Source organism: Rhinoderma darwinii, chromosome 7, assembly GCF_050947455.1.
Source record: "Rhinoderma darwinii isolate aRhiDar2 chromosome 7, aRhiDar2.hap1, whole genome shotgun sequence".
Lineage (NCBI taxonomy): Eukaryota > Metazoa > Chordata > Amphibia > Anura > Rhinodermatidae > Rhinoderma > Rhinoderma darwinii.
The window spans coordinates 43686246-43758334 of record NC_134693.1 but is presented as its reverse complement, the minus strand read 5'-3'; the positions used below and the strand labels follow the sequence as shown (position 1 = coordinate 43758334).

General features: G+C 41.9%; 1 protein-coding gene across 1 annotated transcript; it reads left to right on the top strand.

The window, feature by feature from the left end:
• Positions 1–17882: 17882 nt before the first annotated feature.
• Positions 17883–52506, top strand: LOC142657837 (calcium-activated chloride channel regulator 1-like). The gene is made up of 14 exons (XM_075833269.1): positions 17883–18074; positions 18303–18443; positions 20700–20847; positions 27148–27256; positions 31101–31278; positions 32123–32347; positions 33496–33720; positions 34446–34623; positions 36880–36986; positions 37450–37671; positions 39816–40086; positions 41136–41300; positions 48626–48856; positions 50546–52506. The coding sequence occupies exons 1-14, from the start codon at positions 17916–17918 to the stop codon at positions 50917–50919; spliced, it is 2733 nt and encodes a 910-aa protein (XP_075689384.1). The 5' UTR covers positions 17883–17915; the 3' UTR covers positions 50920–52506.
• Positions 52507–72089: the final 19583 nt, after the last annotated feature.

The following is a 72089-nucleotide window of genomic DNA, read 5'->3' as shown; positions in this document are numbered from 1 at the left end:
TGTATGGCGTTCCCTACAGGGGGGCTGTATGGCACTATCTACAGGGGGGGCTGTATGGCGCTATCTACAGGGGGCTGTATGGCGCTATCTACAGTGTGGCTGTATGGCGCTATCTACAGGGGGGCTGTATGGCGTTATCTACAAAGGGGACAGTATGGCGTTATCTACAGGGGGGCTGTATGGCGCTATCTACAGGGGGGCTGTATGGTGTTATCTACAGGGGGGCTGTATGGTGTTATCTACAGGGGGGCTGTATGGCGCTATCTACAGGGGGGGCTGTATGGCGTTATCTACAGAGGGGACAGTATGGCGTTATCTAGAGGGGGTACTGTATGGCGTTATCTACGGGGGGGGCTGTATGGCGTTCCCTACAGAGGGGGCTGTCTGGCGTTATCTACAGGGGGCACTGTATGGCGTTACCTACAGGGAGTCTGTATGGCGTTCCCTACAGGGGGGGTCTGTAGGGAATGCCATACAGCCCCCCCCCCCTGTAGGGAACGCCATACAGCGTCCCCCCCTGTAGGGAACGCCATACAGCGTCCCCCCCCTGTAGGGAACGCCATACAGCGTCGTCCCCCCGTAGGGAACGCCATATAGCATCCCCCCCTGTAGGGAACGCCATACAGCGCCCCCCCCCCCTGTAGGGAACGCCATACAGCATCGTCCACCCACTGTAGGGAACGCCATACAGCAGCGTCGTCGTCCCCCCTGTAGGGAACGCCATACAGCGTCCCCCCTCCCAAAAAAATGCGACCTACAGTGTGTCCTAATAAAAGACATGCATCCCCTATCCACAGGATAGGGGATACATGTGTGATCGCTTGCAGCGATAGGGAGAACGGGGGACTGAAAGTCCCCTGAAGTTCTCCATGACTAACCTCTGACTTCCGGCGTCTGTGTCGGCAGCTCAATAAAAATGAAAGGAGCACTGGTCACGCATGCACACAAGCGGGACCGGCGCTCCATTCATTTCTCCGGAGCTGCCGACACAGACCCCGGAAGTCCGAGGTTTGTGATGGAGAACTTCAGGGGACTTTCAGTCCCCCGTTTTCCCTATCGCTGCAGGTGATCACACATGTATCCCCTGTCCTGTGCATAGATACATGTCTATTGTTTAATGGCAGAGCGGGGAGATACCTCCCTGTACTGTTCAGTGGCGTCCCGCTGTAGCAGCCATAGCGGCTGCTAGCGGAGCCTTCGGCCATGGTGGGGGCCCGTGCCGGCGGGCGACACCGGCCCCCTTATGCCGCTACTGCTGCTACGGCGGTAGTTACGCCACTTGTCATAATAGAGCCCTGACGCAGATGTGAACGAAGCCTAACTCAGCTTGCCCCATTCTTTTTTAATACTATAGACATCTGCAGGACTTCTGCTCTATAAGAACAGCCATATTAGCATAAAATGAAAGGGTAAAGAAGCCCAAGGGCCACTAGGGTGAAAAATGCTAGACTATTCTGTTATTAAAATAACATTTTGGTACATGAACCAGAACCAGGAGTGGTTCCCATTCTGCTCATGCCTACTTTCCTCTATAAACACCCTTGAATACCCAGCCTCCATCAATGTTATCTTCGGACATGTCTCAATGACAGAATTAGATTATTATTTAAGGTGGGAACCCTTTTCAAATAAACAGCTGTTAAGACATCCATACCAAGGATCTTATGAGAGGTCAAAAAGACTACGTACAAAGCACCTAGTTTAGGCCTCCACCAGCTGTGCAGAAGCTTTTACTGGGGATAAAGCATTATACATGGAGTTTGGAAACATGGGTAAATGCAGCCTTATAACTGTTCACACAAGTCAATGGTAGCTGTCACCAAACAATTTTAACTTAATTTACTACAAAGCTTGTTTGTGTTCATTTTGTGATTCAACTCATGTAAAGGAACTCTAAGCATCAAAGGATGATCAAACAGCTTATTTTCAGGCTTATTTTGGAGCGTAATTAGGCTGGGTTCAAACGAGCATGTTCGGTCCGTAAAGGACGGAACGTATTTCGGCCGTAAGTCCCGGACCGAACACACTGCAGGGAGCCGGGCTCCTAGCATCATAATTATGTACGACGCTAGGAGTCCCTGCCTCTCCATGGAACTACTGTCCCGTACTGAAAACATGATTATACTACGGGACAGTTGTCCTGCAGCAAGGCAGGAACTCCTAGCGTCGTACATAACTATGATGCTAGGAGCCCGGCTCCCTGCAGTGTGTTCGATCCGGGACTTGCGGCCGAAATACGTTCCGTCCTTTACGGACCGAACATGCTCGTGTGAATCCAGTCTTACGCTCCAAAATACTCTTTAAATAAGCTTGCCAACAATTTCCCATTGATTTCAATGGGAAATACACTGTTCTGTTTACACGAGGCGTATTTTTACACTGCTGAAAAAGCCTTGTAAAAAGAAGTAGCATGTCGCTTCTTGAGGCTTTTTTGGAGCGGATTTTCTATTGAGACTACAAAAAACGCCTCAAAAATCACCTCAAAATAAGCTTCAAATGAAAAAGCTTAATTTTCAGCTTAAAAAACACCTTGAAATTAGAGGTTGTTTTCCCATGAATTTTTTTTAGCCACTTCTTTTTGTACGTGTGAACATACCGTTAGCCTTTTCCTTGTAAGTCCACGGCTACAACTAGACTTTTTGTAGTGCTATTGATAGATTGCACACAAAATGTATTAGGGTATGTTCACATGGCTTATTTTCAGCCGTTTTTCGGGCCGTAAACGCCCCGAAATATGGCTGAAAAAACGGAAGCTGAACGCCTCCAAACATCTGCCTATTGATTTCAATGGGAAAAACGTTGTTTCGTTCCGACAGGGTGTTTGAAATAACGACGCGTAAAAAAAAACACCCCGTAAAAAAAAGTGTGTGTCACTTCTTGAGCCATTTTTGGAGCTGTTTTTCATTGGGGCAATAGAAAATAGCTCTAAAAACGGCCGCAAAAAAATGCATCAAAAAACGCTGTTTTTTGTTTCGCGTGTGAACATACCCTTACTTTGGACTGCATTTGTAGCTCAATAGTTAAAATCAATTAGCAGCACTACAAAAATTCTAGGTGTAGTCCTGCCCTAATAATTGGCTTGATAATCTTGGTTGGAATTATGACATTCATGTTGTGAGTCATTTATTTTTACTCTGAAATATTCTTTCTAAGAAATTGTAATAGAATACCAATTATGCGATATCGTTCTGGCTACAAATAGTAGGAGTCAGGTTCTCCCTCCTTTTATCTTGTACCTGTTACCCCGAATTTCGACAGTTTTCCTTCACAAATATAATAATAATAATAATTTTTATTTATATAGCGCCAACATATTCCGCAGCACTTTACAATTCAGGGGGTACATTGTACAGACAATATCAGACATTACATATTGACAAACTAATTTAAAATTCAAACAAGAGGAGTGAGGACCCTGATCGCAAGAGCTTACAATCTATGACGACATAAGGGAGACAGAAAATGTAAAAGTGCTTGTTAAGTGCAATGGTCCAGCCATCTTTTATACATATGGGATAGTACACATAAATCTGCATGAGCCGGTCACCAGCCAGTGTCTGTATGACAGACATGAACTGGATTAGGGTGCAAGGAGTGTGGGGGATACTGCTGAATGAGGGGTCAAGTTCTCATGACTAATGTAAAAGGGGGTCAGGGAAAGTAGTCAGATTAGTCAATGTAAGGGTATGTGCACATACAAACTCAAAAACTTCTGAAAAACAGCTCCTGATTTTCAAAAGTTTTTTGAGCAACTCGCGTTTTTCGTTGCGTTTTTTACGGACGTTTTTGGAGCCGTTTTTCAATGAGAAACAGCCCCAAAAACGGCTCAAGAAGTGACATGCACTTCTTTTTCGCGGCCGTTTTTTTAGCCGGCCGTATTTCAAAACGACCGCGTAACAAAAAGGCCCATCGGAACAGAACGCCGTTTTTCCCATTGAAATCAATGGCCAGATGTTTGGAGGCATTCTGCTTCTGATTTGTCTGCCGTTATTCGGCCGTTTACATGTGAACATACCCTTATAGGCCTGTCTAAAAAGATGTGTTTTCAGGGCACATTTAAAACTGTGGATGTTGGGAATTGATCTGATTGTCTAGGGCAGTGCATTCAAGAAGACTGGTGCAGCATGAGAAAAATCTTGGAGACGGGAGTCGGATTTTGTAGGATGTTAATCTAAGGTTGTTGGCAGAACGTAGGGCCCGAGTAGACAGAGATAAGGGAGGTGATGTAAGGAGGTGCAGCACAGTGGAGAACTTTGTGGGTGAGAGTAATAAGTTTGAATTTTATTCTGAAGGGTATGGGCAATCAGTGCAGTGACTGGCAGAGGGTAGATGCATTGGTGTAGCGGTTGGTCAGAAAGATGAGCCTGGCTGCTGCATTGAGGATAGATTGGAGAGGGGAGAGTTTAGTGAGGGGAAGACCGATTAGTAATGATTTACAATAGTCAAGACGAGAATGAATCAGAGCTACAATGAGAGTTTTGGCTGTTTCCACAGGAGATGTTTTTATGGCAGGAGCGTGAAAGTGATTGAATGTGAGGAGTAAAGGAAAGATTTGAGTCAAAAATAACCCCAAGACAGCAGGGCATGCTGCCTAGGAGTTATGGTAGTGCCACACACTGAGATGGAGACATCAGGTTTAGGGAGGTTAGTAGATGGTGGGAACACAAGGAGCTCAGTTTTATAAATATTCCGTTTTAGATAGAGAGAGGACATGATGTTAGAGACATCGGACAGACAATCACTGGTGTTTTGTATTAGAGCAGGGGTGAAGTCATGGGAAGAGGTATATAATTGGGTGTCATCAGCGTAGAGATGGTACTGGAAGCCAAATCTGCTGATGGTTTGTCCAATAGGGGCAGAGAGAAAAGAGAAGCGGACCTAGAACTGATCCCTGAGGAACCCCGATAGCAAGAGGAAGAGAAGAAGAAGTAGGACCAGCAAATGACACACTAAACGAGCGGTCAGAAAGATAGGAAGAAAACCAAGAGAGAGCCGTGTCTTTAAGGTCAATAGAGTGTAGCATGTTAAGTAGTAGTTTGAGGTCTACAGTGTCAATGGCTGCAGAGAGATGAATCAGGAGAGAGTATTTGACGTTAGATTTAGCTGCCAAGAGACGTTTGAGACTTTAGTAAGGGCAGTCTCTGTGGAGTGTAGAGTGCGGAAAAATATTGTAAGGGGTCTAGAATGGAGTTAGCAGAGAGATAGCGGATAAGGCGAGAATGGACCAAGTGTTCCAGGAGTTTGGAGATGAAGGGCAGATTAGAGACAGGTCGGTAGTTAGCAGCGCGGGATGGGTCAAGAGTTGTTTTTTTCAGTAATGGATTTATAATGGCATGTTTAAAATAGGGAAAGATTCCAGAAGAAAGTGAGAGGTTAAATATTTTAGTCAGGTGACTAGTGACAGCCGGGGAGAGGAACTGGAGGTGTGAGGGGATAAGATCACTAGAGCAGGTAGTAGGAAGAGAAGAAGAGAGGAGCCTAGAGACTTCTTCTGTTATTAGGTCAAATGCTGAAAGTGAAGAAGAGGGAGTGCAGGAGGGAAGGGGATCGATGTTACTAGGGCACAGGGAGATAATATCATGCCAGATGTTGTCAATTTTAACTTTAAAATAAGTGGCCAGGTCTTCAGCATTGAGATCTGTGATCGGCGTCTGCACTTTAGGACTAAGGAGGAAATGAAAAGCATCAAAGAGGCGTTGTGGATTATTAGATAGTCTGGAGATGAGAGCTCTGAAATAGACTTGTTTGGCTTGTGAAGGGCAGAGTTGTAATTCTCAGCATAAATTTGTTTTTTAGAAGCCTGCTGACAAGTGCGATTTTCTCCACAGACGTTCGGCACATCTTGAGCACCGCTGAAGAAAGCGGGATTGAGGCGTGTACCAGGGTTGCGGATGTCTTTGTCGTGTGGTTCGGAGTGTAGGGGCGGGGGCTGCTTCATCCAAAGCATTTTTGAAAGTGTTATTGTAATGTTCGGCGGCAGATTGGGACAGGAGAGGGAAGAGATAGGGGACAATGTGGACTGTAGAGTTGCTGAGTGTTAATGGCAAGTAGATTTCTGTATGTCTGATATGTAGGCATGTCCTGTGGAGGCAGAGAATTTTTGATAGTAAAGGAGAGAAGGTTGTAATTAGAGTTGTAGAGGAGAGTTATTAAAGTCAGAAACTAAGCAGAGATGGATGAAGACCAGGTCAAGTGAATGCCCGTCTTCATGTGTAGGAGAGTTAGTAAGTTGTGACAGACCTAGATAGAAACTGGGAGGCAGAGGAGGAGATTGGGTTATCAATAAGGATGTTAAAGTCACCCATGATGAGAGTTGGTGTTTCAGATGATAGGACGCCAGGCAGCAAAATGATCAAGGAATAGACGCGGTGTGCCCGGGGGGGCGGGGGGATGGGGGACGGTAGACAACTGCCACTTGGAGGGAGAATGGGGGAAAGAGTTGGAGTGTGTGGACTTCAAAAGAGGGAAATGTGAGTGAAGGGACAGGGGGAATGACCTGGAAAGTACAGTGTGGGGAAAGAAGTATACCTACTCCTCCACCCTGCCTATGAGAGAAATGGAGACCACCAGAAGATAGAGCATAAGGGAAGCAGTGTCAGACAGGTGTAGTCATGTTTCTGTAAGAGCCAGGAGGTTGAGAGTGTTAGAAAGGAAAAAGTCGTGAATAAAGGTGAGTTTGTTGCACACGGACTGAGAATTTCAGAGCACAGTTAAAAGAGACAGTAGAAGATATACAACAAATGGTAAGAATATTTGCCGGTTTTCTATGTGTGGCAGGTAAGGGGTTGAGCTTGGCAGAAGAAAAGGGAGGTCCGGGGTTGGGAGAGATGTCCCCTTCAGCCAATAGCATGAGAATGGAGAGAGTCTGCAAATGGTTCAGTGTTTTATAAGATTAACTTTTGTGTTGAGCAGTGGCATGAAATGGTTTAATGTAATTCATGAAAGTGAATAGTGTATGGGAGCTGTACATGGGCGAGGGAAGGAGAGAGGGACCGATGTGGATAGAGTTAAGCAAAGGCATAAATGGGTGGTAGGATTGTAAACAAACAACAGCTACAATAATGAGGTAGGCAGTAAACATGGTGTGATGGTTTTTTGTTAAGAAACAGATAAAATGTTCAAAGCAATAATTAGAATGCATGCAAGTTTGTATGTTTAGTCCATATAGCTTACCTGTGTTTTTCCCTGTCTAACTGCCATGTATAACTGCAGCGACACCTGGACAATAAGACAGTTAGGGTATGTTCACATGACCTAACAAAAAACGGCTGTAAATACGGAGCTGTTTTCAAGGGAAAACAGCTCCTGATTTTCAGCCATTTTATAATCAACAAGTGTTTTTTGCGGCATTTTTTACAGACGTTTTTGGAGCTGTTTTTCTATTAAGTCAATGAAAAACGGCTCCAAAAGCGGCTGAAGAAGTTACGAAAAGTTGAAAATGAGCCGTAAAATAACACCCCGTCGGAACAGAACGCCGTATTTCCTTTTGAAATCAATGGGCAGATGTTTGTAGGCGTTCTGCTTTAGATTTTTCAGGCATTTTTCGGGACGTTTAGGGCCTGAAAAACGGCTGAAAATAGCCCGTGTGAACATACCCTTAGACAGAGATGACTTCTGCTCTCGTGCCACCCCTGCATATATATATATATATATATATATATATATATATATATATATATATATATATATATATATAAAAAGTGGTGTGTTTATTCACCCCAGGCAGGCAACGTTTCGATCCGTCTCTATGGGATCTTTGTCAAGCCTTGACTTTTTTTCACCAATTTCCTTGGAGTGCTGCCTCGTCATTTTTTGGGGATTATATATATATATATATAATATTCAAAAAATGCTGCCTATTTTTTTAATATTATCAAGTTTGGAGCGTGGTCTGTTCCTGAGGATTTGCACCCACCATACACCGGTGCTGCTAGATATATTTGTTTATCTATATATATATATATATATATATATATATATATATATATATATATATATATATATATATATGTGTATATATATAAATACCTAAATATAAACTGCAATATCATTACAGCCAACAAATGTTTAGATGCTGTTGTCTCCTTCTGTTACGCTGTTATAAAAATCGAATTTTATATATATATATATATATATATATATATAAATAAAAAAGTAAGGGTCATGTATAAAAGTAACCCACAAAAAATTGCCAATAACAATCTATTATTTGCATTATTTAAGTTTCTGGCCTTCACTAACTATGAACACCACTGTTTATTATTGTATATATTTTCTCTACATGGCCATTGACCAGAATGTGATAAAAACTGTGTGTTCCCCTCTTATGAAATACCAGAATTGCCCAAACTTCCATATTTCCTAAAGATGACCCAGAGCATGCTGTGTCCACACAGTTCATTAAAATGTGAAACTGTAGTACAAATACTCTTTGGGAACCACCATTTCTGAATATCACAAAGACAAATGTTTTTAAAAAGAACTGGGCATCTGGCTTCTGTAACCCCCCAATGATCCCGGAGGAAGCCACGGCCAGGCACACATTCCCTCTGCAAGGGTCACTGCATAGAAATGTAGCATTACATGCAGCCAATTAACCCTTTCACGTATCATCACATACATGCACGTGATAAGCGTTAAAGGGAAGAATGAAGCCCGCTCCATACTCAGCAGGTGTGTAATACAGCCAACACCTGCGCCTGTTTAACCCCTTAGATGCTGCAATCAATCGCGACCGCGAGATCTAATACGTTAGAAAGAGGGGGAGTCCTCATGGGGCGCCGATGGTTGTCATGGCAGCCTGGGGGCCTAATGAAGGCCCCAGGTCTGCAATCTTTGTCTCCGGCAGGGCTTAGTGTGAGACTCTCAGTATAGCGATATACTGCATAAATTAATATTACAGTATATCATGCAGTCACTAAGGGGCCTTAGGCTAGGCCGTCGCCTTTTCACGGCGGCCCAGTTTAAGTCCTGCACGGGTGTCCCGTGCAAGCTGAAGACGGGACTCCTGCTCCAACGGCCGCGATCAAAGTTTATTTTAGTTCAAAAGTGTTTTTATTGTGCAAAAGTCGTAAAACATAAAAAATATATAAATATGTGGTATAGTCGTAATCGTACCGACCCATAGAACAAAGGTAACATGTTATTTACGCCGCACAGTGAACGGCGTGAATTTAAAACGCATAGAACAATGTCGGAATATCAGTGGTGTTTTCTATTCCCCCAAAAAAAGTTTATAAAAGTTAATTAAAAAATTATATGTACCCCAAAATGATGCCATTAAATAGTACAACTAATCCCGCAAAAAACAAGTCCTCATACAGCTATTTCGACGGAAAAAAAAAAAAGTTATAGCTCTTTGAATGCGACTATAGAAAAATGAAAAAAATAGCTTGGTCATTAGGGCCTAAAATAGGCTGGTCACTAAGGGGTTAAAGGCTATGTACACCTTCAAAAAGCATAAAAAATGGCTATCATTGTGTTCGGTGCAACTTTCTAATTAGTTTTTATTAAAAAAATATATATATTTTTAAAGACACAGCTGCTTTGTATCCTGTATACAGAGAAGCTGTATCTAGCGCTGAATCCTGTATCCGTTAGGTCAGCAGCACTGACGGGTTCAGTGACAGCGAGACAAGCAGGATCAAACTGTTACCGATCACATCTAAGTTCATAACTTAGATGTGATCGATTACAGGTGGATCTTGCGTCTCAGAGACACGCAGGACCCTCTGACAGTGCCAGCTCCAGGTTTATGTGGGCCCTTGGGCGACACAGACAAAGTGGGCCCCTTTGCGAGGATCCGATGGCGGCAGTAAAATGGCAGAAAACTTCACTTTGTGCCCCCATATAGAAGTAAGGTCCTGTTTATGCCCCCATATAGAAGTTAGGCCCCCAGTTTGTTCCACCATAAATTTAGTGACCTCTGTAGATAGTGCCATACAGCCTCCTGTAGATAGTGCCATACAGCCCCCCTGTAGATAGTGCCATCCTGCCCCCCTGTAGATAGCGCCATAGAGTCCCACTGTAGATAGCACCATACAGCCCCACATGTAGATAGCGCCATACGCCCCCCTGTAGATAGCTCCATATAGCTCCCTCTGTAGATAGTGCTATACAGCCACCATAAATTTAGTGACCTCTGTAGATAGTGCCATACAGCCCCACCAGTGGCGTAACTACCGCCGTAGCAGCAGTAGCGGCTGCTACGGGGCCCGCAGCATGAGGGGGCCTGTGTCGCCCGCCGGCACGGGCCCCCACCATGGCCGGAGACTCCGCTAGCAGCCGCTATGGCTGCTACAGCGGGACGCCACTGAACAGTACGGCAGAGCAGGGAGGTATCTCCCCGCTCTGCCATTAAGCAAAAGACATGTATCCCCTATCCACAGAATAGGGGATACATGTATGATCGCTGGCAGCGATAGGGAGAACGGGGGACTGAAAGTCCCCTGAAGTTCTCCATCACAAACCTCGGACATCCGGGGTCTGTGTCGGCAGCTCCGTAGAAATGAATGGAGCGCCGGTCCCGCTTGTGCGCATGCGTGACCAGCGCTCCATTCATTTCTACAGAGCTGCGCAGACGCCGGAAGTCAGAGGTTAGTCATGGAGAACTTCAGGGGACTTTCGGTCCCCCGTTCTCCCTATCGCTGCCAGCGATCACACATGTCTCCCCTATCCTGTGGATAGGGGATACATGTCTTTTATTAGGACACACTGTAGGTCGCATTTTTTTGGGAGGGGGGATGCTGTATGGCGTTCCCTACAGGGGGGGGCTGTATGGCGTTCCCTACAGGGGGGGGACGCAGTATGGCGTTCCCTACAGGGGGGGACGCTGTATGGCGTTCCCTACAGGGGGGGACGCTGTATGGCGTTCCCTACAGGGGGGGGGCGCTGTATGGCGTTCCCTACAGGGGGGGGGACGCTGTATGGCATTCCCTACAGGGGGGGGCTGTATGGCGTTCCCTACAGGGGGGGGCTGTTTTGATAACGCCATACAGCCCCCCTGTAGATAACGCCATACAGTTCCCCCTGTAGATAGCGCCATACAGCCCCCCTGTAGATAGCGCCATACAGCCCCCTTGTAGATAGCGCCATACAGCCCCCCGGTATATAGCGCCATACAGCCCCCCCCTGTAGATAGCGCCATACAGCCCCCCCCCCTGTAGGGAACACCATACAGTCCCCCCCCTGTAGGGAACGCCATACAGTCCCCCCCCCGTAGGGAACGCCATACAGTCCCCCCGTAGATAATGCCATACAGCCCCCCTGTAGATAGCGCCATACAGCCCCGCTGTAGATAGCGCCATACAGCCCCGCTGTAGATAGCACCATACAGCCCCCCTGTAGATAGCGCTATAAAGCCCCCCTGTAGATAGCGCCTTATGTCCCCATGTAGATAGCGCCATACAGCTCCCCCTGTAGATAGCACCATACAGTCCCCTGTAGGTAGCGCCATAGAGCCCCCTGTAGATAGCGCCATACAGCTCCTCCTGTAGATAGCGCCAAACAGCCCCCTGTAGATAGCACTATACAGCCGCCCCTGTAGATAGCACCATATAGCCCCCCCTGTAGACAGCGCCATACTGACCCCCTGTAAATAGATGACCCCCCTCCTGTAGATAGCTCATATATGATCCCCCTCCTGTAGATAGCGCCATATAGCGGCCCCCAAACAAATAAAACAAAAAAAGTCATACTCACTTAGGCCTCGTTCCTGCGATGAATGGTGCGAAACAACGCCGACGGGATCCTGGCGTAGGTCGGCGTGATCCAGTGAGGTCATCACGCCGGCCTGCGCAGGGATCCCATCCCTGCACCTGATAGTGGCCTGTAGCCTAGTAAATGGCAGAGTAGGGAGCTACATGCCTGCTCTGCCATAGTGCTCAACAGTATATGCGTCCTAAGGACATAGATACTATTGAATGTGGCGTCACTAGCGACTGCTAACAACACCAACAGCATGGGCCCCCTCATGCTGTGGGCCCCGTAACAGACGGTAGTTACGCCACTGGCTCCTAGACAGGGGCTCCCTCTAGAAGCAGAATCCCTGACAAGAGCCTCGGCAACAACGGGGATTCCACTCCTGGAGGAGCCATGATGGCAGCGTCAGCACCCGGTGGCCGAGTGGGCCTCCCCAAAGGAGTCGCCGGGTGCTGACGCCGGACCTGCCCGCTGACACTGACCCCGTCAGTGCCGCTGATAACAGGATTCAGCGCAAGATACAGCTGCTCTGTATACAGGTTATAAATCCCTTTCGAAGGTGTACGTAGGCTTTAATAATGCTGTATCTATATCAATCTGATACCAGTGCACTGTGGCTATGAGGATGTGGTTGGCGGGCAGTGCACATTTTAAGCCTGTCATCCATAGACGAATAATACATAATTATGTAGAGAATATCTTGTGTTTTGTTAAATCTATACTTATTGCTGGAGATCCCCTTTATTTATAATATTGAATATTAAAAAGTTTCTACGCTTTCAGATTTTGGCGTCTATTACCAAATAAAATTAAAGTAATGCCTGTAATGTACAAAATCGGTCCCAATGCCAAGATCACAGGGACCACCTCTGAATGGTCATAGTGTATGTAAACAAATGGTCATTCATTTAGCTGACTAGAGAGTCATGTACACAGACCACAGCAACGGTGCTACATGGTCTGTGCTTCACAAAGATTACACCAGTGGTCTCCCCAGCTGCTGCAAGACTACAACTCCCGTAGTTCCTTGATAGTTTTAAAACTGTCATGGCATGCTGGAATTAGTAGTCCTACAAAGCTAAAGATCCACAGGATGTAGACCATTGGACTAATGTATGTCCTGTAACCATTCGCTGCCTGATTGTATGGATTTGAATATATAAATAAACATTTCATTTAAATCCCCTGGAAAGTTTAAAACTCCAATTATTTTTTCTAATTTTTACAAAACTTGCAATTATACATTTTTTAATGTGTGCAGCTAAAAATATCTTATAGAACTGCAAGGGTATTTTCTCCACCTAAAGATTATCTTTTCAGTAGAGGTTGTTTAGATATCCAGAGGGAGTTGCCCTCACCCCATAAAGCGGATAAAGATACAGAAAGGGGAGTGTAGTTTAGGAATGCCTGCTGCCTGCTAGAGTTATATATCTGCTTCCCAACAAGTTCCTGCTAGTTCAGGACGAGGAGCTGATCTGTGCGCTACACTGAAACTTCGGGTGAGTGGCTGAAAGATAAAACATAGTGTCCTGGTATAAGATCACTTTATAATTCCGCTGTTTAATAACTGTATACCCACTTCATACTTGGGTATTATCTAATACTGTATGTATATCAACAGATCTCTAGCAGTTATACACACAAATTGTACATTATTATTATTACTACTATTATTATTATTATTATTACTACTATTATTGTTATTATTATTACTATTACTACTATTATTACTACTATTATTATTATTATTACTACTATTATTACTACTATTATTATTATTATTATTATTATTATTATTACTGCTATTATTATTATTATTATTATTATTATTATTACTACTATTATTATTATTACTACTACTACTACTATTACTACTACTATTATTATTATTACTACTATTATTATTACTATTACTGCTATTATTATTATTACTACTATTATTACTACTATTATTATTATTACTACTATTATTATTATTATTATTATTACTGCTATTATTATTATTACTACTACTACTACTACTACTACTATTACTACTACTATTATTATTATTACTACTATTATTATTACTATTACTGCTATTATTATTATTATTATTATTATTATTATTATTATTATTACTACTATGATTACTACTACTATTATTATTACTATTACTGCTATTATTATTATTATTATTATTATTACTATAACCTTTTCGTTCCCATTAGTCACTGCTCCAGTAGAGCTTGCATTCTATTTTTTCACACACATTGTAGGAAATAGCCTCTGGTATGAATTTGCACTTTAAATACTATTACTTTAGGTGTCATGGGGCAGTCATTAGGATTTTGAGGCTGGGATGATTCTGAATTGTCCGCCAGTCATATGCTAACCTAGTCTTAGGGTATGTTCACGTATAAACGCCCCATAATACGGCTGAAAAAAACGGTAGCTAAATGCCTACAAACATCTGCCTATTGAATTCAATGGGAAAAACTGTGTTTCATTCAGACGGAGCGTTTTTTTTTACGCCGCCGTTTTAAAAAACGGTGCGTAAGAAAACGCCCTGTAAATAGAAGGGGCTTGTCACTTCCTGAGCCGTTTTTGGGGCTGTTTTTCAATGTGTCAATAGAAAAACAGCTCCAAAAACCTCGAGAAAAAATGTTTTCAGCTTCAAAAACAGCTGAAAGTCAGAGGATGTTTTCTCTGATTTACAGCTCCATAATTTTCAGCCATTTTTTATTTTGCGTGTGTACATATCCTTAGCCGAAAAGTGTCTGATAACAGAGAATTGTAGTTTGAACCACACAGAAGGCTCAATACAAAGAAATAATTTTGACTCTGCAGAAATCTAATTTGTCAGATAAAAAAATAAACATTTTATGTACTGTATAGTTTCAATGAATTTTACCATGTGTATCTTACGAGCTTCTAAATTTAAAAGCCGATGAAGAAAGTGTTTTTAGCCCCCACTAAACCAGTAGTCCAAAGATTCCCTCGTGTTTTATTCACTAATATGTTTAGCATTTTGCTTGTTTTAGGATTTTTATCATTATGAATAAAATTCCTTTATGTCTATGCTTTGGCAGACTATGGAATTTCCTAGCCCCGAGTTATGTGACCCCTCTGGTTTGTAATCAATGTGATACTGTGCTTTTAAACACTCTTGTGTTTTCATGAACTGCATTTTATTTTCTAAACTGAGTAAATGCAAATTCATTCTTCAAGGTTTTTTTTAATAGGAATTTGTTCACTGAAAGGTGTTTTTTGGTTTTAAGAAAAATAAAGCTTATTGACTGCATAAATTAAAAGTTCTAAAACTTTCTAATATACTTAATGCTTCTATTCTTTACAAATGTTTCATATATTTGTTTGCTGTCAGTGAATGAGAACAATCTGGTTTACATTCACACAGTGCAAACCAGTACATACTGTACCTAGTCATGTTGAGAAGTGGATGCTATTGTATCCCGTCTAGGCAATGCTCTGTGAGCTACACATCAGCAGCATCTGTTCAACTCTCACTGATGGTTTGCTACAATGTATCATTCTATAGTCCAGGCTGTTTAGATCACAGAGCATTGCTTAGACTGGATATAATTGTGTCTACTTCTTCGCTGAGAGCAGGAATGGGTATGTACTAGTCTGTATTCTGTGAATGTAAACCAGATTGTTCTTATTCAATGACAGCAAAGAAATGTATTAAAAGTGGTGAGGAATTGCAACATTATTAGAAAGTTGTAAAACAATTCATTTATATTGTGATTAAGCTTTATTTCTTTAAAACTGGAAAACGAATACATTTATAAATGGTGCTGATATATTGTATACGCATATAACACAAGACGGCAGAGGCCACTATGGTAATTGCCCTATTATAATCCAGCCGTAATAATCCATAGGTCATTACTTTCAGGATTCTTGAATTGAAAGTTTATTCTGTAACAAAAGTTCCACATTGAATGAGATCAAAGTCTATCAACATTTCCAGTTACTTTGCCTTTTATAACACGTTAAATATCTGCTGTTACATCAGATAACGCTATTATTTCATAAACTTCATCATATAAGACAGTTATTTCACCATAAAACATTTCTACACATAGAATAGTGAGGGGAAGGCAGGATGCTTGTAAATAGTCATACTTTCATACCAGAAGGATTTGCACAGTCATCGTCTACATGCCTTATTAGAAAGATGTTCTTTCGCCTGAAGCTACAGTATTTCTCAACACGTACTGCTTTAACACAAGGTATTAGGCAACATGAGGTATGATTTACCACAGATCATTAAAGCAAAACTCCAACCAAAAGTGCTGTTCATTTTTCTGGAATAGTAATCGCCTAGGCTTACATTGAGAGTACCCCGTCTTGGTAACCATGCAGTCGGTGGGAGAAGGACAGTGCACTAGAAGTTGCGATGCATTTACATTTCTAATTATTTCCAGTATGGTTTAAAAAGTAAAAATTTGAATAATGGATCCGTCAAGAGTTCTTGTCCGTTTCTATGACACTGATGATTTAGTTCTAAAATGACTGTTGAAAGCATGCGACTGTATAGTACCTGCATATATAGCAATATTACAGAGATATTCTCCCCTAGATGCAATGCTATTATATGTCCTGCAATGAACCATAACTTTTTTGCTGTTGAATTCCATATCATGGGTCCTCCATGAAACGTAATATTAATTCTATAGAACTGTTAGGCCAGGTTCCCACGTAGCGTAAACGCTGCAGAATTTCCGCAAATGGAATTCTATGTAGAAATTTTGCAGTATTTACAGTATCAGCAAAGTGGGTAAGATTTAGTAAATCTCCTGCCCACACTGCGGGAAAAAAAAAACCAGCCTAAACGTTAATAAATTAACCTGCAGTGCAGAATTTAATTCCGCATCATGTCAATTTATGCTGCGATTTCATTTATTTTTCTGCTGTGGATTTTCCCCATTGAATTCAATAGGGATGCAAGACCCGCAACAGAAAGCCATGTGTTGCGACTTTTGCAGTGTATTCGCAGCGTTTACGCCGCAAAAATCGCAACGCTGGAAAAAAACAAACAAACATACTTACCCGGAACGCCTTCCTTCTACATGCAGTCCGGCCTCCTAGAAGGACGTTGTATCCCATGTGACCGCTGCAGCCAATCACAGGCTGCAGCATCACATGGCCTGAAATGTCAACCAGGTCGGGTATGCTGCATGGTTTTTACGCAGTTTATCCATCCCGTGGGAACCCGGCCTTATAAGACTTCTTTATGTACTGAGCTGTAATCAGGTCACTGTATGTAGATTTTATCTGAACGCTGTATGGTGGTTATGTGGCAGGGGTGTACAAAGAAATCATTGGGCCCCATAGCAAAATTTAAAATGGATCACATCCCCACTAAAAGCTCTGACACATGTAGGATAATGTGGCGCATTAACCTTTAAAAAAGACAAAGCCAGTTTGCACTTGATATCGTTTTCTGTCACTTTTCTAATAAGAAAAGTGACAGAGATTGTTAACAAATGAGTCACACGCTGTGCAACTCTGGAGCCTATCCCGCATTTTCCGACACAGTTGCACAAGTTGAGAAAGGGGCACAGGGGCTTCATGAATATGGTGTTCAGTATTTTGATAAATATCCCCAATGAACTCAAAAACCTCTGCTTCCCTTTACACTGTAAATTATAAAACTGTGACTGCTGGCCAATGTAAGGCACAGTTATTTGGGCACCTTACTGTATGGCACCTTACTGTATGGCACTTAGAATTAAGAACTATATGTTTTGGGGGGGTTTTGTACACTGCATGACAATATATCACACGGGAGTAGGCAGGCACCAACAGAAGTGGACACAATCCACCAAAAGACCGTTCCTGCTTTCAATTCCTCTGCTTTTCGTTTGCACCAGTTTTATTAAATCTCCCCCTCTGTTTTAGCTCTGCCCTGTTATGAGATCATTTCCACTTGTGTAGGTTCACAAAAGGTGAAAGTGAGAAATTGAAACACAAAGCATATTAAAAATTGGCATAACCTTTCATTATACAATCATGAAGCCTTATTTACATAAAAGAGGAAACTCTCTTTACACAGTTCCTTTAAAACAATGTACTATGGCATGTGATATTGTGAAATTTTTGACTAATTGCAGGTCATATCAAGGACGGTAACTCAAGGTAACATTGTCCGTCTGTGTACTCAAGAGCCTGACTAAACACAGGAGGCTGCAAGAACTGTGGAGGCGACAATGAAGATAGTTGGGATCCTTGTTCTTATTTCTACCCTGCAAGTGATACATTCATCAAGAGATACATTAGTAAAGCTTGTAAACAATGGATACGAAGATATTATCATTGCAATCAACCCAAAGATTCCTGAAAACAAAAAGATCATTGAGAATATAAAGGTACCGTTAGTTACATTTACTGTATATATATATATATATATATATATATATATATATATATATATATATATATATATATATGTATGTATGTATGTATTTGCCACAGTTTTTGTACGCACATATCCTGTAGCCATGCATTGATTCTATGCCATGTGTAAATGGTGTATGGTTGTAAATTTCCATTTTTTTTTTTAAACATTTATTATTAACATTTGTTTTGTACTTCAGAAAATGGTGACGGATGCTTCTTCCTACATGTTGCAAGCTACAGAAAACAGAGTCTATATTAGGAGTGCAAAAATTCTACTCCCCAATACCTGGTCCAGTAACAGCACATATGGCAGGCCAAAAACCGAGTCCTATGACAAGGTAAGTCGTATGTACATAATGATATCATATTCATCAGAATATTCGACACATTTTCTAATACCAGCTCAGTATGTAAACACTTGGTCCAAATCTGGTCCGTATCATGTTTTTCCTCAAGCTATTAGTGGCCATATTATCTGTTGTCTTGGATATCCACTATTTTCATAGTGTCCTAAATGTGGAACTTATCAAGCATTCAGTTCATACCCTGGACATGTCTTACTGACACATGTGCAAGCCGAAGACCACGAAAATAGGGTCACGTGGTTGTATTCTAAGGACACGGATACAATTGGGTGCAGGGTTTTGCTTCATCTTGGTTCTCCGAACCGGCTGTAATTTTAACAACCGGTTTGGGAAAACGGGCGAAATGGGCCCCCTTTCAGCCTTTGGCCCTGGGCACTTGTCCAGATTGCCATAGTATCAATCCAATCCTGGGCACAAAGGGTATCTCTGAGGCATCTGTCAATTAGGTCTGATGTTTATTTCAGGGCTCCTGGTTCACTCAAACCACCTTGTTTCTTTTGACATATAAGTATAAATTACTTTATAATTTTTATTTAATGCAATTAACTTCACATAAGAAATTAAAAGGTTGGAGCCAACCTAGAGCTGACAAACATGCAGTTCTACCACACTCAGCCTTGGCTTACCTAAGGGTGCCATCTTTAAGAACTGTGTCATTTTTCATTTCCCCTGTAGTGGCGCTGCAGGGAAATCAAACACTTGGTTCTGAATTTCCCAACTGATTGCAGCTGATGGCAGGTGGTCCTCTTTAACAAACAGGGTTTGTCCAAAGCAGTCAAACCTTTAACTAGAAATTAGTACCCAGTACTAAACCCTATCAAAAGGACATCTCAGAAGCAGTTATCTTTCCCACATGTCAAATTTCGGAATAAAAGCAGAGCTATTCATGATACAATCATACAAATCAACATCGGGGCACATAGTTTACTAAATAAAGTCCATTTGGACCAGAAATGTAAAGTAGCTCTCCAATACTTGCCCATTTTCTTATGTGAGGGCTACATCAGATGGTTATTTTCCAGTTATCAGTCTAATAAACCACAGCTTATTAATCGACTAAGATCGACTTACCTGCAAACGCTGATGCTGCTGCAGAATCAACTGTAGCCTCTGGTGCCGATGTGGCCGTCACGATGCAGGACCTGTGAGTGACGTCACAGATCTGCACTGTCAGAAGCTGGGCGTTCTGAATAGAAGAGGATGTTACTTCTCTTCAGAGCGCCCAGCTAGTGAAAGTATTAAAAACGCCCCGATGTACGCACATAATACACGCCCACTTGGACTTTTACTTTTAAACACACCCACTTGGACTTTTGCAAGCCTCATTTGCATAATTACAAAAATGGTCATAACTTGGCCAAAAATGCTCGTTTTTTAAAAATAAAAACGTTACTGTAATCTACATTGCAGCGCCTATCTGCTGCAATAGCAGATAGGGGTTGCAAAATCTGGTGACAGAGCCTCTTTAAATTGTCAGTAAAATTTTGCGTGAAGGAGGCCTAAACCATACATGTAAGCAGTTATTAGATCTCCTTTATGGCATTCAATTATACTGTACTTCCACCTACGCTATGTCAGAAGGGCACCACTAGTAAATGCATATATTTATAATACTAAGAAAGTGTTATTCACATTTAAAAAAATAAGTTCAGTAGACAAATAATAGGTAAATTGAGAAATATTTTACATTTTGGCATGGACTTCGACCACCCATGGTATGACCCAGACATCGCCAGGTTCTAGCTGGTGAGGCCCTAGTAGAAAAAAAAACTATAAAAATAGTCAAATATTGAATGGTTTTACATTATAGCATAATATAGGATTTGTAAATGAAAAAAAAAATATCTAATTTTTTCATGTGCACATGGCAAATGTCAAAAGATCACACCAACGCCGTCTGTGTACTTGGACCACCATAGATTTCCAGAAGGCAGGTGCCACATTTAGAAATTGGCAAATATCCAAGCTCACTGATTCCACCAATGTGATCTTCTGACATGTCCTAGTATATTTATTTCTACTGGCGTGTCTAAGAAACAACGGCCGATTGTCTTGATTGTTAGTGCCGGAAAATGTACAAAAGGGGGCAGATCGTGTACGTCTAGATGACGTGGGTGACCTATAACATTGTGTGACCTAATTTACCAGCAATTGCTTTTTTGGAATATAAATATGACATGCACTGCATCTATTCTTTCTCTTTAATATTTTTACATGGTCTCTCCTAAGGCGGATACTATCATAGCTGATCCTTTTATTTATGGAGATTACCCTTATACCTTACAATTTGGTGGCTGTGGAGAGAGAGGAAAATACATCCATCTTACACCAAACTTTATATTGAACGACAAAGTTCTGCGGATATATGGACCCAGAGGTAAAGAAAACTAAATATATTATTATTTTAAAGAGACATTGTATATTTCTTTGAACGGACATTACATATAGAAAACACTAGAAATGCTGATAATAGAACCTGATTTACTTACTCCTTCCCGGCTTTGACCACCTGATTTTTTAAAAAAACAACAACATATACATTGTTGGTTTTGAGCAGTAGCCATACCTCATGCTGACTCAACAGGCGATAATCCTTTTTTAACATTGAGCCAAACCAATTTTTATTTTTTTAAGATTCTCTTTAAAAAAATGTTGAGATGTCTCGGGACTTCTCGGCATGTAGGAGGCGGGTTCATGGCTCCTAAGGTGTGGGCCAGGAACAATGAATGATTTTATATACCATGATTCGATGATCTCTTCACCTTCTAGTATATAGTTAAATAACCCCTGCTATGTCACTCACTATATAGTAATATGAGCATTACTGGTATAATTAGAACAACAAAGTAAATATATTGTATTTTACAGCATGAAGATGTGATGTAAAGCTTTAGGCTGGATTCACACGACCATGTTACGTCCGTAATGTACGGAACGTATTTCGGCCGGAAGTCCCAGACCGAACACAGTGCAGGGAGCCGGGCTCTTAGCATCATAGTTATGTACGACGCTAGGAGTCCCTGCCTCTCCGTGGAACTACTGTCCCATACTGAAAACATGATTACAGTACGGGACAGTTGTCCCGCAGCGAGGCAGGGACTCCTAGCGTCGTACATAACTATGATGCTAGGAGCCCGGCTCCCTGCAGTGTGTCGGTCCGGGTCTTCCGGCAGAAATACGTTCCGTCCATTACGGACGTAACATGGTCGTGTGAATCCAGCCTTAGAGCAGAGGACTTAGAATTGTTGGCTAGGGCTATGCTTTTCTGGTCTAGCCATTGTCGGCTAATCCAAATATTCAGACCAGCTTTTCTTTTTTAGGCCGGGTTCCCACGTAGTGTAAACACGGCGGAATTTCCACAACGGAATTCTGTGCAGAAATTCTGCAGCATTTACAGTAGCAGCAAAGTGTACAAGATTTAGAAAATCTCAAGCCCACGCTGCGAAAAAAAAACGCAGTGTAAACGTTAATAAATTGACCTGCGGTGCGGAATTCAGTTCCGCGGCATGTCAATTTATGCAGTGTTTTTGTTGATTTTCCGTTGCGGGTTTTCCCCATTGAATTCATTGGGGATGCAAAACCCGCAACAGAAAGCCAAGTGGTGTGACTTTTGAGGCGTATTCATAGCGATTCCACCGCAAAAATCACAACTTCGGGAAAAGAAAAAAACGTACTTACCCAAAATGCCCTCCTTCTTCCCGCAGTCCGGCCTCCTGGGAAGACGCTGCATCCTATGTGACCGCTGCAGCTAATCATAGGCTGCAGCATCGCATGTCCTGCAACGTCATCCAGGGAATCTGGAGCGGACGTCAGAAGAGGGAGGGGGTAAGTATAAACGGCTTTCTTCCACAGCGGAAAATTCTGTCTGAAGAACCGCACCACAATGTGATGCGACTTTTCGGAAGGAATGTACCAGGTCTGTTACGCTGCGTGTTTTTTGCGTAGCGTATCCGTCCCGTGGGAACCCGACCTTAGGGCCTATCCACACATAACGGAATTGCTGCAGAAAATTTCTGCAGCAATTCCACAGAAACTAGCAGAATTTCCACTGCGGAAAAACCACACCATCTCCTGCGTTTTTTACTGCAGAAAATGGTGCGGATTTTTCTCTGTTTCTCTCAATGTTGAGAGATGGTGACATCTCCTCTGCAAAACGCAGCAATTCAGTCCACTTTCCTCAGCAGTAATTGACCTGCTGCGGTACGGTATGAAAAATACGCACCGCAGCTCTGGTCAGAAATTTTACGCATCACCCACTTTGCTGTTATTCTATTCTGCTGTTTATTTTGTGTCCGCAATTCTGGAAGGAACATACGCAGCAATTCCGCTAGGTGTGGACAAGCACTTAGGGTATGTTCACATGGCTTATTTTTGGCCTTTTTTTCGAGCCGTAAACGGCTGAAAAATCGGAAGCAGAACGCCTCCAAACATCTGCCCATTGATTTCAATGGAAAAAACAGCGTTCGGTTCCGACGGCTCGTTTTTATGCGGCCGTTTTGAAAAATCAGGAGCTGTTTTCCCTTGAAAACAGCTCTGTATTTGCAGACGTTTTTGATTTTGTGTGTGCACATACCCTTAGGCTATGTTCACATGGGGTATTTTGCCGAGTTTTTTGACGCGGAAACCGCGTCGCAAAACTCGGCAAAAACGGCCCGAAAATGCCTCCCATTGATTTCAATGGGAGGCGTCGGCGTCTTTTTCCCGCGAGCAGTAAAACTGCCTCGCGGGAAAAAGAAGCGACATGCCCTATCTTCGGGCGCTTCCGCCTCTGACCTCCCATTGACTTCAATGGGAGGCAGAGAAAGCGTATTTCGCGCTGTTTTATGCCCGCGGCGCTCTATGGCCGCGGGCGAAAAACTCCGCGAAAAACTCCGCGAAAATCGGCGTGCAGGGAGAGGAATATCTGCCTCAAAGTTCCAAACGGAATTTTGAGGCAGATATTCCTCCTGCAAAATACCCCGTGTGAACATAGCCTTAGTGGCACACACATGAGTTTTTATTAATTTGTACCTATATATATATATTAAATGCAGCTAGTAAGTAAAGCTGTAAACCATCTGTGGTCCAAATGCATGTACTGCTTTTAGGGTAGTAACATACTAGGTGGATATGCTGCGTAAAACTACACAGCATATCTGCCCTGGTACCACAGGGAATTCCGCCTGAATAACCGCACCAAATTTTGGTTTTGCATTTTTGGGCGGCATGTCCGCTGCGGAAAACCTGCAGCTATAAATAAAAAATAAAAAAGTTTAAACTTACTCGGCCGTAGTCATGGTGACTTGTCCCTCTCTCCTGGGATGACGCTGTAGGCCATGTGACTGCTCCAGCGTTTCCGTCGCAAAAGTCGCACCACATATCTCCCTATTGAATTCAGTGGGAAAAACCCACGACAGAAGAGCAGCGATTCCGCAGCATAAATTGACATGCTGCGGCTTTAAAAAACCGCACCGCAGGTTAATTTATTAACGTTTTTTTCTGCAAATATTTACCGCTGTGTGTGGATTAGATTTGTTCAACTCTCACGCACTCTGCTGCTAGTGTATAACACTGCGGATTTTCCGCAATGAATTCTGTTTCGGAAAATCCACAGTGTTTCCGCCTAGTGTGTCCCTATCCGTAGGCCTTATTCAGACGAGCATATTATACGTCTGTGTGCTGTCCGTTAAAAAAAAGGGACAGCACACGGACCTATGCAATTCAATGGGGCTACTCACACGTCCGAGGTCTTTCACGCATTTTGGTCCATTTTTGCGGACCACGTTGCCAATTGAACTCAATGGTTGCGTGAAAAACACGGACAGGACACGGACAACATCTGTGTACTGTCCGTGTTTTTCACGCACCAGTAGCTAAAGGAATGATGAGAAAAAAAAATGCAGAAATACTGATGCCACACGGAAAGCAAACTGAACTAAAGTGTATGAAATACGGTCCACAAAACGGACATGCTCGTCTGAATAAGGCCTTAGTGTGGGTTTTGCATATATATGTGGAAGGAGCTGCTCTCAGAGAGATCTGAAATAAGTGGCTTAAAACCAGATTCTTGCAGTCAGCAGTGTGGGAGTCATGCCATGAGAACAGATCCAAACATACCTTCACTTCTTTATCTGTTTAACTGTCCTGTTAGATGTCTTCAACACACAATTAGCTGCATATATCATAAGTAGGAAAATAACTGGGCAGAGAAATTAATATGTTACATATTACCAACATGACTCATAAGCATCTGATAGTAGGTACTATGTTAGGCCTCGTTCACATCTGCGTTGGAGGCTCCATTCGGGGTCTCCGTCACAGATCCAGCGGAGAATAACAATAGCGCAGCATGCAATGGCACTGCTAGCAATAGAGCAGCAAGCAGTCTATGAGTTCCACCACCCGCCGCTGGTTTTCCGTGGTTCCGTGGAACCTTCGCTTCCATTGTTCGTTTGTTTTGCTCCTCTGACGGAGTAAAACAACGGAATGGCAAACGCTGGTGTGAACCGAGCCTTATGTTCTGTTGATCCAGATGAAATAAAACCTTAAAATACAGTAACAATGCTGCACCAGGTATGAATATAAGAACTTTTGCCTATGGCACCTTAAGGGCATGCCCACACGTGGCGGTTTTCCTCCGCAGCTGTCCGCATCAATGCCGCACAGAATCTGCGTTGCAGATTCTGCGGCGGATCTGCCCAAAATGTGCAGTAAATTGATGCGGATTAGCTGCTGCGTACTGCGGTAAAAGTGCTTCCCTTCTCTCTATCAGTGCAGGATAGAGAGAAGGGACAGCACTTTCCCTAGTGAAAGTAAACGAATTTCATACTTACCGGCCGTTGTCTTGGTGACGCGTCCCTCTTTCGGCATCCAGCCCGACCTCCCTGGATGACACGGCAGTCCATGTGACCGCTGCAGCCTGTGAAGACTGAAACGTCATCCTGGGAAGCTGGACTGGAGACAGAAGCAGGGAGTTCTCGGTAAGTATGAACTTCTATTTTTTTACAGGTTGCTGTATATTGGGATCGGTAGTCACTGTCCAGGGTGCAGAAACAGTTACTGCCGATGGCTTAACTCTTTCAGCACCCTGGACAGTGACTATTTACTGACGTCTCCTAGCAACGCTCCGTAATTACGGGAGCCCCATTGACTTCCTCAGTCTGGCTGTAGACCTAGAAATACATAGGTCCAGCCAGAATGAAGAAATGTCATGTCAAAAAAGCAAGACGCATCCGCAGCACACATAACATGTGCATGACAGCTGCGGACTTCATTGCGGAATTTAGAATCTCCATTGAAGTCAATGGAGAACTTCCGCAATGAGTCGGCAACCAGTCCGCCACTGGTCCGCAACATCCATTGTATGCTGCGGACACGAAATTCCGCACCGCAGCCTATGCTCCGCAGTGGAATTTTCAGCCTCGTCTAAACGAAGCCTACTAAAAAGAAGTGGAAGGCAATGGAGAAACGGCTCCGCTGCGGATTAACGCTGCGGAGTGTCCGCAGCGGAATTCAAGAGCAATTCCGCCACGTGTGGCTTTGCCCTTACTATTCCAACTGATAGCAATCTTTTTCAGAACATTACTGGGATTTACATTTTCATGCCTATTACGTGAGACTATCATAGTGTTTAGGCAACAATCTGTGGCAAATTATGCATGTTAGAGAATGCAGAGTATACAATTTTGCAATAGTTTTAGGATTAAAGTTACAATGGAAAATTGTTCCCATCATAGCACACTGGAAAATTCTTACGTCTAGGGCTAGCTTTAGCCCAGCTACCAACCAAGCCAGAGCTGTTTTTCGGGGTTGGCAAACTGGGCAATGGCCTAGGGCCCTCATGTCACAAAGCACCCTAAATTTGCCTGTGATAGAACAACCGGTATCCATATAAATTATCTGGAAGATCACTGATCAGTTAATCATTTTAGGCACAGAAAATGCTTACAATATATCCGAGTGAAAATAAAGACATATTAAAGGAGATATCTCATCAAGACAACCTCAATCTAAGAAACCTCCAGTGATCAGCTTTTATTGCCGGGGGAAGCTGCATCTCCCCTGAGCGGCCGACAATGTAATACATGGATAAGTAAGGTCAACCAGAGCGAGAGCTTTTCTTTTGCTAATGAAGAAGGGTACCCCCTCTATGACATCCGTATGCCCTAGTACAAATTATGGAAGGGGGTTGTTCTAGTGAGAAAACCCCTTTACGGGTGCGTATAAAAATACAATATATGTTTATGTAGGGTTGGCTACATGTTGGATTGTACCCTGTACAGTAATTTCTATGGGACCCCCACTCCCACTTACTTATGGTGTACTATATAGTACCCAAGTAAGAAAATCATATAGTGTGCAAATAAAACTGCACTGTGCCATTCCTCTGTTATTCCTCCTGGAAACATATGACAGGATTGGTAACTGGGTGGTACCTTTCCCCCTTTCAGCGTTGACAATGTCAGACCGTGCAGGGAAACACCATATTGACAAGGGGAATGGTAATGTCCATTTGTCAAATTTGTTCTTACGTTTCCAGTAGGAATGACAGAGGATCGGCACAATGCAGAATTATAGGAAAAGGTGCTTCAGCTTTTTTTTTTTGTTTTTATTGTGAATGGCAGAATGTTACTAAAGCTCCCATGAAATGTACGTATAGAAAACGGAGTTCTCTGAAACGTGTGCTTCATTTTCACAGGCAGAGTGTTTGTACATGAATGGGCTCATCTAAGATGGGGCGTTTTTGATGAGTACAATGAAGAGGTTCCCTTCTATGTCAGTAAACAGGGCAATGTTGAAGCAACAAGGTATGGAAAGTGACATTTGATGTTAATTATAAAGTATACAATCATAAAAAGTGGGAAAAAAAGACTATAAAGTGCCGTGAAACGACAATATGGCCGATCTTACTTTATGAAGACTTTTTTTTTTTTTTTTTATTTTAACTACAGAAACAAAACATATGGGGGAGTTTCATACATCTGATATGGTTTCGGTATGTGGGAGGTAGACTTTATCTCCGTTTTGGATATATTAGTTAAGTTCTCAATGAAAGCATCCACCTCCCTACTAACACTTTTAAAGGGTTATTTCCATCTTCCCATCTATCATGTCTGATACAGGCAGGTCCCAGCTTTGAAACCCGCACCTATCTCCAGAATGGGGGTAAACAGAACCCCGGGTGGTCAGCCACCACATCCAGTCATAAAATAAATATCCTCATTCTATTATATGGAGGTTACAGAAAGAGGCAGATAAGCGTGCTCGGCTGTTTCCGTAACTCCTTTATATAATAAATGGGGAGAGCCGCGCACAGCCACCTCTCCAGTCATATTTCCGCTGGATGCAGCAGCCACCTTTACCGGGCGGGTCAGGTGACTCATGTTCTGGCGTCACCTGAAGGTCACAAAACTGAAATCTTGTAGCAGTGCCAAATGGGTTTGAGCTCTGTATAGATTCCTTTTGGTCTAGAAATCAGTGGTGGACTGGGATCTCTAACTTCCTCAATGTGAACTTGTATCTAGGACATATTAGATTTGGATGACTGGATTTCCCCAGACCCGTACTCCAGTAAGATCTTTGTTGCTACAAGCGTTGCTAACCACACACCGTACAGCTGAGGTGAAGTGAAAAGAAGCTTTGCTAATCTGATGTATGGGAAAATACCGTTATAGTAACTTCCTTGTGGTCGAGGGAAGTGAGTGAAATCACATTCAACATTGCAATTATTTCCGGGCGTGATCTAAGTATTTACCGGTCAATGGAAACAAAACTATTGATATAAATGTTCTGTACATAAATTCTTAATGTTTATAGAGCCGCCTGCTTCATTGGCAGCTGATCATTGGTTATTCTATAAAACATAGTGACCACAGGTTTTTATATGTGGCACCTTTAATGTGGTTTTCCCATAAAGACAGTTGGGGTGAATAGAACTGATTTTCAGTCACAGAAATGTCTGCAACAAAATCTGCCACGTGTGAATCCACCTTTAGGCTGGGTTCCCATGGGTCGAATACGCTGAGTTAGGCTAGATTCACACGAGCGTGTGCTTTTTGCGCACGCAAAAAACGCGGAATTTTGCCTGCGCAAAAGGCACTTAACAGCTCCGTGTGGCATCAGCATATGATGCGCGGCTGCGTGCTTTTCGCGCAACCGCCATCATTATGACGCTCCATTTGGATGTTTGTAAACAGAAAAGCACGTGGTGCTTTTCTATTTTCATTCATCCTTTTCACAGCTGTTGCGCGAAACACGCTGGTCGCACGGAAGTGCTTCCGTGTGGCATGCACGCACGTAAAAATCACGCGCGTTGCACGGACGTATATCCCGTTCGTCTGAATAAGCCCTTAGGCTGCATTCACACGAGCATGTTCGGTCCGTAAAGGACGGAACGTATTTTGGCCGCAAGTCCCGGACTGAACACACTGCAGGGAGCCGGGCTCCTACATCATAGTTATGTACAATGCTAGGAGTCCCTGCCTCTAGAGGGACGACAACTGTCCCGTACTGTAATCATGTTTTCAGTACGGGACAGTAGTTCCACGGAGAGGCAGGGACTCCTAGCGTCGTACATAACTATGTTCATAACTCTGCACTGTGTTCGGTCTGGGAGTTGCGGCCGAAATACGTTCCGTCCTTTACGGACGGAACATGCTCGTGTGATCCAGCCATAGTGTATGTTCCCACACACAGGATATGCTGCAGATTTTCTGTAACAGAAAATCGGCTGCAGAATCTCTAGAAAAACGCTGGTAAATGTGTCAGAAATCCTCACCAAATAGTGCGTTTTTTCTGCTCATATTGCTGCGTTTTTTCTGCAGCGGTTTTACCTGCATATTTAGTGTTAAACATTGGTTATAGCAAAGTATATGTACACCTGCGGATTTCCAGCGGTTTTTACAGCGTTTCGCCGTAAAAACCGCAACAACATAAATCTGTTGCATAATTTCTGCTCCCCATTGAAGTCTATGTGCCAAACACACAGCATCTCCGCGCAGAACATGCAGTATAAATTAACATGCTGCGGAATTGAAAAGCTCACCGCAGAACACTTTCCGCACGACTTATGTGGTTTTTTTTTTCTGCAACGTGGGCATGAGATTTTCTAATATCTCATTTACTTTGCTGCTACTGTAAACACTGCGGAATTTCCTCACAGAATTCCGTTGTGGAAATTCCACAGCGCTTACGCTATGTGGGAACCCAGCCTGAGTCCATGTTCAGACGTGGCAGAGTTTTTCTGCTGCAAATGTTGGTGCAGATTTGGGGCAATTACGCAACTAATCTGCAGCAACATTTGCATATTTGACAGGTAATTCAGACGTTGCAGATATCACAGCGGACTTGCCACAGATTTCAGTTTTTTTCATGAAAAGGCTGAAATCTGCAGTGAAATTCCGCTTCGTCTCCGCAACGTCATGAGCATGCTGCGGAGGGAAAATTCTGCACTGCAGCCTGATTTCCGCACAGTTGTTTTCCGCAACGTTTGAACTAAGTTTCCTAAAAATGTATAGAAACAAATGTAAAAAACGGCTGCTGCAGAATTCCACTGAGGACTGTCTGCAGCGGAATTCAACAGCAATTCCGCCACGTCTGAACGTGGCCTAAAAGTACACAGCATATCTGACCCAGAACCTGACTTCTGCCCGAAAAACCGCACCAAATTGTGGTGCAGATTTTCAGGTGGAATTTCCACTGCGGAAAGCAGTGCTTGAGAAAATAAAAACTAATACTTACCCCCGGCCGTCGTCATAGCGACGCAACCCTCTGTTCTTCGTGCAGTCCGGCCTCCTGGGATGATGCTGCAGCCCACGTGATGCTGCAGCCTGTGATTGGCTGCAGTAGTCACAAGGGATGAAATGTCATCCCAGGAGGCCGGACTGCACTCAGAACAGAGAAAGGAGTCACTATGACAATGCCCGGGGATAAGTATTAACTTTTTTTTATTAATTTGAATTAAGAAAGGTTTATTTTCTTTTCAGATTTGCTTATGCTATTTGTTGTTACCTCCGCATTGAATTCAATGGAAAAAACCCGCAACAAAAGATCAATGAATCCGCAGCATAAATTGACATGCTGCAGATTTAAATACCGCACCGCAGGTCAATTTATGAACGTTTTCGCTGCAGATTTTTTCTGCAACATGTGCATGAGATTTGTTGAAAGCTCATCCGTTTTGCTGCTACTGTAAATGTTCGGCCGAATTGATCACTGCAGAAAACTTCCGACCAAAAAAAAAGTGGCACATTGCTATAGGAAGGCCAATAGTGTAGGCTTTTCTTTTCTAATCCTGCAGAATTTGCTGAGAATACACAGCATGATCGCAGCAAATTCCGCAACTATTGGCATGTGTTGCAGAATTTACCTTCCCCAATTAACTTAATGGGGAAATTCTACAACCAATGCGCAGACTTTCCGCAACATAGATTGACATGCTGCGGATTTATAATCCGCACTGTAGGTTTATGTATTCTGAGCTTAATTTTTCTGCACAGAAAATTTGGTCGGAAATTCTGCATAGCGTCTAGCCCATGGGAACATACCCTTATAGGAACATCTTTCCAGAACGGCCCCTCAGGGAATATTGAAGACGTTTTAGCTGTGGATTTGCAGTCATCAGGAACTAACATGATGGTTATTTTATTTCAGATGTCCCCTGAACTTGAGTGGAGTAAATAAAGTTGAATATTGCTTGGGAACAAAATGTGATAAGGTAGACTGTGTAATAGACCCTGAAACTGGTGTCTTTGAAGAGGGATGTTCATTTTATCCTAAGGTGGACCGAGATGTCAATGAATCTGTTATGTATGGACAAGCACTAGAACCTGTAAGTGTTCAAAGTAAAGCGCTTTATTGTCAGTCATTGAATTAATGTCAGGGCTAAGAAGCCAAGTATGGAAATTTGACTTGTTTTCTATTCATTCAAGTGAATCGGGGACACTTTTTTCTAATCTCATACAACCCCTCCCCCACTCCCGCCAAGCCCTACTTCTAAGGCCTCTGCACACGTTACAGACTTTTTTTTACAGGCATTTGTATTTGCGGGCGGAAAATCTGCAGAGTAACTGTTGCGTGAATCACGGACAGCACAAGGATGACATACATGTGCTGTCCGGTTTTTTTCACGCGCCCATTGGAATGGGCTGCGTGATGCGCAAAAACGCACCAAAATAGGACATGCAGTGAGTTTTATGCAATGGACACACGCTGAATGAAAAACAATGCATGTCTGAATAGCCCCAGTGATTTTTACAGGTCTGTGTAGTGTCCCCGAAAATAACGGACAGCACACGGACGTGAAATACGTTCGTGTGAATAAGGCCTGTTGTAGGCAAGTGGATAAGACTTTAAAAAAATCTCATCCACGTGCTGCTGAGCATTATCACACGGAAATCAGAGCATGCTGCGGATTCCTAAATCTACAACGTGCTCATTCTTTATGGATGTTCACTGCAGATTTGACCCCTTTAGAAACAAATCTGCTACGTGTGTGGGTACCCTAAAATGGAAGTCTTGCACTGATGAAGGCTAACAAGCTTTCTACATATAAAGGGTTTCCGTGTGGGTGTCCATCATTTTTAAATCAAATTTGAGACGGTGATGGTGCGAATAACGTTTTTTGCATGGTTTTGTGACACGAATCAATCATTATATCGTTTTTTTTTTTTCAGGTCCACGCATTCTGCAAAGAAAAATCACATAATAAAGAAGCTCCAAATCAACAAAACAGGTTATGCAACCAGCAGAGCACCTGGCAAGTCATAATGAATTCTCCTGACATGAAGACAAGCGCTCCATTGGCCGACACCAAAATTCCCGATCCCACCTTCTCCCTGCTGCAGTATAAGGACAGAGTGGTCACGTTGGTTCTTGATGTTTCTGGAAGTATGAGTGGGGTAAGATCTTGTCTTTATTCTCTTAGAACATTTCAACATATATTATCCTCACATGATGATAAAACCATACATCTAATTTTTCACGATAAAGCTGACGCCTCTCGTTACAGATGAGATCCCTATCACATGATGTCCAGGAGATCTTCTTTCCCATGTGTATGCTTTAATCAAAAAGAGGATCAGATATATATATATATATATATATATATATATATATATATATATATATATATATATATATATATATATATGAGGAGAAGCCCCCCTAAAAAATTGTTAGGGAATGTTTCCCCCTCCCTTGTGCCTCTGATCCTTCTTTTGATTAAAAAAAAAAGACGTACAGAAGATTAAATCTGAAAATAATGTGAAGGAACCCTTTTTCACACAGTATAGTGTCTCCAAATACCTCTAACATGGCATGCAATGAAGAAACATTGATCCCTAATATGGCAGCTTTAGGAAATACTTTTTTGTACACCAATAAGGAGAAGGCATGCTGTGAATTGAAGAGTACTACAGCATGCCCTAAAAATCCCTTATTTTCCAATTCATATTGCGAATAGGACTGTTAAAACTTCCATTATATCCAAGTGGACATATCCCCAATTTTTTAAGAATCAGAATTAGGCCGGATTCACACGAGCGTGTGCGTTTCGCACTCGTGTGTCGTGCGCGGCTGCGTGATTATCGCGCAGCCGCCATCATTATGACACTCTGTTTGTATGTTTGTAAACAGAAAAGCACGTGGTCCTTTTCTGTTTTCATTCATACTTTTGACTGCTGTTGCGCGAATCACGCGCGTCCTACGGAAGTGCTTCCATGTGGTGCGCGTGATTTTCACGCACCCATTGACTTTAATGGGTGCGTGATTTGCGAAATACGCACAAAGAACGGACATGTCGTGAGTTTTACGCTGCGTAAAAACCACGGACTGTCTGCACGGCCCCATAGACTAATATAGGTCCGTGCGAGGCGCGTGAAAATCACGCACGTTGCACGGACGTATATCACGTTCGTCTGAATAAGCCCATAATGTATTTTCTCAAACATTTTTACTAAATAGATTACAATTGTAGAGTATACGGTTTACATGAAGACTGATCACTATATAATGCATATTCGTATCAATCTTTTTCTGCACGTTGCAGTATGATCGCATTAACCGTCTTTATCAAGCCTCTGAAGTTTACATCATGCAAGTTGTGGAATCTGGATCCTATGTTGGAATTGTCATTTTCTCCAGTGATGCGAACATTAAATCTGCATTGGTTAAAATTGTTGACACCTTCAAGCGTGAACAACTGAAGCAGCTTCTTCCAAGAACAGCTACTGGTGGCACAAATATTTGTGCTGGGGTTCGCAAGGGATTCGAGGTACAGTACTTTCTTTTCAATATTTTTTTTTAATCTAAAAAATGTGACCTATGGACAGGGCTTGCCCTAATGGGAATGTAGCACTGTAATAATAAACAACATGCACATATGGCAGCAAATAATATGTTTGTGAATCTTACATGATAATATTTGCAAATCACTTATGTACATGGGCAAAGTTCCTAGTACCCAGAAACCTCCTCTGAGCAGTTCAGGAGAAAACACTGAGCTGATGAGGTTTTGTGCTTTGGATAATCATTTTTTTATTTTAAGGGTCCCCCAAAGATAAGTTGTTCACAGGTTGTCCTCCTGCTGGGACCCCCAGTGATCTGTGGAGGAATCTAGCAGCAAGAGTTCAGTTTCCCTACAGCGCTACCACTGGTGAAATAAAGCATTACACAGTTCTCATTGAAAACATTGGTCTGTCCATGTAATGCATGAATATGTCCTGTCCTCCAGAGCAGGAGATGCTTTTTGAAGACACACTTTGTTCTGGCTAATAGATAAGGGTCTTTAGCAGGGACCCTGCGGCATATTACAGTAATACTATTACTAATCCCTAAACCATCCTATGTAAAAATGTGAAATGTAATACATGTAGAAAGTAGGCATGTAAGTGAGTTCAACATTGGGGAAGAGGGTATGGCAATTTTGCTGTCTACGTCATGGGCACCAACACACTTGGAAACCCCCTTTTAAAAGTCCTTTGTTTGCCCCTAATTTAGGTAAACCAAAACCTTGATGGAAGCACATACGGTACAGAAATAGTACTACTCACCGATGGGGAGGACGGTGGCATCAGCAGTTGTTTTGAAGAAGTAAGGGCCAGTGGATCCATCATTCATACCATTGCTCTAGGAGGCAGTGCAGATAAAGGACTGGAAGTATTAGCCGATATAACAGGTACGTTACTTTGTATCACACAATGTTGTTTTGACGGTCAAATAGCATTGGTTTTGTTTTGACTGCTCCAGAGCAATTTCCCATTAGCTATTAGGCTACAGTGACATTCATGATATTTACATTGTAAATCAACATGCGCTTTTACATGCAGATTTTCATGAGGATATCCCCATTCAATTGAAATAGGTGAAAACCACAAAATCCAAGACAGAAAGTTCTAAAATGTGTGAAAATGTGATCTGAATTCTGAATGAAATTTCTTGAAAAAGAAATATTTTCAGAGTGGAAATTTTCTGCTTGGAACAAAAAACATTTGGCAGCATGTTGCTCCTTTTGCAAGAAGGACTGATCCAGTGAGGAGAAATTAAATTCCCCACAGCTGCTCTCTTTGGGTATGTTCACACATGGCAGATTTGGTGGCAAATTATATTTCTCCTCTAGTAATAGAATTGCTCCTGCTGGATATAGAATAATTCAGTTAACAGGTCTATATAGAAAAAAAATAGCTGTACATGCAATTCCATAATATACTTGAAGGTTTATATATGGTGCCGAAAAGTGTAAATAACAACAGGGTATTTAGGATGATAAAGCCATAAAATATTTTCTGATCTATGTGATCCATTGTTTTATTCGATTTTTCCAAACACCTGTAAGGGCATGGCCCCACGTGGCGGTTTTCCTGCGCAGCTGTCCGCATCAATGCCTCACAGAATCTGCGTTGCAGATTCTGCGGCGGATCTGCCCAAAATGTGCAGTAAATTGATGCGGACTAGCCGCTGCGTATTGAGGTGAAAGTACTTCCCTTCTCTCTATCAGTGCAGGATAGAGAGAAGGGACAGCACTTTCCCTAGTGAAAGTAAAAGAATTTCATACTTACCGGCTGTTGTCTTGGTGACGCGTCCCTCTTTCGGCATCCAGCCCGACCTCCCTGGATGACGCGGCAGTCCATGTGACCGCTGCAGCCTGTGATTGACCTGTGATTGGCTGCAGCCGTCACTTAGACTGAAACGTCATCCTGGGAAGCCGGACTGGAGACAGAAGCAGGGAGTTCTCGGTAAGTATGAACTTCTATTTTTTTTACAGGTTGCTGTATATTGGGATCGGTAGTCACTGTCCAGGGTGCAGAAACAGTTACTGCCGATCGCTTAACTCTTTCAGCACACTGGACAGTGACTATTTACTGACGTCTCCTAGCAACGCTCCCGTAATTACGGGAGCCCCATTGACTTCCTCAGTCCGGCTGTAGACCTAGAAATACATAGGTCCAGCCAGAATGAAGAAATGTCATGTCAAAAAAGCAAGACGCATCCGCAGCACACATAACATGTGCATGACATCTGCGGACTTCATTGCGGAATTTAGAATCTCCATTGAAGTCAATGGAGAACTTCCGCCATGAGTTCGCAACCAGTCCGCCACTGGTCCGCAACAACCATTGTATGCTGCGGACACCAAATTCCGCACCGCGGCCTATGCTCCGCAGCGGAATTTTCAGCCACGTCTAAACGAAGCCTACTAAAAAGAAGTGGAAGGCAATGGAGAAACGGCTCCGCTGCGGATTAACGCTGCGGAGTGTCTGCAGCGGAATTCAAGAGCAATTCCGCCACGTGGGGCTTTGCCCTAAGGCCAAAATCACACAGACAATGTTGATGCAGTTTTTGGATCAGTTTTTTTTAAGCCAAACAGGCTGGATTCACACATGCAGTTCTTGATACAGTTTTTTGAGCCAAGCACAGGAGTGAATACACAAGAGAGAAGATAGTATGTCTTTTCTTTGGGCTGCTTCACACACGATTTCAGTCATATTTTGCACAGCATTTTTTTTGCTGTTTAAATATTCATTTTTTTTCAAAAAATGCAGAGGCCAGATGTCACTTTAAAGTCTAGAATAAAAATATGAGAAAGCCAAGAAACACATAGTTTTATCATGTGGAGTTTTTGGTGTCGGTGGCGTTTTTAAAAAAACAAAAACTTTGGGTATGGCATTTCTCTCATAGACTTTTCTATAAGATTTGAAAAAAGACAAGAAAAATGCATGTAAAAAAAACACTTTGAACTCGTTTTTACATGCGTTTTTTAAACTTTATACTTTTCCTTCCACTTTTATCCACTACTGAATTTCACAGGAAAAAAACTGCAGCAGAAACTGAATGTCTTATTCCAACTTTATGCTGTTTTATTGTATGCTGCTTGAGGTTTTTAATGATTTCTAATAATATGATGTATAATTAAACGTATGCAATCTGCACACAGGCGGCATAAAACTTTATGCATCTGATAATGTTGACGCAAATGGTCTGATTGACTCCTTCAGTGGGATCAAATCCAGCAGTGGAGATGTTACACAGCAATCCATTCAGGTATGTATGTAAAATGTAATGTCAATATGACCTATATATTCTTGAAATCTTTGCCTCATCACATAGACCCCTGGCAAACAGAGGAATTTGTTCATTTCCACTACAATGCAGTAAATCATGCAGCCATACAAATGTATGATACTACGAGGACAGACAGGGTTTGCCAGATAGAGAGCTGGTGCTTGTGATCCAGAACAGGGTCCCGAGATGAGGCCTGCCACCCTACACCGTGACCTCCATATAATAGACATCCCCTTTAAGTGCATTTTCACATGACTCATTTCTTATTCAAGAAAGCACCACCGAATGCCAAGCATCCTCCAGCAAAAGGCTATGTACTAATACAGGAGATTTATATTACTGAGGCTGAGTTGGAGTTCTACCAAACACTTAGATGACCTGTAAATTCGACAGGGTTCCCGCACAATTTAATGTTGTATTTTCTATTCTCTTTTCTTAACAGATTGAAAGTACGGCAACAACAATCCAACCAAGCAAATGTCTAACTGGCAAAGTGACCATTGATAACACCGTGGGCAATGACACTTTCTTTTTAGTCACATGGAACAATATAATTCCAAATATTGTACTAAAGGATCCAAAAGGGACAGAATATAAGAACAGCGAATTTGTCAGCGACACTATCTCAAAATCTGCTCGTCTCACGATCCCAGGCACAGCAGAGGTAACCACACACTACACTACACTCAAACATTTCTCTTCTTTCACATAACCATGATTTATCCTGTGCACAGATCCTGTCTCCCGTATATTCAGAGGCGTAGCTAGGTTCTCCTGCACCCAGGGGCAAAGAATTTTTTTTTTCACTTTTATTTTAATGTAACTGAAGCATAAGCCATTTGTACATTTTACAAGCAGTGTAGTTCTATGTGCGGTCCTTGTTTTGCGGATCCATGATATGCAGCCGTATAAATGGCAAGGGATGTGTGCTTGAGGCCTTAGGTCTCATGCCCACTTCAGTTTTGTTCATCAGGGTGCTATCCATTGTTTGAACTGATAGCACCCTGACACATTAATTTCAATGGGGCCATGCACACTTCAGTTGTTTTAACGGAACTGTGCCGCCGTTCTCTCAAAAATAGAGTAGGTCCTACTCCTACTACGGAACCGTCATTAGCAGCCGTACAACGGCTGACGGAAGTGTGCACGAGGCCATACAGTCAAATCCTCCCCACTAAAACAATTTATACAGAATCCCCTCACTCAACACATATTTACAGTCAAATCCCCCCTCCCACACAAAAACGATTTATAAAGACACACACACACACCTCCACACACACACTGTATATACACACACACTGTATATGCACACACACACTGTATATACACACACTGTGTGTATATATATGTGTGTGTTACACACACATATATATACACACAGTGTGTGTATATATATATATATATATATATACACACACACACACTGTATATTCACACACTGTATATGCACACCTCCACACACACTGTATATACACACACCTCCACACACACTGCATATATACACTCACACTGTATATACACACACCTCCACACACACACTGTATATATACACACATACACACACACTGTGTGTGTGTGTGTGTGTGTGTGTGTGTGTGTGTGTGTGTGTGTGTGTGTGTATATATATATATATATACACACACACACACTGTATATACACACACTGTATATACACACACACACGCACTGTATATACACACACTGTATATACACACAAACTGTATATACACACACACACACACACACACACACACACTGTATATACACACACACACACACACACACACACTGTATATACATATACACACACACACACACTGTATACACACACACGGCTGTACTTATCAGTCTGGAGCTCCGTGGAGGGATCTTCATGTTATGAGGGGTCACACGTTGCAGACAGGAGGAGAGCTGTGTGTAAGACTGTTCCTCCCCAGCCCTCTCTTCCTCCATCCTCCCTGCCTGTCTGCTAGCTGGGGCTGAACACTTCAATGGCGTTCTCCTCACAGGCAGAGTGTATGGCCGGCTGCATTATATCACGTCACATGTGACGTATAATGCAGCCGCCCCGGAGCACACACGCTCTGCCTGTGCAGGAAAACATCGTGCATTACATACACAGCTCCTGTCCCATGCGCTGCCCATGGCACTAAATGTCTATGGGGTACCGGCCCAGAGGACACATGCCTCCACTCCCCCTGGTTGGCGCCCCCCTTCCTTTCCTTGTAGTTGTGCCCTCCTGCACCCCCTAGCTAAGCCCCTGCGTATATTACACTGTATATTAGCCCTTACATCTACCAGAACTACAAAAAAAAAAAAATGGACCAGTACATTAAAACGTGAAACCATTTTATAATGCCTTTTTTCTATGCTGAAATATGATAATTGGCCTAAAGCGTGAGGCTGCACTACTGAGAGATTCTGAATACATTTCTGATTCTGATTTCTGTAGTGATGCCAATGGGATATACCTGTGGATTATAATCCACTTCTACCATCAGGATTCACATAAGTGTCTCTATACAAGCCATTGAGGAAGCAGATCTTGATTTTAGATTTAACTTTAGTGAGTTAAATTCACACAAGCTCTCTGTGTCAACAATGCACCATGTCATCAAAACCACTTAGTAGTGCAGCCTCAGGCTTTTGGCCTGTAAATCCAAGTGATTATATCTTTCATAGATATTGAAAAATGTACACCACAGTGCCAGTTCTAAAGTTAATCTGGTAAATTTCTATCTATCTATCTACATTTTACTTTGTACTTGGCTATAAATCTAACAAAATATGTACATTTAATTTTAGAAAGGTGATTGGGAATACAATCTATGCAACACTCAAGCAGGAGAACAAGTCCTCGGCTTAACCGTAAATTCCAGAGCAGCCAATCCGGATGTGCCCCCAATCATTGCTGAAACATACATGAATGCTGACACAAACAGTTTCCCCAGTCCAATGATTGTGTATGCAACAGTCACTCAAGGACTTGCTCCAGTTTTGGGAGCGAAGGTTACTGCTTATATTGAGCCACAAAATGGAAAGGTGGTTACACTCCCGCTTTTGGACAATGGTGCAGGTTAGTTCTTGTATTACAATCTTATATAATGTTTTTCACGTAGAATGGGCTAGGATGGACACGATGTTATAGATTTTACAAGATTATTGTTAATATATTTATACCTATAGATGTCATTCAACCTTTCACAACAAATTATTTGGACATGCAAGCAATATGTTTGTTGAGGATGCTCACCAATGTACCATGCCATCAGTTGACTCTTTACTACATATATACACGAGTTTTACAAGAATAAGAATACCCCCTGGAGCCCTCCCACATTTAAAATAATAAGCTTTGTAATATACTTCAGCTCCAGTCCCCACCGCTCTCATTAGCTGACATTTAGATTCATCATCCGCAATGAGGTCACTTCACGTTACTGTGGCGGCTAATTTCTGCCATTGGATGTTACATTACCATAGACGAAATGTCACTGTAGTTGGTAGTGATTGTTTCCTGCGAATATGTGACGTCTTTATGGACGATACATCATTGCCCAAAAATCTAAACCATGATGCGTCAGGGATTCAGCAAAATTTTAGAGGAAAGTATATTACAAAATGCATTGTTTTTCAATATAGTTTTCTGATTCCCTGTAAACCCCTGTAGGTCTCCTGCACACAGGACAGAAATGCTGTAGAATTTCCGTATGAAATGACATGCTGCAGATTGGGAATCCGCATGGCTGGTCAATTTCCGCACATTTTTTCTTTACAATTTTTTGCAGCGTGTGGATGAGTTTTTTTTCAAATCTCATCCACTACTGTAATACGCTGCGGAATTTCCGCACGGAAATTCCAGATGAAAAATATGCAGCATTTCCAACCCGTGTGCAGGAGGCCTAAATGTACAACATATAGCAAATATAACTTACCATATAGCAACAATGTGGTTTGGAAGATTCGTTTCTGTGGTTCATCTACTGGTGACTAGTGGTACTGCAATCTTTATTATTTGTAATAATTAGTACGATTCCATGTGTTCCTTTGTACAATTTATAGGAAGCTCTAAAAGTTAAGTTGTAGTTTTATATTTTGCTCAATTAAACTGTGCATTATTTATAGGTGCTGATATTATCAAGAATGATGGCATATATACCAGATTCTTCACCGACTTTTATGGAAATGGCAGATACAACCTAAAAGTACGTGTTGAGAGTCAAGAGAAAGACAGCAAAACCTCCATACCAAAAAGTCGGGCATTATACCTCCCTGGTTACGTTGAGAATGGTGAGATTATCATTATGTGAATGCCAATACTTAGAAGAAGTACTTATTATTAATTCACTTGAATTTGTTAGTTTCGTAAAGGGGTTTATTTTTTTTAATGTATATTAACGCCCATAGTTCTGTAGTACAAAACAAAGGTGAGAACATAAAAATGAGTATGATCTTCAATGCAAAACGGTTAGGGTATGTGCACACACACTAATTACGTCCGTAATATACGGACGTATTTCGGCAGCAAGTACCGGACCGAACTCAGTGCAGGGAGCCGGGCTCCAAGCATCATACTTATGTACGATGCTAGGAGTCCCTGCCTCGCTGCAGGACAACTGTCACGTACTGAAAACATGATTACAGTACGGGACAGTTGTCCGGCAGCGAGGCAGGGACTCCTAGCGTCGTACATAACTATGATGCTAGGAGCCCGGCTCCCTGCACTGAGTTCGGTCCGGAACTTGCGGCCGAAATACGTCCGTATATTACGGACGTAATTAGTGTGTGTGCACATACCCTTATATAGATACAGTCGAGTCACATTATTATGACCACCTCCTACTTTCGACGTCGGCAGCGGGTAGCCCATGAAGGATGTGACGTGTCATGGGCTGGCTTGGTGGGTATATAAGGTGTGCGATAGGCTGTCTGAACACATATCACTCATTGATGCCATAGGTATAAGGGGTGATTTATCAGTGTTGCAAAAAGGGATGATTATTGGCTTTTGGGCCAAGGGTAGCAGTATTTCTCAAACAGCGCAGTTTGTGAACAGTTTGCGTGCTGCTGTGGTAAAAGTTTATCGTGAGTGCACAAATGGCGCCATTAGGAATAACCGATATGGAAACTGCGAAACACCACGTGCCATTGAGAGGAGAACGTCGGCTACAAAGGTGCACGAGGGCCGAACAACACGTTAGGGTATGTTCACACGACCTATTTTCGGACGTTTTTCGGGCCGTAAACGCCCGAAAAACGGCCAAAAAATCAGAAGCAGAACGTCTCCAAACATCTGCCCATTGATCTCAATGGGAAAACGGCGTTCTGTTCCGACAGAGCATTTTTCGCTGCGTTTTTTGACACGTAAAAAAACGGCCACAAAAAAGAAGTGCAGGGCACTTCTTGGGACGTTTTTGGAGCCATTTTCCATAGACACTATTGAAAGAAGCTCCAAAAACGGCCGTAAAAAACGCTGCGAAAAACGCAGCAAAAATCGCAAGTGGCACAAAAAACCTCTGAAAATCAGGAGCTGTTTTCGCTTGAAGACAGCTCCGTATTTTGAGACGTTTTTGACTCTGCGTGTGAACATACACTCAAAGTGGAGCAACTCACTGTGAAAATCAACCAGGGGGCTACTGGACGTGTCTAAAACAACAGTTCAGCGAACCCTACTGCGTATGGGGCTCCGAAGCAGACGGATGGATACTGCTCCTATGCTACCAAAGGTACATCATAAAAAGAAATTGGTAGAGTAGACCTCCAATTTATATTATAAGTTGTTCAATTTATCACTCCATGCTCTGGTGTACACCACCTATTAAATCATGAAAATTGTAGGTATAGGGAGAGAGGAGGAAAGGTAGAGCACGGTGGACAATGTCGCCTTCAATTTTTTATTTATTGATACCGACTAGTGTAGTAGGAGAAGGATTATACTGTGCAATGTCCCCTTTATTGCCACATTGTGTGGTATTTTGATTAAATTATTGCACAGTGTGATTACAGCTTTAAACAAATTCCACTGGGTAGGGAGCTTGTTGGCCCTACTACTCAGGTGGAAATAAAGGAGGTGATGCTGCAAGGGTTATTTTTTGTATCTGTAAGATACCTTGCATATGCACACTACAGGAGGTTGTGTTCAAACTCTATGAGCAACTGCCTGATCATTGACTACCTTTTAAGCGTTGCCGCTCCAAACTTTTGGTGAGTAGCAGCGCAAAAGGATTAAAATTTTTGTGTCAATGAACAGTTAATTAGTCTTCAGATTGTGTTGTATTTGTTCTGTTACCAGCGTTGCTGTTCCATTCCTGGCTCAAGCAGCAGCTCGGCCAGCAACGCGGACAGAAGGCAATCTATCTCAGTGAGCAGCTAGCTGGTCACCGAGTGCGTTTTGTGTTCTCAGCGTTGCCGCTGCGGTTCTTAATTATGCGGCAATGCAGAGAGACAAACTGCCTGTTGTGTTTTATTTAGTGTTCTCAGCGTTGCCGCTGCGATACACAATTCGGCGGCAATACAGAGACAGCAGCGTACGCTGTGTTTAGGCAAACAGACAGCCTGCCTGTTAGCAGTGAAAACTACTGGTTCGTGCAGTTGTAAGGATTGCTGGCTGTTTCAGAGTATTGGCTGTGAGTGCCGCGACGTCATGGGCACTCAGCAACACACTGGTCTCAAGTGTCGTCACCACGTCCGTTCCCTCCAGCTGTCTGGAGCGGACTTGAATTCGGCAGGATTAGTTCATTATTATTCATGGCTCCAATCTTGCCCTGTGTAGTCTGTAATCTTTCCCTACTGTCAGGGTCGGTATGTCCCGACGTACGTTTCACTGAACTGAGTCAGCTTCTTCCGGGGGCGGGAGCATTTTGTTTCTGGTGCTTGTTATAGGCCAGAATTTGACTGACATTAGTTATGGCCAATCAGCATAGGGGTGACTTGTTACACTGTTTCCTTTGTTAACAAAGCTCTGATGTATGTCTTTGTTACAAGTGGCAACCTATCACCGCTACATACAAAAGTATCTTCAGCAATTTTAGATGGATTGGTTGGATTCTTAACCATTTATTGGTTTATTTGAGCACACAAGGCGAATTAGACACATTTTTCATTAAATTGATATCTATTCTTCTCCTCTATATTGATGATTTGGTCAGGAAGTTATATGGAATTGTCAAATAAATTATAATATTTCTTATTTTTAGTTATTTTATTATATACTATATTTATATATTTTTTTGTTTTTGTGAAATTTTGTTGTTTTTATATTTCTCATTAATTCTTTTTGTGTTGTTTTAATGATTTTTATATTTATTATTATTTTTATTATACATTTAATATATTCCATATAATTAACCCTTTATGTTAAATACAGTATTCAGATTACCAGTTGTGATAATTCTACACAGAAAACATATATTCACATATTACGTGGTTCATACACTGTTAAGAAATTTAAAATAGAATTAAACATCATTGCTGTAAGCTATAATTCCATATAGTTTAATATAGAGTATTTACGTATCTATATAGATATCATTGCCACATACGTGTCAATCCCGTGATTATTATATCCTTAATATTCTCGAGGTTTGGACCTCTACAATATTTTTTTAATCATTTACGTATAGGTAGCCATATTGTGAATATTCCTTAAAATCGTGGCACATTGTTGTGCACGACCGTGATTGTTCTCCATATTGTTTTACCTTTTTCTCAAGTTTTTTAGTGGACTTCTTATGATATTGTGTTGTTAACTAGACTTGTAACATGTTTTAGCACATCATGTGGCATTATTTATGTACACAAATTGGAAACATGGTAGGAAAAATGATTGTGAATTTATCACATCCTTAGAGGAAACAGCCAAAATTAAAGAATTCGTTTAATCCATTAGGGCTCACAGAGTTCATTTTAAAGATCCACTGAGGCCTCATGCACACGACCGTAAAAACACCCGTTATTGCGGGTCGTTATTACGACCCGCAATAACGGGCTCATAGGCTTCTGTTAGCCACGGGTACCTTCCCGTTTGCTCACGGGAAGGTACCCGTGCCGTTAAAAAAGATAGAACATGCCCTATTTCATGCCGTAATAACGGCACGGGCATCCCATAGAAGTCTATGGGGCTCCCGTAATCATGGGTGGCTCCGTGTGTTCACCCGTGATTACGGGAGCGTTGCGAGGTGAGGCGAGGTCAGGGGACTACCCGGTCTGCAGGCCACAGCCCAGTGGCGTAACTACCGCCGGGACTACAATGAAAACTATGGCAGAGCGGGGAGGTATCTCCCCGCTCTGCCATAAACAAAAGACATGTATCCCCTATCCTGTAAAAAATAAAAATAAAAGACGTTCATACTTACAGACAACTTCCTGCTTCTCCATTCCGGTCTCCCGCCCGTTGCCTTGGTGACGCGTCCCTCTCGACATCCGGCCCGACGTCCTGGATGACGTTTCAGGCCATGTGACCGCTGCAGCCAATCACAGGTCAATCACAGGCTGCAGCGGTCACATGGACTGCCGCGTCATCCAGGGATGTCGGGCTGGATGTGAAGAGAGGGACGCGTCACCAAGACAACGGCCGGGTAAGTATGAATTTCTTTAACTTTTATTACAGAAAAGGCTGTCCCTTCTCTCTATCCTGCACTGATAGAGAGAAGGGGCTGCCGATTAGTGCAGTGCTATTTTGCTGCCAAAAACGTGCTCGTAAATACGGGTGGAATACGTGTGACACCGGACCCATATTTACGAGCACGGGTTCGTAAATACTGGTGCAAAACGGGTGGAATACGTGTGACACCGGACCCGTATTTACGCCAGTATTTACGGGTGTGAAAAAATACGGTCGTGTGCATGAGGCCTTACTCTCCTCTTTTAGCAATATGGAATCCACATCCCCACCTCTGATTCCCGTGGTGAGGTGGCAAATGGCCCAACCTGATAGTTCTTTGAGGTTGAGATTATGACAGTATTTGAAATGTCTAGCGACTGGTGTAGGTTGAAACAGTTTATTTTGTTTTTTAGTCTCCATTTCCAATTTGTCATAATTTCTTATACTTCCAATATGTTCTCTTATTCTAGTTTTGAGATCTCTCTTAGTCTTACCCACATAGTGTAAATTACATGTACACCTTAGGACGTATATCACCCCCTTGGTAGCACAGGTGATGTGTTCTTGAATTTTGTAATATTCACCCGTACAAAATTCAAGAACACATCACCGTTATGGTCTGGGGAATTTTTCATCGCATTCTCTGGGCTCACTCATCCATGTGGAAGGTACTCTGAACCGATTTGGGTATGAATCCATCATTGCAGATCACGTCCACCCATACATGCGGTTTGTCTTCCCTGGGGCAGATGGAATCTTCCAGCAAGACAATGCGACATGTCACGCGGCTATAAATGTCCGACAGTGGTTGGAAGAGCACGACCAAGACTTCCAAGTACTTCCCTGGCCCCCTAATGCCAGACTTGAACCCAATTGAGCATCTGTGGGACCCCGACCGTCTTGTTCGCTCTATGGATCCTCCCCATGCACACTCCAGCAAATGTGGGATGCGCTGCAGTCAGCGTGGCGCCAGACACCGGAGACAGCCTACCAGCACCTCATTGATTCACTCCCAGCCAGTCTAGCTGCTGTCCGTGCTGCACACAGCGGTTACTCTGGATATTAGCTGGTGGTCATAATAATGTGACTGGAATGTGTATAACAATAACCAGAGGTGTACATAGAGAACAAGGGGCTCATAGCAAAGATACAAATCAAAACTCCTAAATTTTGCATGACGCCATCCCACTCCTAACCACCTGGGGCAGGCGGTTCTGATGCCCACAACCCATTTTACATTTTCCACATCCTTGTGTTCTAACATTGCAGTGCTTGTAGGCATCCATGTGCAGGTTCTCACCACCCATTATAATGGGGACAAAATAAACCTCGAATGTGCCCCCTGTCTCAAAGGGCCCTATTACAGCCACATGGGCTACTTCCCTGCATGTACAGCCTTGACAGTAACAAGATACATTAGATAAGTCCTCTGTCCATATGGGGTTACAATCTCAAGAAATGCAGACATGAGCTTGTTGTTTTGTAAGGCTCTTTTCACACTCCGTTTACTACTGGTCTCTATTTGACGTATCTGCAGGAAAAGCTCCCAACGTATACGTTAAGCGGTGGCTGGCAAGGATGCTTAACCGTGGCATATGCCACCCATAGACTATAATGGTGTCTGTTTAATGCACACGTAACTCCCATGACCCTCTCCATTAAACGGATACCATTATAGCCTGTGGGTGATGTATGCCTCTGTTGGGCATTTGTTTAGCACATGCATTATTCATAGGCTATAATGGTATCAGTTTACCGGATACATCATGAAAAGCTCATGACATATTCATTTAACGAATACCTGTGATGGATGCAATACAGTGACATCCGTCACCCATAGGCTACCCTGTTAAAAAAGTTTACGTTTAACGCATCTATTTTTTACTGGGTGCCTCTGGAAAGAATACTATAGTCTACTCTGCTATTCTATCCAGCAAAAAAATAAATAGTATACCTAATGTATACGGCCTGATGGAGGCCAAAATAACTCTTATTTGGCCTTCATCGGTATAATGGGATCCTATGGGTATGTTTGTGGTATGCGCCAGGAGCTTCCCAATGCTTATGTGAAATACAGGGAAAACTCAGTATGAATGTGGCCTAAGGCGCATTCAGGCTGCACATTGTTAGATAGTGGAGGTGATAGTACTGTCATAATAATTAAAGATAGTGCTAGCCTTGACTTAAAAAGTAGATTTGAATAGGTTTTAGGTTATGTTTGGTAGCTTGAAGTGGGGAAGAATGCTGGATACGTGGTGGATGGGCTGGGATAGAAATTTCAAAGTGGAGGAAATTTGGGAGCAAGATTGTCAAAAGATGGTATTATGAAGAATTATATGGAGAAATAAGGTTAAAGAGGCTCTGAGTGTTAGTGAAAGTATTTGGAATTACCGTTTCTAAGTGGTTGGCAGCCAGTGGAGAAAATAAGTGTGATTGGAGGAACTAGAGGAGTTAAAAGGGGTTGTCTGGGATTAGGAAAAAGGGTCTGCTTTTTTTCACAGAATTAGAATTATAAAAAGAGTCTGTTTTTTGCCACTTCTGTACATAGGCTGTGACTGGAATTACAGCTCGGCTTCATTCACTTGACTATAGATGAGTCGCAATATACCAAATACATCCCATGGACAAGAGTAGCGCTGTTTCTGGAAAAAAAACAAAACATTTATTTGATCATTTTTTTTTTTATAATTCTGCACAACCCCTTTAAGGAGGGGTGCATGGTGCTTTTGTTGGTAGCTCACATAGCAGGGGCTTGCAGTGGCCTATGCAGAACATAATGAAGACATTTAGTATATTATCACTTATATTTAGTATAGTAGTGAAGTCAAATAACTCCCATAAAATACATAAATCTCCATCTGCTTAATAATGAGCGACACATCCTTCACTATGACCTTCTGTCTACCCAGTCGTCACTATGACAAGTTAAAAAAGAAAGCACAAAAAGAACATTTGTTGAATAATGATCATAATGATGCTTTTGTCACCTTAACTGACTTCCCTATTTTAACAGGTACCTTGTTCTCTAACCCACCAAAACCCAAGGTTACCATTGACGATCTGAATCTGGGAAATTTTAGCCGTACAGCATCAGGAGGTGCTTTTGTAGTGTCGAGTGTGCCATCGGGCCCATTACCGGATCTCTTTAAGCCTAGTAGAATCACTGATTTGATTGCAGACATCAAGGGCCTAGAAGTTATGTTGTCCTGGACAGCGACTGGTGATGATGAAGATAAAGGAAATGGTATGTGCTAATCGTAATGATATACATATTTGAAACAATGTTATTTTCATCTTGTTTGTGATGTGACTATTTTACTTGGAATGTTTGCTTGTACAATGTAATACTTAAATTCCATCCTATAGTTTAAAATATCCTCAAAGTGGAAAGGATCATTATGAATTATACTGACCAACACCGAAGATAGATGAGATCTGCTGAACATTGTCTGCTGTGATCTTCTCTCCTCACAAACTTTAACAGACTCATGAGCAATATGGTTGCTCTGGCATGTGGATCCAATATGACATCGAGAGGCATAACTCAAAGCTGCTGGGCCCCAGTGCAAAATCTGTAACAATTCCCCCCCATCTACCATGTGCCATTTATAATATTGGTGTCTTGTTATGTGGGGCCACATAAGACACCAATATTATAAATGGTACATTATCACCAATCAGTCACCAATCCAGATGTTTAGAGAATCAAAAAGAAAGCTGAGATCACTAGACTTGACAGTATCCAAACAATAAAAAAAATAAATTATATGGCTCTAAGCAATTTTCTTTCCTTGAAATCAGGAAAATTTCCAATTTAGAGCGTCACAGACAAATAACTTCTTGACCCCTTATATCTATAGAGGTATAGATATAAGGGGTCAAAGGTAGCACCTAGGCCCTAGTATTTGTCAAAAATGTGAATATCTTGCTGAATATGTCTCCAGTAACAGGTTATTGGAGCTGCGGCGGCAAGAGATTCCCGTTTTTGACAAATACAAGAAGACATATTGCATATCCCCAACAATTTCAAAGGATTCGGGAGGAATAGCCTAGCCGCAGTTTCTACATCTGAGACCTGTATCACGCTGAATCCACCTAATATCCTTTTGCTATCATATTGGAAATTGTTGTTGCCCTATGAAGTGCTGTCTTTTTTCTTTGTTCTCGCACCTAAGAAGAGACCAGTATTATAAATGGCACATTGCACATGGTGCAGGACCCTGTTACTTATTTTGAATTGGGGCCCAAGAGACTCACGGTATGCCTCTGTGTGATATTTAATAGGGTGATAGCGCTCCTATTTTCATGGGTGGTCTGATAAACATACAGGCCAGAGGTAGAGTCAAGTAAAATTAAGGGTTATTTATAATGTACAGTATAGGCTGTCTGTTAAAGTGGTTCTCCACCTTCTAACGACTGATGACCTATCCACCAGATAGGTCACCAATATGTCATCAGCGCGGGTCCGACACCCGGACCCCGTACCGATAAGCCGCTACGGTGGCCACCGGGCAACGGATGTTGTGGCACATAATGCTATGTACGGAGCCCGGAAGCAGTTGGCTCCGTACATAGCATAGCGACCGTGCTGCAGAACTGCAGGTCTGCTCCTATTCACCTGAATAGGAGCAGAGCTGCAGTACTGCAGCTCGGCCGTTATTCCATGGCCGGAGCCAACTACTTCCGGCTTGTACGTTCGATGCACGGAGGCCCGGACCAGCTGATCTGAGGGAGGGCCCGGGTGTCGGACCCCCACAGATCACATACTGATAACCTATCCAGTGGATATATCATCAGTTGTCATAGGGGTTTTCCAGCTTCTAAGTATAGATGATTACATAAAATTCAATATATGAATGAATAAAGATTTGTATTTTATATACATACTTTGTAGATTCTGCCGTTTTAATGGTTTGTATTTCTTAATTTTTAGCTTCCAGATATGATTTACGAATGAGTCTCAACAGCGAGGAGCTCATAGCCAACTTTGAAAACGGCACGGCTATCAATATTTCCAGTGTTACTCCATTGGAATCTGGTTCAAGTGAAAATTTCAGTTTTACTCCTCAGAATATTACTATTAAAAATGGCACCATACTTTATTTTTCATTGGTTGCTATAGACAAGGCAGAGCAGAAGTCAGAGCCATCTAATGAAGCAAGGGCAGCCCTGTTCTTACCAGCACCAAAACCAGATCCCACAACACGTCCCACAGTGAAACCAGGCAATTCAGCCAACAGCATATTAGGAACAAGAAACACTTTGATTTTGACTCTTGTGATGATCGTAGTTTCTTTTCATCTCTGAAGCACAAGTGGAATGTCATGAGGCAAGATTTGGGACTGAAGCTGCCTACAGTGGGAATTTAGAGGACTTGTATATAAACTTTCAATCGAATCTATACTGGTTTACAATGACAGTCAGTGTTGTGCAATAAGCTTTGATGACTATTTCCTATTGGAATTTTATGAGGCTCATACGATTTTAAAACCCATAGACAACGTATTACTGTCTTATCTTCCATAACCTCTTGGTGGGCGTTTTAAGGCGCATACCTATAAATACAACGATTATTGTCCTAAAAGGCAGAACTGTTGAGAAGTAATATGGCACAGTGACATGTAAATTATAAAAAACGGACCTTCGAATGTCTGTATTATAGGGTCGCTATACGTCACATAGTTTCCCCCCTTTTTCCTTGTACTTATGTCTTTCTGTTCCCTTTCATTTTATTTTTCCAGCAGTGATTCCCGACGCTTTGAGATAGTAAATAAAATACATTTATTAACTAATACTATCACAGTAAGCACAGCACAGTGCAGACAATATACATCAGTATAATAATATATGTACACTCAATGCATATAATAAGCAATATGGAAGCTGAATACAGTACTAATTCTATACACAATTACAATATATGAACAATCCCAGTATAATACGTTACCCACCCACATACACACGCTCACGCCCCCTCCCCCACTTGGCAACTCTAACTGTCCTCCTTCCTAAGGACAGGATATGGGATAACAGTGGTTATATGGGATGATGATAGGGGAGAAACTGAGGACATAGGGCTATATGGATTGGTAATAGGGCTGTGAGATATGGGCTTTAGGGATGTAGGTAATATAGGGTTAATAGGGAGGATATGGGAGGTTACAGCTATAGGTCAGGGTTGGGCTGTCCTATAGGGTATGTGAGGGCGGGAAATTATGGGAGGTTATGGATATAGGATGGGCGTGAAGGAAGGGCTATACAGATGGGGAATCTGAGGGATATATGTGGCAGGAAAAATAGAGTTTGTGTATGTATATATATATATATATATATATATATATATATATTGTGGGATATGGGTATATATATATATATATCTTATAGTGCATGGGGGTTATATATGTAAGCCAATGCTCATTATCTAGGGGCTTATATATAATTAAAAAATATATTGTTGCAAAGAGGGAGGTAGGGGAAGATATTTAGTCACTTAGCTCTTCTGGCTGCCTAGGAATGCTCATTACACCAGGGAAGAACCTTCTGCTGCAGGGACGTTTGTTTTGTCAAGTGGAGGGGACATGGCCACAGTGGTCTGGGTGGTGGGGGCAGAGATCAGCTATTGAGAGCATAGTACTAGAGAAAGGCACGGGCACAGCAGTGCGGTCTGCACGAGGCTCTTGTGGGTCGGCGGGGTGAAACATGTCATTGAGTCGACCCACGGACGAGCCTGGGGACAAGAGACAGGCACGTCCTATTCTTCTCTCTGAGGTTGCAAACTCCTGCAAGAGAAAATGTGGATACATTTGTATCCTTAGTTATTTAGAAAATGCTTTTTTTTTCTTTTCTTTTTCCGACCGGACCAAAGGGCTGACAGCAGAAAGCTATTGGTTTTTGGTGGAGGGGGGGGGGGGGGGGGACACGTTCTTTATGAGAACTAAGAATTGCTGTGAACAATTATCCAGTCATGTTACTGAACCATGCATGAGAGATTTATGGATGGACCTTGTAGTTGTTCTAGTCTTGTTTGCTCCTTTTTGCTCAAGAGACGTCAGTAGGTTCTGAAGACGTAATCACTCGATAACCTCTGTGCAGCAGTAAGTTAGTCGAATGTCTATTTCTGAGCTACATGTGCATATTGCTCAGTCATTATAATACATACTGTTAATAGATAGAATCATGTAAAATATGGTACAGCAACATGTAAAGTGCCAAAGACTGGTCTTGATAGGCCTGTAATAAATGCTATTAAGATCTCATGCACACAGCAGAGTCATATGCGCGGAGGTTGTACAGAGACATCCGAACTCTACATGTGTTGCATTAAAGCTTAGAGGTTGTAAGAAGCAAAACTAGCGAGCAAGAGGCCTTTAAGTAGATGTGTACAAATGAGTAAAGTGAACTTTGCTTTACACATGTTTAGCCAAAAATATACAGAAAGGTAAAATAAAGGTTACTTGTTATCTGTAGTAACAAGATGCTGACTTTTTTCTGATGTCAGTCTCAATGGGTCCTATTGGACCAGACCGCAGAAAGCATGTTTAATAATTTATTTTTTCTTATTTAATCAATTCGTGAGTACCTTCTAGAGAAGTGATCCACTGGATAGTATCTGTGCATCCGTTGATGTACAAGCATACATTTGTTAAAAATAACATGACTAATACTGTAGGTATACTGGTATATGGCACTGAACAACGAACACTGGAAGTCTGTATACATTTAATTCACAAATTTAAGGAACTGTATAAACCATTGATGTATGAAATGTACAAATGTAGTAATGTTCAGATATATCAAATATATAGTAAGGTAAAAATGTTGCATGACCAATTCCCCTTCCCATCTAAAGGGGTTAATTCTAACCTGGGGCTCTACAGCGTCGGGCATAAGTTGCAGAAAAATCGACATAGTCTGATTTTTTACAATGTTAGCGAGGTCATCTGCAACTTTTTTATCCATAGAAAAAGTCTGAAGTTATAGCACAGTCAAGTTAATCCTGCAATTTTACTGGGATTTCACCATGTTGGGGCCTTATGCTATGTTTACAAGGCGGATTTTGCTTGGCAGGTCCCGCCGCAAAATCCGCCGCAGAATTACTCCTGCCGTCGGCAGTAAGATTCCTACTCCCATTCACTTCAATGGGAGGTTTGGGCGGAATCCACCCGAAGATTGGGCAGAACGTTTCTTTTGTCCGCTAGCTGAAAAAATCAGCTAGCGGGAAAAAGAAGCATCCGCCTCCCATTGAAATGAATGAGGCGGAACTTTGCGGCGTATTCCGCAGCAAAAATTCTGCCGTGTGACCAGGGCCTTAATCTAGTCTAATAGGAAAAACTGATGTGGCTACTGCCTGGCAAACAGCGCACTTACATAAAGAAAAAAGTGATACTGAAGGACCTTCAAAATTCAACTGGATTTTCCCTGATGATAAGAAAAAAGATGAAGCAACAGTTTACTGGTAGGGAGATGTAAGTTAGATGTATATTGCAATAAAATGCTGCTGATGGATGTTCACAAGTAATGATGACTACCACTGCATGCCGCTCCTGAGTTTGGCCGCTCATTGCCAATGTCTTAAAGTTCCACCTTCTTAGCACTTAGCAAATCTTGTAGAAATGAGAATAACCGCACAGACCTGAGAACCGAACAGTATATGCAGTAGCAGGGACTTAGTTGCACTGTAAGGAAGGCCAAATTCACACCTTGTTCTGACGTTATGTTTGGCTGGACCGCTTGAAACAGTCCCGCATATCATATGGCCAGATGTATGCAACAGAAGCCTATTCTATTATGTCGAATTCACACGAACGAGTGCAAACACGGATGTGAAAAACTGCAGTTTTTCAGGTCCGAGTTGCACACGTGCGGGTCCCGTTTTCACAGATCCCCATAGACTTGATTCTATTGAGGGATCCGTGAAAACTGAAGAAAAGAGGACATGTTCTATTTTTCAACGCACACTTCACAGTCTCTTAAAACAACGGCCATGTGAACAGCCCCATTGAAATACATGCGTACGTGTGATGGCCAATGTTTTAACTTCATCTGAACTCGGCCTTAAAGACATCTGCATTGACTGCCTTTAAAAAAAAAATGTATATTATGTAGTATGTGTTTTGTTTTTGTATACAGGTGTACTGAAAAGCAAAGTTGTAGGGGAATGAAAAAGCTACGTTGGGGGAACCATTAATTGTAAAACTAGTTCCAGAATTTCTTGTTACCTCCAAGTAACTCTTATTATGTGTATTGGGATTTGAAGCTACCTTTAAAATCAGTGCAGTCAATAGGTACTTCTATAATGTTTATGGAAAGCAAAGAAAATATGTATATTTTGAATACAGGGATTTATATTTTTGGGATGTGGTGGTTGTTTTTAAATCTGTAAAATACCTCAAATAAAAGTAAATAAAACCTTAAAGTGGCTCATTCTCTAATGCTATTTTTCTACATTGTGTAAGTTATATAAAAAAAAGTTTCAAGGGGAAATGCAGAATTTTTAGAGAGGGGGTTCTAAATGGATACTTTTTAAACGAATATAAAAAAAATTGCAACATAAGCCTAATACATACATTTTTACTACAGCGAAAAAGTTTTAGCATTTACCCTTAGGGTATGTGCACACGATAACGTCAATTACGGCTGAAATTACAGAGCTGTTTTCAGGAGAAAACAGCTCCTGCATTTCAGACGTAATTGCTCGTACTCGCGTTTTGCGAGGCGTCAATTACGGACGTAATTTGGAGCTGTTCTTCATTGAATTCAATGAAAAACGGCTCCAATTACGTCCCAAGAAGTGTCCTGCACTTCTTTGACGAGGCAGTCATTTTACGCGTCGTATTTTGACAGCGACGCGTAAAATTACAGGTCGTCGGCACAGTACATCGGCAAACCCATTGAAATGAATGGGCAGATGTTTGCCGACGTATTGGAGCTGTGTTTTCAGGCATAATTCGAGGCGTAAAATGCCTCGTTTACGCCTGAAAATAGGTTGTGTGAACCCAGCCTTAGGAGTCAGGAATATCCTGATGATAAAAAGTGGTGTAAGAAGTGGAATGAGAGAATATCTTCTCTCACTGCTTCTTGGCCTGTAAGGGCTTATTCACACAAATGAGATATGAAAAATGGCCGTCTTTCACAGCGGATTTCACACGCATGGGACCCGTTTTTACAGATCCCTCAAACTTGAGTCTATTGAGGGATCTGTGAAAACGAGCAAAAATAGGACAGGTCCTATTTTTTCACATGCCGTTCACACGGTCCGTTAAAAAAAGGGTCTTGTGAATAGCCCCATAAAAATAGATTTATTTTTATGCAGACGTGTGACGGCCGTTAAAAAGACGCCCATCATGTAGTCGTTTTCGCCATTGGTGTCAATAAGGCCTAATAGGAAGCTTTTCTAAAGTTCATTTAAACCACTTATATACTAAGGCCTCATGCACACGATCGTAGTGGTATGAATGGCCGTGATATGCGGCTCGGATGGCTGCGGAGTGTCACCTGCGAGCCGCCCGAAAATCGCGGGCCGTTCACATAGCCACGTGCATTAATCTCTATGAGCCTGGAAACAACGGTCGTGTGCATGGGCCCATTTAAATGAATGGGGTCCGCAATTCACCCGCAGATTTGCCGGTGAACTGCGGACGCAAAAATAAGTTCGTCTGCATGGGGCCTTATATTGAAGCCACCTCTTCAGGTAAAGATCAGCAACTACATGACGTTCCATGCTCATAATCAAAGATAAAACACAAAAACCTTTTATAGCTCCATCTGCCCCACCAACCAACAGATGATAAAATGCATTTAGTGAACTTTTGATGGCAGATAAGGCTTGCATGGTATAATCCGTTACTCTGATACACTTCTATATCAGAATAAGCATAAAAACAGATCTGTTAAAAATCCCATTTAAATCAATGAGATTTTAATTTTCATCCGTTATGTTAGTCATCTGTTTTTTGACGGAGATAAAAGTGCAGAGTACAGGATTTGACTCCATTGTCTAACGGGTGGGCTATTTTTATTATTGGTGTCAATGTAAAACGGATACAAACGGATTGTAACCCGTTTGCATCCATTATTTTGATTTCAATGGGATTTTTAACGGATTCGTTTTTATCCTTATTCTGATCTAAAAACGGATCAGAGTACCGGATTATAGAAGCAAGTGTGAATTTAGCCTAAGCAAGTATCCAGTGAAAATAGAATGCAGAGCAAATAGGACAATATTGTAATGGAGCGTCTACTCTCTAGTAATCCAGATGTTGAACATGGTGGTTTGGTTGATAAAGTGATGTGGTTAGAGGCCTTGGATAATGATGTGATGGATGAAAATGAATCTGTAACTTCAGATCTATGTGATATTAATGATATTAAAAGCAGAACATTTGTGGCAAAGGAAGAATAGAGAGGAAGTTTTGCAGTTGATACTGTAAGAATATTCAGAAGTGAAGTGCAAAACAGGAAAGAAAATGTTGAATTCCAAAAGCCCCAGAAAGGAAAATTAAAGAGAAATCAGGTAAAGGAATCCTGGTGCAAAGTTTGTTGCGTTAAATTGTTGGAGGTTGTTAAACAAAAAGACAATGAGTTTAAACAGTAGGTAGAGGAGTATGAAACTTTTCGGAAAGAGATAACTGATAAAACAATCGATGTTACATTGCAACCAATAAAATTAAAATGTGGTGTGAATCCGGTAGATTTAGATGGAACATCTACATTTCTTAATAATCCTAATCCCATGGGATGATCTAAATAAATTAAAAATTTACCAGCAGCTCCTACTATTACATTTATGTTGGTTACTGATAATACTGGTGAAGTATAACTTGTCACGAAACACTTAAAGCCTCAAGAGAAGGGAGTGATTGTGAGATTGGGCACGTCCCGCGTTTTATCAATAGTTTCATGAAATGGTTCTGTGACTTGCAAATAGCGAAATAGAATTATAATTTGAATGGTGATGATGTGGGCAGAGAATCATTAAAATGCCCTCTCCGTTGTGCCCCCCATCCTCTTTCCCTTTTTGACCTTCCTAAACTTTCTAAATCAAATCAAGGGTCACACAGAGTCAGCAGATAGACATAGTGAACAGTCAGTGGAGGAGGGGGTAGTTAACCAGTTAGTGGCTGTAGCAGCTGACAAAGAACAGTCTCTCAGGCAGATAATTGCAGGCAAAGAGGGAGATTATTACTGAAACCTTTTATGTGGTTATTTCTATATTGGTTGTAACCCATGTAAAAAAAAAAACTCAATTTATCTTAACATTTGTCTCTTTAACTCTATAGAACATTAAAATAATCACAAAAGAAGTTCCGTGGAGAGTTATTATGAGTGAATAAAAGGGCCTTTGAGAAGAGGGGGCAGGGAAAATTGTTTGCGAAAGTTCCTGAATAAACTCGGGAAGTAGAGTCAAAGATTAGAATTGTAAGTTTTTAATTGTGGGTTACCAGTTTAGCAAAAATTCTATAGATTTGTAAAAAATAAAAAGGAAAAAAATGCAATTCAAAAAGCCTTTTTGTTTGCCATTCTAGATTAGGATGTATTAGTGCGTTGGTAATGACAGGATTATCTATGTGTTTGCCTGTGGTGTCAATTTTTGTATTCTAGTTATGTTCATGTTTCTTTTTAGGCTTGAGGTGATTTATTACATGTTATCAAAACAAGTAGATTCATTTTTATGCTTCGACCAACAGGTTATATGCTCTGACATGATCACAAAACAAACTGTTCATTAAGATTCAGAAGGAAATGGCCAATGTATATATTAAAACCCAAGCGGTATAGTCAATGAACTCAAATTTAAAATGTTAAAATAATTGTTTGCAAACAAATTAATATAAGCATTATTTGTATTTGAATGTTTGTACCTTGCATTTTTTATATTTTGTCCCACAGGTAACAGTTTTACATTATAAGTTGAAGGCAGTACAGAAGATATACCTGATGATGGTGTCGATGCCGGGGCCGTGTCATAATGCATAGTATTTGCTAATATCAGTCATTTATAGGCTACCCCAAAGAATTCTAGCCTTATTCTGCAGCATTTACGCATTTTTTACCATTTCTCAAATGATGGGTTAAAACTTGAAATATATTCTGTATAATAGTGCCGACCTTGGAACCCGGATTATGCCACTTGAGTTAATCCATTGTCCAAATTGTTACAAAAGCTCCTAATACGAATGCACTAATTTCATGGACTGCAGAACAAAAATAGAACAAAAAAACATCTGCTCCAGCTATGGCTTTTCCTGACTATACCAAAATGTTATACATATTTAAAGGAAAGGGACAGCACAACAAGAGAAGTAATTCTGGTGCACGCCGTTAGACTTTGGCAAGATGTCCAAAAATAGATAATAAAGGAAAAGGCAGCATTCCAGATGTTCGTAAATTAAAGTCGATCCTCTATTCACCCAAATATCCGACATTTCAGCTCAATCAATGTAGAGTCTCTCAAGGAGTAGGTGTACAAGCCGGCGTATATAATCCCTCAAATATTCATTGATTTATTATTGCTTACAATCAGTGAAATAATATATAAAGTGCATAATAAAACATGTATAGCATCATCAGTGTACATGATGTTATACAATTATATAAAGTAAAAAATATTATCCAAGTGTAAATAATTCATATAATAACAGACATAAAGAGCACAAGGGAAGACAAAGAAATGGATCCAGCGCTGTGTCCTTGAAGTTTGTTTAAAATAGGAAACTATTTCCAAGTTTTATTAAGTATTGAAAAATAAAAACAAGTGGCATTGCAGGTAGATATTCTCAAATAGGTAATAGGATTTATGGCAGTGTGAGCGGTGCCTACGCGTTTCTGACGCATACAGCGTCCTTAGTCATGGCTTCTGTTAAATCTCTTAGTCAGTCTAGGATTTTATAGCCAGTCTATTTTTAGTAACAGTTAATTGCGGGTCAAAATAGGGAACTCCCTGGTACAGCCTGGAACGCAAATCACTTCCTGCTAGACAGAGATACGATGATAATGTGTAGGTAAATTGAATCAATTTGAAACGTTACAAATCATTTGTGTGGTACTATACGATTATAGCGTAGATTTGTAAAAAGCATAACTGTCTGTGAAATATAAGTATGTATAATATTTGCGATATGTGTAGGAAACTGTGATCAAAGTTATATACTTTGTTGTTGTTGGCTGTTCCCTATAGGATTTGTTAAAAGAAAAACTGGCTGAGAATATTTATTGTATAAGAATAAAAATAGTAGACATAAAGAGCATTGTGCTATAATTACCCCAATGACATCACTGGTGTAACATAGTAATTCATTATTGACTCACCGGCATAGATACATTGGAAACCGTATAATTGTATTGAAATCTGCATCCTGCACCGCTAACTGCGCATGTCAGGAGGTATAATACTGCAATAAATTAAAGGGAAGGTGTCCGCATCATGGGGAACAGGGCGCACAATAAATAATCTATTGTGGCGGCTATTTTACTAAAGGGCAAGGATGCCAACTCCTTATTCCAAGCTACAGCGTTTGTGCTAATGCATTATGGTGGCCATATTAGATAAGGGTATATTCATCACAGTTACAACTGGACAGTGTCAGAACAAAAAAAATAGGTAAGGTTTTAAAGAACAAAAAAAAATCAGGAATGTCATAAACGTAATAAATATAATATGTGGCTCAATCATCAGTATGGAAGAAAATGAAAAGATGTGAAAAAAATCATACTGAATTATGCAGTAATGAGGTCATTTACATAATGAACCATAATTTACCTCAAGAAGAATAAGAATAGATTTAACTCAGATCACTTTATGACAATATTCTGTTAATCTGTCAAGGTGCCTATCGAGGGTACCGGCATCCCTATACAGAATACCCAGAGCCATCATTGATGGTGCCAGTAGGCAGGTGGAGGATCGTATATCACACACCATGTCAACAGTTCTCTGGAACCAAAGATGGCTAAATAAGAACAGAAAATGTCCACTGTATGAGACATATAGAAAATACTATGGTCCTGAATCAAGAGTACACATCAAGTGTTGAAGAGGTCACAGTCCTATGTTCAAATAATAAGAAAAATATGAGCCAAGCATTAGAGTAAGGAGAAGGCAAGCCCCAATGGAAAAAAAGACATATACATAATTGTTCCAAAAAATTCAATATGTGGAAATCTTCCAAAGGTTTTTAATGGAGAGTTGCATCGATGATAGGTGAGTCGTCACATCTTCATAAGAAGCAAAGAATTTTAAAACAAAACTATAAAAAATTCGTAGTAGTATATAAACACCTAACTACATGTTAAGTAGAGGTGGCATCACAAACAGAGGTAAATGGCAAGTACAATCCTAATCTGCACCAATACCTGCAAAGTCCACATTCAGACCATTAGGTTTCAAAGTGTTTAATCTAAAGTATCATTCTAGTTCTTTTTTTTTTTATAGTATCTTAGTCCTATCACCCCACGTCTAAAGGGGGTTTTACACTGGGCGATTATCGGGCAGACGAGCGTTCAAAGAACCTATGGTTTCCGTTTGGATTCCGTTCATGGGTTCCCCTGACGGAAAGGTCCGACGGAACCCATGAACGGAGTCCCGACGCACATGTGAACGAAGCCTAACAGGGACAAGCCAACGACACAAAAAGATGGTGGACAGTGAAACTGCCACAGATGAACATGCCCTAAGAAGGCATTATTATATAACATAACGGATTTGGACTACTCTACAACCTTGACAGTCTAATATACTCTGGATATGCTGGAATGATCCAGCCACCTTCGGATGTTAAATTGTACAATCACCTCTGAACCTTATGTACTTTATTAAATATCACAGTATAAACAAAATAAATATAACTTGCCTTTTTCCAGTAATGGGTAAACTAACCCTTTATTTGAATGACTTTAAGATTCCCATAATATATTATAAGCAGAGAAGAAATCACCAAACAAACGCACTAAAAATGCACTGTGTGAACAAGGCTTAACTAATAGAAGCAAAGTCATGGTTAATACTCCTGCTCCTAGCACTGGGGCCATAGGTACAAATCTGACCCCAGCAACATGCATGGAGTTTATATGTTCTCCCCTTTGTGGTATTGATTCAGCTGGGTACTCCTGTTCCCTTCCATATTGCAGAAAACATACAAATAAATAAATAAGTCCAATGTCATACATATCATAGAGGCAGACCATGGAGCTTCTGGAGTCAGGGAGCACATTTAAGGTTGCTCTTGTAGCCATTTTACTGGTTAGTAAGAACCTACACAGGGATGTGGACTTCAAAGATTCTGCAATGTTAGTAAACAGGACCATCCACCTGTAGATTAGTGTTGTCCCAGGTGAGATATGACTAGTAAGTTATAGTCACCAGTAAAGGCCGAGAAGCCACTGATGAGATCAGATGCATGGCAGAATTCTTCCTGTAGACCAAATCTTCATTTGTACACTGTGTATATTTGAAAACACCTCAAATTTGCAATTCTGATTCCCGCTTCCTTTTTCCCCATTAGTAAATAAACCATGTTATTCCCCTCTTCTTGTATTTTTTTTTAATGTAATAACGTTCTTGTACCATTTTTTTGTTAAATTGCCAAAATAAAAGAAAAACAACCGGATGTGGTACCAAAAAACAGGATGTTCTGTGATTTAGTACCAGGAAAAGCAAATATTTCCTGCCATTTCTAAGATCGCATATAACTAAATGCAAGTGGTATAACACATAACTTTTTCATTTGATAAATGTTAAATTCTTTCTTTTTGCATTTTCCATGTACTGTTTTTGAACTTGTTTGGAGAACTGTATTGAGATCTGCATTCCTTTATGTAACTGTATAGGAGAGGAGGGATCCAATCCTTTTACGTGGTTTTCTTTCTTAGATTATCTGCGGTCCAATGCCATTTTTGGTACAATCAAAAACTAATGAGTGAAACATAACTTATGTACAAGGAATTTTATCTGTGAATTCCCTGTTTTGAAGCAAGCCGAGATACTGTAGTGCAGTGGTCCCCAACCGGTGGCTTCAGGAGCCACATGTAGCTCTCGAGCTTCCTGAAGGTAGCTTTACAGCTATTGGCGGTTCCACATAGTATTGTGCACTAATCACATCAAGGGGGTTGTAACATTACTAGAACTTGATGCCAGAGTATAAACTACATCACTGTCAGTTAACACTAGGATAAGTAGGAGACCCACTTCCGGGCTGATTGTATACCGAAGCTCACGGATTCACATTATACGGATGGGTATCATAGCGTGTCCCCAGATTCTAAGACTAAAGGGGTCTCCATCCTGATTTCACGTTCTCTCCCTTGGGAACATGTGGAGACTCGCACAGATGGAGCGGGAAGGTATCTCTTCGTGAAAGGTAGGCTGGCTAACACTCTGTTCACACTGGCTTCGTATTATCTCCCTAACTCTGGTCAGGTTGCCTTTTTAGAAAGGGTCCTGGTGGAGTTGGATGACTTTCTGGAGGGTACTCTAATACTGGGCGGAGACTTGAATGTCCCCTTAGACCCTACTTTAGACTCCTCATGAGGGCACTCGTCTTTATCTAGATGTCAGCCCATCGTCGTATTCGTCGGTTGTTGCATGAGAATCAATTAATTGATGCGTGCCGGCTCATGCACCCGTCGACAAAAGACTTTACTTTCTTTTTGGACCCCCATAACTCATACTCCAGAATAGACTATTTCTTTCTACGTCATACACATCTTTCCGGCCTCACGTCAGCTTCTATAGATGATATTGCCTTTTCTGATCATGCTCTTATCACTCTTACTCTCTCCCTCCCAACGGTCCACCCTCGTCCTGGCAGTGGCGCTTGAATGAATCGCTTCTGCAGGATTCGACAGGGGTGACGGATATACACAGGGTCCTCCAAGAGTATTTTGCTACAAATGTCTCTCCGGATGTTGACCCACTCTGCATTTGGGAGGCTCATATGTGTGTAGTTTGCGGTTCCTTCATTCGCATTGGTTCTAAACAAAAGAAGGAGCGGGCTGCACACTTGCTGGATCTCTTGTCTCGAATACATCTGTTGGAACAGTCCCATAAGGCCTCCCTGGACCGGGTTGTTGGGACGGAGCTAGGGCAGCTGAGGGTTCAGGTTCGTTCGCTTTGCCTTTCTAAGGCTAGGGCTTCCCTAGCTAAATGCAGACTGCATTTTTATGAATTCAGTAACAAGCCGGGTAGGAGCCTTGCGCGGGCACTTAGGAAAACCCGTTCTCGTACTTATGTCCCTCATATTCAAGCTTCCCACAATCGGCGTTTGCAATTCCCCATGACATCTCGGAGGCCTTCTGTGCCTACTACGACTCTCTCTATAATCTTCCTCGGGCCTCTTCATCTCCAGATGGGAGGAACCATTTGGAGAGGATTGAGTCTTATCTTTGGACCTCTGGGATGAAATGTATCCCCCAGGAGGCTATTGCTGCTCTGGAGGCTCCTATTTCCCCAGAGGAGTTGTCGTGGGGCATTGAAGGACTCACCAGTGGGGAAGGCGCCAGGCCCTGATGGCCTCCCTTTACAATAATATAAGGCCTGTTCGGACCTGCTTTTTCCCCATTTCCTATGCGCCTTCAACTCACTTACTGAGGGGAGTTCCCTTCCCCAGGTTACGCTGCAGGCTTACATAAGGGGGGAAGGACCCTTCCCTGTGCCAAAATTACCGCTCTATATCATTGTTAAACGTAGATCTAAAGTTGTTTGCAAAAATTGTGGCATATAGGATGACCCCGCTTCTTCAAACTGTTATTCATAATCATCAGGTGGGTTTTATGCCTCTTAGGGAAGCTCGTGATAATACCATAAGGGCTATTAATTTAATATATGAAGCTGCTGCCTCGGCGCTGCCCACATTCTTTCTGTCCACGGACGCGGAGAAGGCCTTTGACAGGGTCAACTGGGACTTTATGCTGGCCACCTTATCGTATATTGGATTAGGCACCCATATGATTCAATGGATTTCGAGTCTCTAATCCTCCCCCTCGGCCCGGGTTAAGGTTAATGGTCATTTCTCCTACTCGCTTGCAATTTCAAATGGTACTAGGCAAGGTTGTCCCTTGTCCCCCTTAATTTTCATTTTATGCTTGGAACCCTTCTTGTGCCATGTTCGCTCCAATCCGGATATAGCGGGCGTTTCTTTGGGAGACAGGTCCCATAAGGTTGCAGCATATGCGAATGACCTGCTCTTTTTTCGTACTGCACCCAGGATTTCCATGCCCAGTCTGATGGCGGAGTCGAGTAGATACTCGATATTGTCCAATTTCAAGATTAACTACCAGAAGTCGGAGGCTCTCAATATCTCGTTGTCACAGTCTCTGGTGGAGGACCTGTCTGAGTCCTTCTCCTTTAAATGGGCTAGGGATTCACTCAAATATTTGGGGGTCCGGCTTTCCAGTGATCTGTCTCAACTTTATGCGGTGAACTACCCTTCGCTTCTTCAACGCATAAAGAGTGATTTGGACTCCTGGACGACGGCCACTTTTACCTGGTTTGGACGGGTGCTCCATATTTAAAATGAATATTGTGCCGCTGATTTTGTACCTCTTCCAAGCTCTGCCCGTTCACATTCCACGTCCTTTCTTTCAAGTCCTGCTGTCCATACTTCATAGATTCATATGGGTGGGGAAACCAGCTCGCATTGCCTGTTCTATGCTTTTTCGTGCTAAGTGTGAGGGTGGTGTTGGCCTCCCGGATTTTGTCTCCTATCATCAGGCCTCACATTTATCGCGAATTTTGGACTGGTTTAGACATAATGAGGTTAAACAGTGGGTGTCTATGGAACAGACCTTCATTGCTGTCCCCCTGCAGGCACTGCCTTGGCTGGGCAAACATGTTCCCCTATCGACGCGGACACACCAGACTATTGGCCCTACCTTGGCAGTTGCGTCCCAGCTCTTTCCTCGGAAGGAGATCTCACTGTCTCCCTCCCCCTTGTTTCCGATTCTGGGCAATCCTGCGTTCCCCCCTGGACAAGAACGGGGTCCCTTCCAGCATTGGTTGAGGGCAGGTAGGGTACATGCGGCTCATTTCATACAGGGTGGATATTGGATGTCTGGCCAACAGTTAGCATCTCTAACAGACCCTCACTCCTTTACCTTCTGGCAGGTTACTCAGTTGAGACATTTCCTCACGTCCTTACCCAACCCGTCGGCATACTCTCGGGATAGTTCCCCCTTTGAGCTTCTTCGCACTGGCATGGGCACGGTGCGTCATTCGCTGTCCCGACTTTATGCCCTTCTGATTTCTCCATCCAACCTTTCCACACCTTCCTATTTGCTTAGTTGGGAAAGGGACCTGGGTCTAACATTTACTGCAGAACATAAGGACCGTTTGTTTTCAATAACACATAAATGCCATTGTGTTGGAGATGTGGAGATCAGGTGGGCGCAGTTTTACATATCTTTCGGGACTGCCCGCAGTTGACAGACTTCTGGTCGGAAGTGTGACGCATCTCCTCCAAATTTACAGATTTTCCTCTTCCACGTTCCCCGGTCTTCTTCCTGCCCCATCTGTGTGATATTCCTTTATCTACGTACAGGCGCTCAGTGGTTCGCCATCTGGTGAATGCAGCTAGAGCATGCGTTCCTGTGCTGTGGAGACAATCTTGTCCTCAGTCGGTGGGTATGTGGTTCAGCAAGATTCAGGAGATTATAAGAATGGAGGACCTCACTGCATCTATGACAGGGACTCATGCTAAATTCCTTAAAACCTGGCGTCATTGGATTCGATTTCAATCTTCTGTGGAGTTTAGGACCATTATTGCCTCTTCAGTTTAATTCTTCTGGCCTGATGCGTTATGTCAGTTCCCTATCCTTCCTCTTTTCCCTCAGCTTCCCTTCTTCTTCTACTTCTCTCTCTCTTTCTGTCCTGTTTTATACAGGTCGCTGTGCATGGATGCTGGTCTCAGGATGCATAGGATGTTTTTTCTGGTAATTTTTTCAGTTGCTCGATAATGTTTTGCATATATTGGCCTGCGTGCCGATGTTTGTGCTTCTCATGTAAGCACCTTATTTCTTTGTGTGTTTATTGAAAATGGAAAATAAAAGAATTAAAAAACAAAACAAAAACCCAGTAGGATAAGAGTCATATTCCTATCTTTAATAGGGTTTTTTATTTTATTTTTCAATGTGGCTCAGCCTACAAAAGGCTGGGGACCTCCGATGTAGCATATCAATTCATTGGGATTGAGTTCTTATAGAAAAGATGATACTGCACCACAGGAAAATGAAGTTCATACATCCAACTGGTTGTGGGACTAGGCAAATGATTGACTGCAAATAACAACTCACAATTCATATACAAACAAGTTGTTTCTAGTCTGATTTATTATTTATTGATAATATTGAGGGGTGAAGTTATAGGAGGTGCAGAGGTAGCAGTAAAACCCGGGCTCTGGTGCCTGAGGGTCCCTAACACCCCTCTGTCACATAAAAAGACACCAATACTATAAACAGCACATAAGTGGGGGCCCTGTTATAAATTTGATTTTGGGGCCCAGAAGATTTAAGAAAAAATGCTCTGAGGGAGAAAGAAGCGACATGCTCTTTCTTCCCGCGTTTCCATCTCTGACCTCCTATTTAAATCAAAGGGAGGCAGAGAAAGCGTTTTTCGCTGTGTTTTATGCCCGCGGTGCCCAATGGCCGCGGCTGAAAAACGCTGCGAAAACCGTGGCAAAGAAAGTGCAGGCAGGACAAGATCTGCTTCAAAATTCCAGAAGGAATTTTGAGGCACATTTTTCTGCCTGCAAAAAAACTCTGTGTGAACATACCCTAAGAATATCCTGGCCTCGGTATTCAGGCGTAGGCTATAGTACTTGCTATGTCTATTGGTCATATGAGATTTAGATTGTGTGTTCCAGTCTAGTATTGTATTATCAACTCTGCCTAAGGATTTACTTAGTCAGTGTTTACATGTGTTTAATATGCCTTGCCTAGATTTTCTTAATTTTCTATAGGACAATAAAGAGAGGCAGTAATACTGTAAACCACCGCTACAAATGTATCAGCGTCTTCCAGTATTGAGCAGCGTAAGCAATGTTGGGGAAGAACAGGAACGCCGTGGCCGCTTTCAAACAGCTGATTGGCAGATGTGTCGAGGGTAGGCTATCGATTTTCTCTCACCGGATAACGCTTTTAAGATTAAAAAACTTCATAGCCTACAATGTAAAATACTTGAGCTAATTTATTCCGACAAACCTTAAAGGAACAGTGTCATCACAAATTATTTTTTTATATGTTAAAGATGTTAGTGCTTTATTAAAAACGTTTATATTCATTTGTGTGTTTGTGTTTTACTTTTTCTTATTTTTACACTTTTTCTTCCCTATGGGGGCTGCCATTTTTTGTTCCATTTCTGTCTGTGTCGATTAACGACACATACAGACATGGAATACGGCAGCCACAGTCCCATAGGGACTGCGAACGGCTCCCATCCCATTGACTTCAGTGTACGGCGTCTGTGTGGGAACTGCGCATGCGCCGCTCCCACACAGTCCAATTCGAAATCGGCGCCGTCCGGCGCCATTTTCCTGTGGACCGGAAGTCGCGGCCGGACAGTAATATTACTACTTCCGGTCGCGGCTTCCGGATTTGTGCACTTGGACCAGCGGCAGCAAACGGAGCGGACGGGCCGGAGGGAGCCGCGGCGGCAGGAGCAGGTAAGAGATTTCAATGTATGTTCGTGTTTGTGTGTGTTTACTACTGTATGTAAACCTACTACACTGTGTGTTAGCTCAAAAAATGGCGACACAGTGTAGGAGGTTACACCGTTCAAACCCCTCGTTTATCCCGGCACTAGCCAGGATAAAGGAGGGGGGGATGCTGAGAGCTCACTAGAGCGAGGGCTTTTAACCCAATGTTGCAATGCTGCAATTTTGGGAATAGCTCCATCTAGTGACCAAAAATGGGTAGTATTATAAATTAGAATTAATTTATAATATTTCCTGACTCGTGAAAAAAATAAAAAAAATTTGAACAATGTTTAATCACCCACACACTAAATGTTTAATTTAAAAAAAAACAACATGTTTTTCTGGCAACACATTCCCTTTAAGGTGAGTACACATGTAGTGGTGTCCGCATGCGGCGAAAACCATGCTCACGGTTGATTGATGTTCAGCTTTCTTTGAATTAATCATTGTGTGATTGTCACGTAGGGTTCATGGACCCACAGGGCCATACTGCCTAGGCAGTATGGCAGCTGGCTAACAGGGCGCAGGTCAGAGTCTATAGTTCATATAGGGTATCTGTGGCAGCTCCGACAGTAACAAGGCAGCTTGGCTGGAACTAGGCAGCAGGTAGATGTCAGGCGTGGAGTAGCAGGACAGGCGTGATATACAGCGCAGCACGACAACAGCTTAACGCTGCACTAGATTAGGATACAGGAACAGGGAACACTGGGAGCAGGAAACACTAGGGGACCATTTGCAAGACAAACTTAGGATACGACAACAAGGCTCAGGCGTGCGAGGAAGGGGCGGAGACCTTCTTATAGCCCAGGGTGCTCAGGGAGCAATCAGCACAATCTCCCACATGCGTGCGCTCTGGCTTCTTGAGTCTGGACTGAGCTCGCGAGCGCACCCTGGTGGTCACTGTGGAACAAGACGGCCGTATGTGCAAACATCTCTGGAGAGAAGGGCGTCGACTGGATGGAAGGAGTTCGTGGTCAGCGACCACAGACGGTACATTGATGACTTGAATCAGATATAGTACACACTGAGGAAAATAGTACAACAAGGAAAAAAATAAATATTATAAAATCCAAATACTCTTGTACAGCAAAAAGGCAAAGGGTGCAAAAGACATAAAACAGTCCTTACATATTGAAGCATATAGCGACAGTGAATCAGCTCACCTGCACCAATTCAAGCCAGATCAATTTTTATACTTGGAGAACAGGTTAATTCAATCCCACTAGTTGTTGGGTCCAATGATTTTTAAAAGCAGAGCATGTGAACATTACTTTCAATAAAGTGTAGTGTTTATGCCAAGCAATCCATTAAAACAGGCAATAGCAACCCCTCACATAGGAATAATACTCTGCCTGATAGTTTTATACTGAAAGGCATATGGGAGCGATCAAATGATCGCATAGTCAAGTCTCCTAGTGGGACTAATGCCAGATTTACACGAACCTGGGGAAACTCTGATGTGGAAAACGTGACGTTTTTCACGTCCGAGGTGCCCCCGTGCGGGTTTAGTTTTCACAGATCCCCAAAGACTTGAGTCTATGGAAGTATCCGTGAAAATGTAACAAAATAGGCCATGTACTATTTTTCAACGGACCCTTCACACGGTCCATTGAAACAACAGCTGTGTGAACGGCTCCATTGAAATACATGCGTCTGTGTGATAGCCATTGTTTTCGTCACCCAACGTAATCAACGTTCGCTTGAATAAGGCCTAAATAGAAAAAAATCCAAAGGAAAAAAAAAAACTTTTTCCCCTTACAAAATGCTTACTTATGAAAAAAATTGAAATATTACAAAAAGAACATGTAATTTGTATCGCCACAACAGTAACGGCTCGTATTATACAACTAACATGTCATTTACCTGCATAATGGCAGAAACGATGGCAGAATTACGTTTTTTTGTTCATCCTCTTAAAAAAAGGAATAAAAGTTAATCAATATGTCCAATCTCGAGAGATCACGCTGTGCCGTCACTTCCCCAGGTCCTGCATCGTGTCGGACGAGCGAGGACACATCGGCACCAGAGGCTACAGATGATTCTGCAGCAGCATCAGCGTTTGCAGGTAAGTCGATGTAGCTACTTACCTGCAAACGCTGATGCTGCTGCAGAATCAACTGTAGCCTCTGGTGCCGATGTGTCCTCGCTCGTCCGACACGATGCAGGACCTGGGGCAGGAAGTGAGTGACGTCACAGCGTGATCTCTCGAGAACACGCTGTGTGTCTGCACTGCCAGAAGCTGGGCGTTGTGAAGAGAAGTGGATGATGCTGATTCGTGGATGATGCTATTCACAACGCCCAGCTAGTAAAAGAAGTAAAAACGCCCAGATGTACTTTAGAAAGCCTCATTTGCATAAATATAAAAATGGTCATAACTTGGCCAAAAATGCTCGTTCTTTTAATTAAAAAAAACGTTACTGTAATCTACATTGCAGCGCCGATCTGCTGCAATAGGAGATAGGGGTTGCAAAATCTGGTGACAGAGCCTCTTTAAGAAGCTATGTCAACAGTTAAAAAAAACAAGTGGCTCTCAGAATATGGCAACACAATAAATTATATTTTAACAAAAATGTTTTTATTGTGCAAAAGTAGTAAATCATAAAATTTTTTATCAATTTGATATCACCGTAACAACTTGCAGAATAAATTTAACATTTGATTTACATGCTGAACGAAACCCAAAAAACAATGACGGAATTAATAGTTTTTTTTCTCTGTTCCCCCTCCAAAGTTAATAAAATTTGTCAGTATGTTATAAGTATCACAAAATGGGGTCATTAAAATTACAACTCGTAACACAAAAAAGAACCTCTCGTGCGGCTGCATTGATGGAAAAATTTAACAGTTATGGCTCTTGGAACGCAGTGATGAAAAAAAAACCCTTTAAAGAGCTTTGAAAGATGACTTGAATTATCAGACAACCCAGAGCTAAAATTCCAAAGGAAGGGGAACTGGAACAAAATATAGTAGTCAAGTTTTACAATCATAGACATACTTTGTAATATTTCAAACTAAGACACTACCATAAGCATTGATGGCGTATTGGATAGACATGCCATTCATCAATGTCCTATCAATGGAGGCCTGACCAGTAGGAACCTGTTAACGCAATCATGGGCCAAAATATATTAGACTGAAATTTGTAATGGGTATGTCAACCGATACCCGCCCTCCAGTGATTTATCCAGCTTCCAAATCATAGGTGATAGATATATATATCTGAGAGAAAAGACGACACAAGAGACCATGCTTGTATGCTCAAAATCCTTCTCTGATCTTTATTGATCTAAACAAGTATATAAGTATAATGACAGGAAAGGTGTCGGCTTTGGTTTCAGCCAATCATGTACAATATGATAATGACTCTGATTCAGCCAATGAGAATATTTCAATGCATTATAATAATTCTTCACCCTCCAAGCCCCATGTGGCCTGAACCTTGTCCCATGGGAAGACACACATTTCAGAGACACAAGTTAGTTTGTCTCTACTTCTTATCTCACTAGAGAATGGAGACTACAGATAAGATTAAATCATTTAAACAGAGGGCTGAATCCCCTTCCCTCATGGTAAACAATGTCATTGTTCATTCGGCCAAGGCTATTTGATCTGCTCCTTACAAGAGTAATAAAACATTCAATTCAAGAACACAACATAGAATTGCTTCAGGACGCTGCTGACATATAACTTTTTACTTATTAATCTCAAGATGGCTCCTTCAGGCCAAAAGATGGATTCCAACTATCCAAAATGGACGCCTACCATACAAGATGGAGTCCATGCAAAATGTTATCT

What these genes read in the sequence shown, in the direction of transcription:
- LOC142657837 (XM_075833269.1), top strand. Translation starts at nt 17,916, where the DNA reads ATGAAGATAGTTGGGATCCTTGTTCTTATTTCTACCCTGCAAGTGATA. An exon ending in GCGGATATATGGACCCAGAG is followed by an intron (nt 20,848 to 27,147) that starts GTAAAGAAAACT and finishes TCATTTTCACAG; the next exon opens with GCAGAGTGTTTGTACATGAA. An exon ending in TGATGAAGATAAAGGAAATG is followed by an intron (nt 48,857 to 50,545) that starts GTATGTGCTAAT and finishes CTTAATTTTTAG; the next exon opens with CTTCCAGATATGATTTACGA.